This window comes from Carassius carassius, chromosome 22 (genome assembly GCF_963082965.1).
Source record: "Carassius carassius chromosome 22, fCarCar2.1, whole genome shotgun sequence".
Classification (NCBI taxonomy): domain Eukaryota; kingdom Metazoa; phylum Chordata; class Actinopteri; order Cypriniformes; family Cyprinidae; genus Carassius; species Carassius carassius.
This window is the reverse complement of record NC_081776.1, coordinates 5,718,198-5,780,810: the sequence shown is the minus strand read 5'-3', so window position 1 is coordinate 5,780,810 and position 62,613 is coordinate 5,718,198. Positions and strand designations below refer to the sequence as shown.

Sequence of the window (62,613 nt, the reverse complement as noted above, 5' to 3'; positions counted from 1 at the left end):
CTCACTTAGGCTGCATTAATTTGATTAAAAATACAGGTAAAACAGTAATGTTTTGAAATAATATTACAATTTAAAATAAGAGTTTTCTATTTGAATATACCATTTATTTCTGTGATGCAAAGCTGAATTTTCAGCAGCCATTGCTCCTGTTTACAGTGTCACATGATCCTCTTATATACTAAGATTTGGAGCTCAAAAAACATTTCTTATTTTTATCAATATTGAAAACAGTTGTGCTGTAAGAAAGCAAGATACATTATCTTTAAAGTATAAATTTCTTAGAAAATATGTATATATCTATAATTATTTTTAAATTTTTTTTATTGCAATATAATAGTAATTCGACTAACATGATTGAAAATGATGTACAGTCACATTGGGTTGAAAATTCCAGTCATTAACAGAGGTCTGGAAAAATATATTTTTAGCTTGGTTTTAGCTGCAGAATAAATTAATCATAATTGAAAAACAAGCCTTTAAATAGGATCTTTGGCAACTTAAAACATATTATTTTCCGTGATTCTACATCCAAACCAATTATGTGGGTTTAAAGTCCATGACAACTGTTGTGTCAGTCAGCAAACTATGAAAAAAATACTACACATTTAATGAAAGAAGCATACTGTACAATTATTAAACAATTTAAATGATTAAATGTGTGTGTGTGTGTGTGTGTGTGTGTATTATTCCTGATTTTGTATATTTTACTCTACAGAAATGTTAGCAGATATCAAAACATTTTAACATTTTGCAGATTTGCTTAAATTATTATATTAATAAATGAGCAGGCAACTATCACATGGGCTCCACAACTAACAGCCATGCAGACAGAAAAAGCAGGTCACTGGGAGATGGGTAAACCAGTCAGCTGACCGTGAGATGGGGTGACTACAGCCTTCATGAAAATTCAGTATTACATACAAAGACGAAATGAATCTGAAGGACATATAATTACAGATAATATGAGGAATAAACATTTGCAAATTCTGTAATTTCACAATTATTGGGTCTGAACCAAACAAAATCCATTTTAATACAGTTAATCTTAACAACATTTCATTCTTTTCTTTAGAGCAGAACACTTTTTAAAAGTCAGTGTCATTGCATGACCATGTCCTTCAAATGCAACAAGTCTGCAACCTGCATATGGTCTAATTCTTATGTTAACTGATCTGACTCATATCTCTCATATCTGTGGACCCAGAGTGGGAATGTCGATGACAGTTTCAAGCTGGGATTGCATCTTTCTTAACACATGATTTACTGAATACATTCAGATAGTTATGATAAAATTATAATTATGATTAAACTGTGAATTCCTGAGGCACTTCAAAGTCAATTACAGCTGAAGGTTTCAGAGAAAGTTGCCCTAAATTAACCTTTTAAATGAATCCCAATAGATCAAGACAGACTTTGTTAGAAACTGTAATGTACATCCCCAGTATAATATCTGTTATCTATAATAAGTATTATATTGTCTATAAAACATATTTTGTTTTATTTTACTAAAGTAAGGCAAGGTGTAGGAAAGGCTTCAGCTATTTTTATTTTGCTAAAATATAATAAATCAGGAGCATTAGGTGTTATCATTATATGTTAAATCAGATGTTATTGTATTATTATTCATATACTACTATATTATTATTATTATTAATATTTTAAAGTATATTTTATTATTATGTTTTCCTTTTTCTTTTTAGCTTTTTATGTTGCTTTTGTCATTTCATTAGTTTTTGTTTTTAAAAAATATCTTTATTTTATTTAAATTAGATCCGTTTTTATAATTTTATTATATTTCAGACTTATTTAATTTCTTTCTTTTTTTTTAGCGCTTTAGTAGTTTTAGTTTTCAATTGGAGTATTTGATTAAGCGGAGGGAAAGGCAGAGGCAGATACACTGGGTAAAAATATGCTGAGGAAATGTACAGAACCTGGCTGGGTTAAAAAATGAACAAATATTGTTTGAACGTATTTTTATAATGTGTACTAAGTAAATCTGGGTGGTACCAGCTACAGTAAGAGTCAAATATAGACGCGCCTAATTAATCAGAAAATAAACGCAATGTGCTACATTTTGCAACACGTAGTTTTTAGTAATTTCTAAGGATAAAATGGGTAATTATAGCCAACTAATGTTACATAAAAAAACATCATTGTTAACAATACTTCAACCTCAACCAGAATGAATTTCCATGCTGCTCCAAGCTGGTTTATTATCACCAGCACACCAGAATCCAAAGCTTTACAGATGCTGCTCTTCTCTGCAAGGATCTCACTCACAAGCTTCACTGTGAATAGAAACGCATGTATCCCTGAACATGGGAAGGTAAATATCAAACATCTTCAGGCACAGTGTGTGGGAGAGCACTGAATGGAATTGCGAGTTTGCATATTCATTGCAAAACTATAATCTTGCCCAAACAAGCAGTCGTCATACACACTGCTGAAATGTTTTAAATGTCACAGAATTTTCATTTGTTTCTTCTCTGCACTTTAAACAGTAAAGAGTTGCTAATAACTTGACGCATTTGCAGAGACAATGGACGTCACACTCATGTCAGCTGCTGCAAAACTGGAGATGTTCAGGCTGTAGTCTTATAAACTGGAACAGAATGAACATGATCAAGCCATGGGTTTCCCTCTAGAATTTTTTATTGGACATTAAGAATTGTGGTTTTCGATTTAATGGCTGCATGTGGTTAACATTGCTTTCACATTCTGTTCTAAAACATAAACTTCAGACAGTCAGAGCTCAGCAGTGACTTCTCAAACTTTAAAAATGTTAGTTTCCATTTAAGGACTTCAAACACAACAAGGATGTGAGCTTGCATTTTAAAATAAAGTATGCAGCAACTGTTTAGTATATTAGTCTAAATGTAAGTGCTGTGCAAGATGCCGACCTCTATACAGCCCTGAATGTCAGCGGAGACTACTGTATGTCAGCTAGATGCGCCCCATCCCCTGCGAAGACCTTGACGACCATCAGCACAAGACCACAGGAACCAGTCCTCTGCACAATCTGACCTGTGCTGCAGTCTGGAATGAAACCACGCCATGCTGCTTTGCTCTGGTCAGAAGAGATTTCTGTTACCATTAGAGTTTTGGTTCCTTGCTGCTGTCGCCGTTGGGGATGCTTGATTGATTGCACAGACACTATTGGAAGAAAGCTGAATCAGCACTGAACTGACTTTAGCTGGAAAAATGACTCTTTGTTATTGTCTTCTTCCATTATTGACTAACTGTTTTCCTGCTTGAGACTCTAAAGCTGCTTTGAAACAATTAGTATTGTGTAAAGCGCTATTCAAATAAAGGAGACTTGACTTAAAGCTATTTGTTCTTTAATAATGTTTTTAAAATGTTAGCAACAAAATGTTATTTAAACATAGTTTATGGAACTTTTTTTCTGAAATTTTTCAGTTAGATGTTCTAAACAGTTTTTTAAAATGCTGCTAGTTATTTCAGAACGTTCTGAGAACATTCAACAGTAACATTCCCATAACGTTTGCAAAACGCTAAAATGGAATGTTCCCTCAATGGTTGTATAATAATAAAAAAAACTTTTTTTAAAATGAATGTTCAGAGATTAATTCCAAAAATGTTTTCATAAGGTTAATGCATACATTGGCATAACATTATTAAATTATATTTTTGTTAGCCGGGATTCAATGTGACATTTCTGAGATGACACGATTTTTTACATCTTGACTCTTCATTAGTGTCAAGAAGTTTAATTTTTTTATGAGAAAATCTGATTAAAAATGGTAATTAACCATACCAAAAAAATGGTAATTAACCATACCATTATTATTAACAGAATTTATGTAGAGGCAGTTATGAGACAATTATGCTGCATTACACAGTGCTTGGAAGAGCCATTCATTTCAAAAGTAAATGAATCTTTATGAAGTACATGCTGAGGTGCACTCTTTTTGAAGGTGATGTCATAGACAGTCTAGCCAAGCAGAGCTCTGCTATTTGAGCAGAGCATGACTCTAAACACACACACACACACACACATTCTGGTGTCAGGATTCTGAGCTGAGCCGAGTGTTGGAATCACTCTGCATACGTGCAGCTTCACACGGGCAGGAATTCCCAGTCATCAGCAGCATATATGGAAAAAATTACCGAAAGGAAGCAAACGCCACATGACAGCCATTAATATCTTTCCTTGGATTGAATCCCCCTAAAAATAAGGTTGGAAAGATTTGGTTAATTTAGGCTTTGGATTAGTTAGTATGTTTTGGCATAACTAAACAAATGCCATAATTTTCACCTGGGTTTAATTACAACAGATGCTCTGAAAGAATAATAATAGGGTTGTTTTATGGTTAATAAAAATGATGTGACAAATTTGAGTATCATGCCAAAATTGAAGTATAAACTTAAACTTACATGTTTTCTCAGTGAATATTTCCTGATATTATTTGATATGATTTTGTGTTGTTTTACAATTTTTTTTGAGTATGTGTGTGTGTGTGTGTGTGTGTGTGTGTGTGTGTGTGTAAAGCTTAAATTTTTTCTATCCGTTTTTGTTCTACTCATTTTAGTACTTAGTAGTAACTTATTTCAGTTAGTTTCCGAGCCAACATTTCTATTTTTTTAGTTTAAGTTTTTCATTTAATATCCATTTACTTTAAGCCTTATTTCAATAAACCTTTTTTTGTGTATTCATTGACAAAACAACATGAAAATGTAATAAATGTTTTAAATAAACTAATAAATTAATTTAATTTAAATGATAACATTTTAGGGAAACAAGAGAAAAAACAGCATAGAGCAGTGGTTTTCAACCTTTTTGACTAAAGTGCACCCATTATCCATATCAATACTCAATGTTGCCATGACTTTTTCAGCTTTTTAAGGATAATATATATACTCTGCATATATACACCTTAGAATTTCTACTAAATTTTTTACAGCTTAGCATTACTAGAAAAAAATTCTGTAGTCTTTATAAAAAATGCCCATAGAGTTATAGGATTTTATCGACTCTCATGACTTTTTCAGGTCTGAGTGAATATAAACTCAAACACTCAGATCATTTGACCACTGACTAATTTGATTAATCTGACTAAGTTCAGATGGGGACACTTGACTTTTGACCTTATTTAATCATGTTTGCATGAGACTAAAAGGATCATCATTTACTCACCCTCGTGTCTTTCCAAACATGAATGACTTTCCTTCTTCCACGGAACACAAATGAAGAAGTTCTTGTTCAGTCTTATCTATATCATCACAATGAATGAGGACAGAAGCTCTTATAAATCCAGTCCACACGACTTGGTCTCTAGTTTTGAACGTCATTCTTTAAGTCTAAAAGCTTCAGTCATCATTCACTGTAACTGCATGGTCAAGAGAGACCACAGACTGAGCGCCACAATGCATATTTCACAGTCACACTTTCACCTCACAACAAGGCTAAACACGTCACTGTCCTTGTGTTCAAATGGCAAAAACCAACTTTCACTACATGTCCGGACAGTGGAATCCCCGGAAGACTCACCTTATCAAACAATACTTTAAACATACAAAACACAACAAACCAGTGTTGACTTTATTTGTATTAACTTGTAGTAGCTTAATACGCCATACCTCTCTTTTCTTGAAAAGAGCTGCATGCTTGCAGTTTGAATCACACTTTTTGTTAAAGCTCTGGATTAGAGCATCTCTTAATGCTTCTTCATGTGCACATAAGAGTCTCGGAGTCTAATCTTTAGAAAGGCTTTAAGAAGGCATGAAGTTCAAGTGTAGAATGAGAGCTTTTGATTGTTGTTTGGAGCCATACAGAAAGACGCAGATAGAATTGCAGATAGAACTCTTAAAGAGCCAGAAACACCCTTGAACTTTTACAGACTTTAAGTGCACAGACACCTATTTATATACTATTATAGAATTAATTAATGTTTTAAAATAGCTTTATTTGTAATTTTTCATTTTTTGTTATGTACTGTGGTTGTGTTTATTAGGTATGTCTTTTTTAAAGAAATATATATTTAGATTCATTTTAATTTTAGCTTATTTTATTATTTTTTTATGTCATATAATATTTATATTTTATTTCAGCTTAATTTCAAGTAATAGAATTTAATAGATTATATTTAATTTAAAATAAATAAAAACACTGTTTAGAACATCGGTAGGGACACCTCGATTTGCATCAAGGTAAATTATATTTAATAACTTACGGATAAACATATCTATGTAGTAATATAAAGAGTTATCCTACTTTGCCTATGTGATGTAGTGACTTTAGGTACATTGTTCAGCTCACGTCAAAAGTTTCTATGTCTCTCTGCTGCCATCTATTGGTTCATAAAATACTACAGGTGGTTTTGATAGCGATTAATAACAAACTTACTAATAAATAAATACGACGAGCACTGTAGCAATATTACAACATTTATTTTTTATTATTATTTAATTCATCTGCTTGTCGGTTTTCGCCACCGACTGTGGAAACTATTCATGACTGATCAGTCAATCAAATTCAAGGACAAGAAAAATTTCTGGATGCTGTGTCTGTCCAATCCGAATCGACTTATTTGAGGAGCGTCTCGCTGCACTTGATTTATTTTGGAGTAATATCCGAACTTTTAATTTGTAGTGACGCAGAGCGGAAACGGAGAACGTGTGACGTTTGTTGGGTTTGTTTTGGTGCATGCATCCTGCTGAAGTTAAATCTGTGACATCGGTGGAGTAAAACGACTCGTCGTTTGTGAATCATGGAATCGTCCATGAGAGGTAATATTTACGATGGCGTCCTTTGTTTTGCACCTTTTCTCTTCGCAAGTCATGTTTGTTGTGAGTAAGTTAGTTTGAACATGTTTTCAATTGGACACAAACGCAGAGCTTGCATTTAAGTTCAGATCTCTCTGTCAGTTTTAATATGATTTAAATGGCTTATTCGCTGTCTAATGTGTCTTTTATATAGGAAGGGCAAAACGCAGGCACCTGGGGCCCTCAGAATGTAATGATCTGCTGCAAAGCAACACAGGGAACCAGTCACTCACACAGCCTTTCAATGCTAACCTCAGCAACACAGATCCAAACCGAGGACTTCAGCCCAGGACGCCCACCAAAAGAAGCAGACAAGGTGTTGTTTTATTTGTCAGTGCATTTTACAGCTTTCTGCACTCACTTTGCACTTTAACGCCTTTTAATTTCGCTGTTAAGCTTCAGGTGGTGTGGGACAACAGAAAGGTATCACTGATTTCTTCTCAGTCACTGGAGTCATCAGCACCAGCCCCCAAAAAGGCTCCAAAACTCCAGTGAAGGAGGAGAACGAAGAACAGGAATCGATCGGGCATCTTATCCCAAAAGAAGAAAATGTAGAAGAGGAGGACTATATGGAAGGAATCACTGAGGATATGTTCGAAGAAGACTTTGACATAGGAACCACGTCTGTTAAAAAAGAAGAAGAATTGTTGGAGGTTACAGTGAAGAAAGAAGAGGATGAGGAGGAGGACCTGGTTGAAGCCCTCCATGATGCCCACTATGGGCTGCTGGGAGTGCAGGAAGGCCAGGAGGTGCCCAAGGGCCATGTGCAGGATCTGCCCGAAGAGGTCCTGAGGGAAGTGTTCGCACACCTCCCAGCGATTGACCTCTATCGAAACATCAGCCTGGTGTGCCATCACTGGAGGGCCGTGGTCATGGACCCACAGGTGTGTCGTTGATGCCTTTCAAACATTAACATGAGATGATCGTGAGTTAATAATAGACTTTATGGAGGTATTTCTTAAAGGGGATTTATTTAAATGTGTTGGTGGCAGTATTTTGTGACATTTCATGGTTTCTTCCCTAGTTTCTACCTTGGAAGAAGTTGTACTGCAGATACCGTAAGCGGGAAAAAGAGGCGCTGAAGGAGGTGAAGTCTCTCCTGGATGATAACCAAATTACCAAAAAGGAGGATTTGTGTCTTCTCAATATGGTGAGGTAAGAATACAAAATACTTTCTTATTCAGTAAAGCAGCCACAGGACTTATTATTTGCGCCTTTGAAGCGCAACAAAAAGTGATTCCCAACCCCCACTTTCACACCTATGGGTCTTTTGGTCATTATGGGTCAGACCTGTTTAAGTGACAGTTGTACAACAGGGGGTCAACTGTAGTTTAATGTTCTGCTGACTGGTCAGTTTGGAGTCAACAAAGCACATCACTAACAAGACTGATAACAGAAATACTGGCAAAGTACTAATAGAGACAAATTACACTATACAGAAAATTAATTAAGGTGAATAGTTATAGAAAATAAAATGAGAGGGCAACATAAAAATAAAAAGAATACATTAAGAATGAATTCAAATTCAAAATCTAGTTAATTCAAAATATAATCAAACCTCAGAGTAAAAAATTCCTAATTTAAATAAAATGTATATTATTGTGTTTTGAAAATTTCATTGTTTTTTCTTAGGCACATGTCTCAGTTCAAACACAGCAAAAGGGTGAATGTGAAGGACTTGTTGGCTTGTGTGAAAGGACACCAGCTCTACGCTAATGCCGAGGCTTGCATTAAAGACAGAATGCCAGACATGGTGGATGATGAAGTAATGAAATCTCACAGTTAACAATTTCTGAAACTACTAGTATAGTGCCCTTGTTTATGTTGCAACAACGTGCATATCTTGTATATCTGCATTATGATGTGCATCCAGTTGATGTTTTGATATTTAAAAAGTTATCGACATGTATTACAGGGTCCAAACCCTTGGTCTGCCATGGCCCTGATGTTGATTTTGGCTGACGGAGTGAAAGATGTCTTGGACTTGGTAGCTCTGTTGCAGAAGTCTGGTTGTCTTCTGACAGCAGGAGGAATATCGGAGTACCTGTGGGCTGTGGCTACTTTGCTCCTTGCCATGAGAAAGAATAATATTAACATAAGCAACAGGTGAGAAACCAGTTTGAAGTGCTTTTTCTATTAATGACTGCAATGATTTTCCAGTCATGTGACTAGCCAAGCAAATGCAGAAACTTGGCACAGAATGTTTACTGTATTTTGCAGATTGATTTAAATGATTCTTCACTTTGTAAACTTTCATATAGGTGGCATTACAATATCTTCTATGTGCTGCACTTAATGGAAAACGCCCCCCCTCCTGCTGGCTTGCAAGACAACAGGTGGGAATCAAATTTGGATATAGTATTTGTATATTATTTTACAGTTAAAAAATGTTTGGTTCAGGACTTTTTTTATTATTATTTGTATTAAGCTAAGATGAATTAATCTGATCCAAAGTGACAGTTAACATTTGTAATGTTACAAAATATTTGAATTTCGAATAAATACTGAAAATCCAGCATTGCCATCACAGGAATAAATTACATTTATTAGAATATTTATTTCAAATTGTAATAATAATTCACATTTGTAGTTTTCACTATGCTTTTAATTTAATAAATGCAGCCTTGGTGAGCATAAGAAGCACATTTCTAAAGAACTCAGCCCAAACTTTTGAGCAGAAGTGTATACATTAATTACAAATAATATATGTTATGATTGTGAAATAATGTATAATATTTGACACAATTATGATGATCATCACCGTCTTCATTCTCAGGCAGCAAATCACTCACGAACAACAGCAGATACTCAACCACGACATCCAGAATCATCACGTTGTTAAAATAATGGCCTTTGCAGGTGAGGAAAAAAATCCTTTAATCATTACAGCTGAAAGTGTTTTGAGTTGCATGTAATGCTATTCTTATTTTTTGCAGGCACTGGAAAGACGACCACACTTGTGAAGTATGCTCAGCAAAGGACACATATGCGCTTCCTGTACCTGGCCTTTAACAAATCTGTGGCGATGCAAGCTCAGCGCTCATTTCCACACAACGTCGAATGCAGTACCATCCATTCAATGGCCTTCAAAGCTGTGGGAGTGAGGTCAGTTTAGACTCTATTTGTGGGCTAGTCAGCAGAGAAACATTCACCATGCAGTCACCTATTTTAAAGAATTAATAATAGTCTGAATGAGCTATAACTAGAATCATGTGTGTGTCTTTTCTGCTATACAGGTATAAAAACATGAGGAAACTGTCCAATAATTTGCAAGTGTTTGATGTGGCATGGATCTTGCCTAAAGGACACGGGGGATTCGTCAATGCTAAAGTGGTGACACAAACCCTCCACAATTTCTGCGCATCCGTAGACCAGCGTGTTGGTCCACAACATGTTCCACATAAGTACAAGAACACACACGGACAGCCAGAATACCCAGACGACCACCAAAAACTGGTAACGTGAAGACACACAGTTATATCAGTTTACATCTGTGAATGAAGTTTGTGTTAACCAGGTGTTAGTAAATTGTAAAACAACTATCACGATCTATTTGGGTCTTTGTACTCCTTTGTCATTGGCAGTTTTTGAGACAAAAAACCCCATTTTATAAATCTCTTTCTCTCCAGACATTTGCTGGCATCGCACAAAAGTTATGGGACCAAATGGTAGAGCTGAAGTCCAGAAGAGAGAGAGTGTACAACATGACCCATGATGGTAATCATCAAAATCTGGCTTTATCCGATATTTAAATGCCTGAGCTTCAGCTAATTTCCTTTCACGCTCCGTCACAATAGTAAGTCCCATAAACAAACCCAAAATCTTCTTTCATATTTAAGTTTCATGCTGTTTTCCCTTTGATTGTTATAAACAGGATACCTCAAACTCTGGCAGCTGTCGAGACCACAGCTGGACCGATATGATGCCATATTCATTGATGAAGCTCAAGACTGCACACCAGGTTAAAATAAATCACCTTTCATTTTCTCTAATGCGTTGTTGACTGTAACTCGGTCTTATTTTGTATTCTGTTTGCGATTTTGATTTTCCAGTCATCATGGGAATTATGCTCTCTCAGAACTGTGGGAAAATCCTGGTTGGAGATCCTCATCAGCAGATTTACACTTTCAGAGGAGCGGTTAATGCTTTGCACGCCGTTGCTCACACACACATCTACTATCTCACACAGGTACAAGCAAAAACACAGGAAAAGGAAATGACAGATAATATTTGTAGAGGAAGTGGGTTAAACGTGTTTACGGGTAAACATGTTCTAATATCACCACTCGTATTTTTTCACAGAGCTTCAGGTTTGGAGCAGAAATCGCATACGTTGGTGCTGCAGTATTAGAAAGTTGTAAAAAAGTGAAGCAGATATTGGTTGGTGGGAATCAGGATGGTAAGTTTAAGAAATTATATTTAATCAATTTTGATTATAATATTTTTTTGCAAATATTAATAGTGGTAAATTCTCGGTTATTACTTTTTTAAAACCAAAGTATGAACCTGGCAATAATAAAAATGCTATGTGCTTGTTTTCAGGGAGTGTACGAGGGGAGGACACACAAACACTACAGCAACTGAAGCTGGGACAGAGGCTGCCAGAAGGGAGCGTGGCCATTCTGAGCCGCTGTAATGTCACTGTTTTCAGTGAGGCTGTCCGACTTACAGACGCCAACCCCAACTGCAAGATCTACATTGTGGGAGTGAGTGCATTAAACATTTGTCCTGCGTGGTAATGAATTATCATAATGTGTATTTTAAACCTCCGATATATTCTGAATGTCTTGATTCTGTTGTTTTGTGCAGTTTTTCCGTCAGAAAAAGTTACATGATGCGTAAAACATGGTCAGTGTTTCTTTAAAAATTGCCAACCTCTGATTTCAGGGTGTTGAAAACTTTGGACTGGAAAAAATTATGGATCTCTGGGTCCTAATGCAACCAGAAGACAAACGCAAGAATGGTGAGTCACTTCAGCTTGAAAGTTTTATAATCTTAATCTCCATGTTTTACTAAATATCCTAATTGGACTGCTTACAATGGTATCTGTGTTGCATTGCATTCTGTAGTGTTTGTTTCTTAACCTGTAAAGCTATTTCAGATTATGTTGGTTGTTAAATTGTTTTTCTAAAGTTTGCTTTGTTTGGATTTGTTTCTCTACTTTAGAGAGCCTTTCGATCAAGGATTACTTCATCCGAGGTTTCTGCAAAGATAAGATGGGCGGATTTAGAGGTCTGAAGGGATACGCCATGGCCTCGGAAGACCGAGAGCTAGAGGCCAAGCTAGCCGTCGTGGAAAAATACAACAAACGCATTCCAGAGCTGGTTAAACGCATCTATGATCGTGCCCAGAAAAGCGCAGTGTGCGCAGGTGAGAGAGAGAGAAATGGAAAAAGATGGAGGTCAAATAAAGTGCTGTTTTTTTGAGAAATACACGATGATGGCATGCAGTAAAACCACTCATAAACAAACTGAATGCTTTTATGTCTCTGATCTTGACAGATTTTATCCTTGGTACTGTGCATAAGGCAAAAGGCCTGGAGTTTGACGCAGTGGTTGTGACCGATGACTTTATGAAAGTACCATGTGCACGACACAACCTGCAGAGTGTGGGCAGTTTTAATGCAGGTTTGTGCCATTTGTTTTGTTTATTTATTTATATAGCACAGTTTAATGCAACACCAGGATGCCCAAAGTGCTGCACAATATCACAATAAAATTACATTAAAACAGACATGGTCACAAATAACAGCCAAATCACATAACAACATAGGCACAGTTTTAAATAACTAAACCTGCAACTCAGTAACTCCTCATTAGTCTTTAAAAGATGTATTGTAAGAATCTTGTGATATAAGACATGCATATGACTAATTTTTACACTGGCTGCAGCGAACGTCCAAGATGACGAGTGGAACCTGTTATACGTGGCGATCACACGAGCCAAAAGAACGCTGTACATCACCAAGACCATCAGCAACATCCTCACATTCACTGGAGTGAGTTATTGCTCTCTGTCTAAGCATTTCAGTTCCATTCTGATCTCTATAATCCAGAGAATATCCAGAAATCATGACATTGAAGCATTCTTATTATTGCTGCCTCTTCGTCTTTTGCAGGAGTACTTTCTGAGGTCCGAGCTGACCAGCACTCTGCTGAGTAAAGACCCTTCTCTCGTCTGCTCCATTGAAGGCTGTGAGAACCACATCACCGCAGACTCCGTCCTAAGCATGAACAAAATCCCCATCAGATATGTCAGTGTCTTTTTGGACCTTTGTTTATCTGTCTTTTAAAGGAATATTTCACCCAAAAATGAACATTTGGTGAAAATGTACTCACACTCAAGTCATCTAAGATATAGATGAGTTATCTTCGTCAGAACAGATATGTAGAAATTTTGGATTATTCACCTGTTCACCAATGGATCCTCTGCAGTGAATGGGTGCCGTCAGATTTAGAGTCCAAAAAGCTAATAAAACACAATAATCCACAAGTAATGCAAATGACTCCAGTTTATCAGTTAGTGTCTTGTGATGTGTAAAGCTGTGTGTTTGTAAGAAACAAATCCATCATTAAGTCGTTTAACTTTAAAACTGGCACTTTTGGCTTAAATGCATAATCCATAATCCATAATAATGCTTCCTCCAGTGAAAAAGGCCATCCTCTGTTGTCTTCTCACATCAAATTCCACCTACATATTTGTTTAGAACTGCTTTAGACTGTATTCACATGTAACTAGTGATCGATCCTTGCTAGTTTTTCTCTCCTGATTCAGGCTTTTTCTCTGTAGAATGCAATATTATAGATCGAGGACTCGTATTTTAGCCAGAAGCAATGGTTTGAAATAAAAAAAAAATGTCTTGAAGAATTTAATACAAACGTGCAGCTTTTCACTTCAAAAGACGTTAATTGATTGACTGGAGTTGTGTGGATTATTGTGATGTTTTTATCAGCTGTTTGTACTTACTCTCTGATGGCACCCATTCACCGCAGAGGATCCATTGGTGAGCGAGTGATGTAAATTTCTCAAAATCAGTTCCGATGAAGAAACAAACTCACCTACATTTCAGATGGCCTGATGGGGAGTAAATTTTAAGCAATTCTTCTTCCTGTATTGATTAAATGAATGTGTTTCAGATGGACAGCATGGATGCGGGCGGCGTTCTGTGTTTGACCTGTGTGGAGCAGCGTGTGGGACCTACAGCCTTCCTGCTCTCTCCAACTGAACGGGTCAGATCCATGACCTATACAAATGAGAGACCAGACCTACCCATCAACGTCGCCATGCTGTTATCTTTACTTTAAACACAACATTTGAGTGGCCTTTTAGGGTGATTTTGCAAAGTTCACTTTTGTGGATAACTCAGATCTCCACTGGATTTTTTATTTAATTTTTTCAGTTACATTTATTTTTTAAGTATGTTCCATAAATATTTTAATATTTCAAATCGTCAAAGAGTTTTTTCCCCCCATTACTTAATTTTACTGGTTCTCCCACATTGTGACTTGCCCTATTTGGAAAACACTAAACATTGACATCACTGTTTTTAGGTGGAGAATAAGCAGCGTGTCTTTTTCTGGGTTTTGTGGCAGCTTTAGAAGGGCCTGTTCAAGCCCTCGATTACTACAGTATTACAGCTGTTGTGAATGACACAATATTTGAGGAACACTAATGTATAAGATTGTGTTTATGACCACAGTTGTAACATCAGTGACATGTGGGAAGACTGATATCCATTCCTACATATAGTTTTACATAAAGACAAAGTGTCTAATTAGACTAACTTATGTTTTGCACAGTATAGTATATATTCATCTACTAATTTATTTTTTTCTGAAGAGTTTTTTGATGTTTAACTCTTTAAACAAGCAAGATCTTAATTTATGTAACGTTTAATTTTATACCATTTGAAGAGAAAAAAAAAAGGTCTAATTTTTTAAAACTATTTTTTGTTTCAGCAGATATTTTCTGCAAGACAATTCGCTTGTATTTCATTCTTTGAAAAATCTTTATCATATGTGTGTATATATGTATATATGTTGCGCAGACAAGTAAATCTTGGTCCGATCTGGTGCAGTCTCACTGTTGTTTTTTCTTCGAACTGTTTGAAATATACATTAATTAATGGCAAATAATTATATATATATGTGTGTGTGTGTGTGTGTGTGTGTGTGTGTGTGTGTGTGTGTGTGCAGTAATCAAATTATTAGATACATAAGTCTACACATTAGTCTTTTATAATTTTGTCAATTTTGTGTCTGTATGTATATAGATACTCACATATCGTTATAACTATGTAATTATAATACTATTATATATTATAATTATAATTGTGAAATTGTTTAATAATTATATATATAGTATATTCAAGTAGCATTAAATTGTCCTGTATTTACGTATTGGGCACACCCACCCTTGATACAGTAGAAAAGGGCGGGTCGTCCACTCCCCTGTAAGACACAGATGTGACTCTGTGGAGTATGTGGATTTCAGAAATATTAAGAAGACATGTTGACAAAAAATGCTTAGCTGGGTCTCATGAGGATAAATAAGTGAAAGGCAGAAGCGCGCGGTACAGATTAAAGGAACTTCAGCGCGCGCTGCTGGGAATTACACTGGAAGCTCTGGTAAGTGACCGATAAAAACAGTTTAATGGAAATCAAGCGTGTTTTTCCTCTTATCAAAATATTGGATATATCAGCTACACCGTAGCAATATTAAATAAAAATATGAGATTAGTTAAAAATATAAATGGTGTTTGAGAGAGTATATAGCCAGTTTATAAGACTTCAAATAAACGAAAAAAGAATCAGAGCCAGAAATTAGCTTTTTCTGCCAGGTGGTTGTACTGTAACTGTTTGGATTTACTTGGTTTCTGGTCCCTTTCAGCAAACCTACAGTAAGTTTACTCCATTCTGAGAGGCACGAGAAGATATGATATGAAGAGAGAAACTGATAAATGGGAGTTTAGAGCTTAGTGAAGAATGCCATCAGGAAGGAAAGGCCAGGAGACTCCTGATAAACAGTCCCACATGTGTGCAAAAGTCTCAAGAGACCAGAAAAACTCATTAGTAATACACTTTTAACTCATTTTAACTGTAAATGTAATATTAATAGTCACTTTTTAATAATTCAAAATTAAATATTTCAGTAATTATAAATAATACTTTACTGAAGTTGGTTTTAATAATAATGACATTTTTTATAATTGTAAAGTTTTTTTTATAAACTTTAAAGTGTAGTTTTTAAACTTGCTGACATTACACACATTGGTTTTTTTCTTTCTTTAAATTAGTTATTTTAATCTATTAGATGTTTTGCGGGAAAGTGCTACAATTTGAAAATAAATATCTAAGGCATTTCTCATTTTTCTCCCTCTTTACAGATGCTGATGAGGAAAAATGGCTCTGTTGATTATCCTTATCAGGAAACCTCAGCCTGAACTATTTAGCCCTAACCCCCCAAAAAAAGTTATTTCAGATTTCAAATTTTTGTCAGATTTTCTGTATTATTTGAATATTTAAAAAATATATATTATAATATGTATTCATATTTTTAATTAGCGTTTATTACGTCATGTTCAGTTTTTTTATTATATTTTTTTTTAACTGTTATGTTATGTTCTTTTTATCATTTTGTTCTTTTAAAATATTTCCACAAAGCTTTAATTTACTTTTATTTCAGTTTTAGCTTAATAATTGTGGTACTTCAAGTTAAACTTACTTCAATTAGTTGCCAACAATGAAAAAACTAGGTGTAGAAACAATTTTCAGAAATTGCTTATAAATTTCACACTTAATTACAAAGAAATGGCAAGTAACAAATTTAATTAAATGTGAAATTTTGAAGAAGAAAGACTGAAAAGGTGTTTACGTGTAAAATGTACTCCAACAATATATTTTAAACTTTGACAAATATATATATTTTTAAACTTTTAATTTAAAATGTATATTTTATTTGCTTAATAATCAGCTTTATTACCCCAACATTTTTAATAGTTTGTCTTTATTTTTAGTCACAATAACAACAAAAAAAAGTGATGAAACAATTTTCCCTCAAAAATTGCTTGTACATTTCACAATTCATTACAAAGAAACATCAAGTAATACATTGATTTAAACATGAAAACTTGAAGTAGCACGACTGAAATAGTATTTTCTTGTAATACATACTGTAATGTACTGTATATGAATTGTTAGAACTACTTATTCCAGTTTGACTACCAATGCTATTTTTTAAAGGAGCACTCCACTTTTTTTTTTTTTTTTTAAATAGGCTAATTTTCCAACTCCCCTAGAGTTAAACAGTTGAGTTTTACCGTTTTCGAATCCATTCAGCCGATCTCTGGGTCTGGCGGTAGCACTTTAGCTTAGCTTAGCATAGATCATTGAATCTTATTAGACCATTTGCATCTTGCCTAAAAATGAACAAAGAGTTTCTGTATTTTTCTTATTTAAAACGTGACTCTTCTGTAGGTACATTTTTTACTAAGACCGACGGAAAAAAATGAAAAGTTGCAACTATCGAATAAATCAGAAAAAGATAAAACTCAACTGTTTAACTCTAGGGGAGTAGGAAAATGAGCCTATTTTCCAAAAAAAGTGGAGAGTTCCTTTAAGTTAATATTAACAATTAGAACAGTTCCTCATCCCTCACACATCATCTTACAGTGAACTCTAGTGGACACTTTTTCATATATTCAACACAGTGCAGCATTTTCTGTAGTCTCTCTCTCTCTCTCTCTCTCTCTCTCTCTCTCTCTCTATATGCCAGTCAACCATGTACTCCTCATTCTGTTAATCCTGGTGCCTTTTGCTCTCCTCTACAAAAAGACCAGACTACATACACTGGCCAAGTATTCAGGTACACATGCAAGGTACTGATACGCTAGCACGTATTCACAAGAAAGATGGGGCCAAAACGGGTGTGGAGGACGAGAAACCGATGGACACTGACATACCTGTGGTGATCTGTGCTTCAGAGGAGCGTATTGGTGCTGCCATTGCAACCATCAACAGCGTCTACAGGATTAGCCGTGCAAGCATTTTCTTCTACATAGTTACCCTTCGAGATGCCATCAAAAAGATAAGGTCTCACTTGGTTGCAGTATTTCTGAACTGATTTAAACTGATTTTAGTGATGATCCAACACATTAAGTAGTTTATTGTACAACATGTCATTAGATATTCTTAAAATCAATCATTATTAAGACTATAAACCTTTATTTATCAAAATACTGGATTGCTAATTGGACCCTTGACCTTTGATAACAAAAACAAAAGCAATGGGATGCATTTGCTGCTCTCTTTTGAAAGTCGATAAGTCTATTTATTTGCATTTATTATGGTTAGTTTAAGTTCATTTGCATTTATTTGCATTTATTTGCATCTTTTCTGCTTCCTGCAATCTTTTGCACTCGAGAACCACTGCAATTATATATACACATGCTTAGATTTTTATAATAGATTTATATAAATGATACACACACACATACGCACACATATAGTTAATTTCTACTGTAACAATAATTTAGTGAGCATTTTATATAGCAAATGTATATTTTATATACATAGTATTACCTAATTTAGAATTTAGTTACATTTAAATATATTCAAATTAAATATTAATAAAATATTATCCTCAATCAACATACTAGACATCTTTTAAATTTTAAATAACATCTTTTTATTTTTATTTTCAGTAATTTTGTAGTGTGCTTGTCATTTATTAGTTATTTTTATTATTGCTATTTAGGTTTAATTTATTTTTATTGCAGTTATTATTTTATTTTAGCTATATTTCAACCTAAAAAGTTAACATTTTCAGTCTTAGTTAACGAATGTACTTCGTGTTACTTCAAGTAAACTCTTCGTTATTTCTAAAATGTGTTCAGTCTTTTACACCCTAATTGTTTCTTGGTCCTGGTTTCTTTTGTGTTGTAGCTTAACTTTGTGAGGTTCTACTTGCTGCTTCTTGCCATTGAAAACCACGAGCGGATCGTTTACCTGGATATTATGTGTGTAAACATCTGAAATGGACACTAACCTTACACTTGTACTCGTGTTGCACTGATCCAAAAGCTATCATCATCAACGTGATCATGCAAGATTGATCTCATATGTCCAGTGCATGAAATGAAACCACTACACTGCTCTATTCACTGTGATAATGAACGATTTTGACTTACAGGACATAAAGCTGAAAGCAGGACTGTTGCTGTTCTGTTCGCCTCAGACTGTGATCTCTCCCCCACACATGAGATGGTGTGCAGTGTGAGGATACAGGTGGGCATTTCTGGATCTATGTGTTAGTATTCTGAATATGGTGTATGTTTATCACTTTACATGGATTGATTTCTCACTTTCATTTCATCAAAACACAATTGCCTCTCACAGACATCCTATATGGGATTTCTGGACTACCGCAAAGAGGAAGTCAGAGAGTTGGGCATCAATCCCAGCGACTGCTCCTTTAATCCAGGTGTTTTTGTGGCGGACCTTGGTGAATGGAAAAAGCAAAAAATAACTAAACAGCTTAAGAAATGGATGGCTAAGAATGTCAGGTGATATATAGGTTCATTTAGAGTTCTTCCAAGATCAAATTAGTTAATCAGCAACAGATTTCTTTTTTTTCCATGTTGATGTAGGGAGAATCTGTACAGCAGTGCCATGGCAGGCGGTGTGGCCACCCCTCCAATGCAGATCGTCTTTCATGAGAAATACACAACCATTGATCCACTGTGGCACATCAGACATCTGGGTTACTTAATGTTTTCAAACTTTTTTTTTCCTGCCAGATCTCACAGAATTTTTCCTGCCAGATCTCACCTGGGGGGTGGGGGGGTATTTGCAGTTCCCACAAAAATATTAAGCCACACAACCATTTTCCACTTTTATAAAATGTTTTTTGAGCAGCAAATCAGCACATTAGACACTGAAGACTGGAGTAGTGATGCGGAATATTCATCTTTGCATCATAGGATTAAATTACATTTTAAAATATCAAAAACATTCCCAATATTTCAAAATCAGTTTAATGTTTCCTAATCCTGTTAACAATGTTAACCACAAACCAAACATCAAGTTAATGGAGTCCTTAGACCCCACGAGTGGAAGGTCAGGTCTCCTCTTGAACATCACAATGTGTCTCGTGGAAGATAGTTTTTTTAATTTGATTTGTGAATTGAAACTTGCTGTAAACCAAACCAACAAAAACTATACGTTCTTTTGTGTGTGTTCTATGAAGGATGGAGTTCTGATACCAGTTATCCCAGATCCTTACTCAAAGATGCACGCTTACTGCACTAGAACGGCCGTTTCAAGCCCTGGAACTATCCCTGGATCCATCTGGACCTCTGGGAGAAATGGTTTATCCCAGACCCCACAGGAAGAATCACCCTGGTACGACCATGAACAATATTTAAAATTTAAACAATCACTTTGACTGCATACAAATCAAAGAACTAAGGCTACTAAATGAAAAATTAACAAATACCCAAAATGGAATCCTGTTATTTTGAGGGGATTTTGTAAAATGAGTAAAACAAGGAGACACAAGGTCCTTTTCAGGAAACATTTAATGGTTCAGTGGACAGGAGTCAGCACTCCACAACTGGGTCAGTTAAATATTAACAAATTTACAATCATGGAGGAATGTAAAAAAAAGAAATCTCAAACACAAACATAGCGCCTTAAAACAGCTCCTAACCCCCAAACCCACCCGGCACAGAGAAAAGATAACCAGCTGAGATTGCCATCATCACTCTGCATCACAGTCCAACACCCAGTCCCTCCCAGAATTAAACTTTACAACTCGACTTTGGCTGTGGTATCCTGAAAAGCAGAGAAATCCATGTGTTAACATACATTAAGATTTAAGGAACTGTTAAAAATGGCATTTCGCGCCTCATTTCTCACCCTCACATTGTTTCAAACCTCTTAAGTTCTCCTTTTGCGTTAGATGAAAGAACCATGGGTTTGGAACAAAATGAGGGCGATTATGTGAAAGTTTCCACACTCACCGTTTCTTCCTCTGCCTCCTCATCTGCCTGGACCTCCTCCTCATCCTCTGCTTCTTCAGTCGGTTCTTCTGGCTCCTCCTCTTGCTCTTCCTCTACCTGTGGACACAGTAACAGGATATTGAGCCATGCTTCATTTGAGCATCGTTTTGTATTACTGGCACTTGACTGTGCGTGTACCTGTTCTTCCAGATCTACATTCATGCTGAGCCGCAGCATGCGCTCTATTCTGTCTCCATAAGCTTTGGTGTCTGTGAGTTGGTAGCCGGATCGCAGTGTGGCGGTTTCAAAGAGCACCACGGCTAAATCCGCAGCTGTCTGATCCTCAGCATCTTCCTACAACACAAAGCACAATATATCAGACACTGAACTCTTAACAGCAATTTTTTTTCTCAACTTGAACACAATTATGCTTGACTTACTTTAACTCTCCTCAACATCTCCTTGATGAGAGGATGTTTGGGGTTGATTTCTAATGTCTTCTTTTGACTTGCATAATAACTAGAATGAAAGAAAAAAAAAAAAAGGTTCACAGTTAGTATGAACATAGTTTGGAATATTATAAATGTTTTCACTTTTCACATGGCAGGAAGTGGTGGGTTGCACGATCACATTTCTAAATGGTGGCAAGACACTTATTTTCAGAGCACTTTATACAACGCATATTGCGTCAAAGCAGCATGTTTGCAAAGTTTTGCAGGGAAAATCCTTTAATTTCAATTGGAATCCACACTTTTTTGCTAGTGACATTGTGCAATTTTTCACACATAAGTTTTTATAAGTCATTCCCTTGCAGTAACTAAGGTGACTGGAACTAGAATTTGCATATGCACACATGTATTTAAGCTTTTTAAAGGACGTACTTTGTGGAAATGTCTTTTCCTGTCTGGTAAGCCTGGGCTTTCATGATTCGTTCCATGTTGCCAGACCATCCGTACTGACTTGCAACCAGAGCGCAGGGAGACTTGGTCAGCCTCTGAGACAAAATGGCCTTCTCAATCTGAAACGCAGTACAAGGACGAACTTGTTTAAAATTGTCATCTACCACTTCTAAAAGGTCAGTCAGTTTATAATATCCAATACAATACAAAAAAAATACAAATGATCATACGTTGTCCTTCAGGGCCTTCTCTTTCATCCAGGTGGTGAGTGGTTCGAAGTCTTTCTCCAAAGTTTCTCTCTTCTCCTTTGCCTTGTCGCTCTCGTCGAATTTCACGCCTTCCTTGGCCACATTCTGGAAGCGTTTGCCGTCAAACTCGGGCAGAGCCTGGATGCAGTACTCATCCACTGGCTCAGTCAGATAGACGACCTCATATCCTTTCTTAAGAAGCCTTTCCACGAATGGAGAAGACTCGGCCTAAAAACAGAAATATTACATGTTAATATGTAAAATGGAGAAATAGGGTATCTTAGTAAGTGCAGCTCAAAGTAAAAACACTTGTGCACCTCCTTCCTGCTAGTTCCAGCCATGAAGTAGATCTTGTCTTGCTTCTCCTTCATCCTCTCCACGTACTGCTCCAGACTAGACAGTATGGTGTCACTGTGGGAGGTCTGGAAGCGGAGCAGCTTGGCCAGGCGGGTTCTGTTGGAGTGATCCTCAATCACACCCAGCTTGATGTTGGTGCCGAACTCCTTCCAGAACTTGTCATTGTACTGCTCCTCAGCGATCTTCTTGATCATGTCCAGGGTCTTGCGCACCAGCTTTTTACGAATGACCTGAAGAATAGAGGTATCAGCGCAAGTTCACGGCATCATATAAAATGTACATAAACCATCAGTCGAGGTTACTCTGATCTGTAACACGATGAGCTCACCTTGAGCAGTTTGTGTTGCTGCAGAGTCTCTCTGGACACATTCAGTGGCAGATCGTCAGAGTCCACCTGAGAGATTAAATCAAACATTCATTAGTGATGCAGCAAAATCAATTATAGGCCAAAACTGATAAACCATCCAATTTTGTTCCATTCAATTAATAGCTAATTAAATGCAATGTTAGTCAAAAAAAAAAAAACCCAACAACCTTATTTCATATTCATTAATATTTTCAATTAGCTTATATTTTTACAGTTTCAGTTTTCAATTTACATTGAACAATTGTGTGCATTCACCATTTATTATACACATTTTTGTGCAGATAACATTATGCAGATAACAAACGTAATAAACCTATTTTTGGCAAATAACACTTATTTTGTACCCAGTATTACATTAATGCAGACATGCAATCTGCTCAAGAATGGAAATGCTCTTTAATAATAAGCCAGTACACAGGAAGGCTATCACTTCTAGGGAAGTGCAATGCAAACATGCAGAACTAGGATTGTGAAAGTTGAGTAACAGAAATGTCGACGCATCCTGAATATCTTACAGACTACACTTAAAAATAGACAAACACTTACAACGCCTTTGATGAAGTTGAGGTACTTGGGCATCATGTCATGGAAGTCATCGGTGATGAAGACTCTACGCACAAACAGCTGAAAGAACCAAATTGGGAACAATTAAGAACTCAAATACAACATAAGACAACGTGTTCTTTTCAAACTTAAAGATGATCAAAATTACTTTGATGAAGTCATTCTTCTTGGTGCCATACTCATCGAAAAGGCCTCTGGGTGCAGCTGCAGGGATGAAGAGGATGGACTTGAAGGTGACCTCTCCTTCAGCGGTGAAGTGGATGTGACTAATGGGCTCATCAGAGTCCTGAAAATTAAAAGGATTCCACTTGAACTGATCCAAGAAGCCACAGAGCATCACACGAGTGGATTCTTTGCGTGTTAAAGCACAGGTTGACTCACCCTGGAGAAGGTCTTGTAGAAAGCTTTGTATTCATCCTCCTCCACTTCCTTTGCAGGCCTCTGCCAGATGGGTTTAATGTCATTCATCAGCTCCCAGTCCCACACGGTCTTCTCCACCTGAAAAGGAGTAAGGAATTGTTAATTGAGAAACATTTATAAAATAGCCTCTTACGGATGTTTACTTGTATATTTGGAGCCAAATACAGTACCTTCTTAGTCTTTGGTTTGTCCTTGTCTTCATCCTCTTCCTCAACCTCAGCTTCATCTTCAGTGGCTTCTTCCTTCTCTGCCCCAGCCTCCTCCTCTTCAATGGGCTCCTCTACAGTCTCAGTCTGGAAATGAGACAAATCGATGAGTTTGACATCTACCAGCTAGTTAAGCTATTGGTGAACTTTAAACTCGAAGGTCTGGGGTCTTTGGTGGAAACACTGACCTTGCTGCTCCATACGTAGATCGGGAAGTTGATGAATTGAGAGTACTTCCTCACAAGGTTCTTAATGGTCTCCAGCTCAAGGTAGTCTGAAGCTTCTTCTTTCATCACCAGTCTGATGAAATAATACTACTTTAATAACATGTAACAATGTACACATTTTTTGCGACTTAAGTTAAACTGCTTACGTAATGGTGGTGCCTCTGCCCAGAGTGTCTCCACGAGGGTCCTCAATGACGGAAAACTCGTTGGAATCAGATTCCCAGATGTGCTGGGTGCCGTTGTTGTGCTTGGAGGTAACAATGACCTTATCAGCCACAAGGAAGGCAGAGTAGAAGCCCACACCAAACTGACCAATCAGCTCAGAGGTGGACTGACCCTCATCCTGCATCTCAGTCATCTTGCTGAGGAACTCGCTGGTTCCGGATTTGGCAATGGTACCGAGGTTCCTCACCAGTTCGTCTTTGGTCATGCCAATGCCCGTGTCAGTGATGTGAAGCATGTTCTTTTCTTTGTCGGACTAGTGAGGACAGATAAGACACAGAAGTAAATATTGCATAACCCTGATACATGTAGTAAAACTATTTACTAAAGAAGCCAAGAACTAAAAAAAAAAAAAAAGTGTTTGCATCGCTAAACAAGGTGTTGAGTATCAAAATTAAGATATGAAAATGCAGGAAGGAAAAGCTCCTCAATTTGTTTCATACACGTTTGAATTTCTTTTGCATTGCAAATTAAAGAGTGATGTTATATTTCTCGGTTTCAGTAAACCGGGTTCATCTGTAACGGTGGGTTTCGGGACTCAATTCTAACACACCTTGATTTTAATAGTAAGTTCTTCATTTCCAGCAAGAGCATCTTCATTGGTGAGGGACAACAACCGGATCTTATCCAAGGCATCGGAAGCATTAGAGATCAGCTCTCGGAGGAAGATCTTAAGGATGGAAAAATTAAGAATTAGGAAGCGTTGATCTTGTGTACAACTCGTAAAAATATGATGAACCACATAAGTTCTAATAACTCACCTCCTTATTCTTATACAAGGAATTGATGATCAGTTTCATCATCCTGTTCACTTCTGCCTTGAACGCATGCTTTTCTGCCTTTTCCCGAATTTCTTTTATTTGCGAGGCGTTCAAACCATCTAGCTGAATTGCTTCCTCCTCCCTGTTGGAGAAAAGATGGAATCATGGAAGTGCAAAGGATGTTTGTTAGATGTCATTTCCCAGAGGGGACTTGTTGCTATTTGCCCTTGGGTATTGTGGAACAAGACACAAGTGCATCAGCCAGATGTCCAACCCTCTTTGGGGATCACTTGTGGCTTTTGTGAGGAGCTAAAAGTGAATACATCTAAATGTAACCTCTTAAGAGATAAACAAGTGCATTTTAATAAGCTAAAAGTAGCAGCCAGGATTAGTTTTGAGGTTTTATTTAACCCACTTTAATATTAGAGTCTAAATGAAGGGTCACAAGTGTGAGGAACAGTCCAGTTCGAATCAGTCAAGTGCAAGTTCAAGTCCATACAGACCTCTGAACAACCTCGTCATCTGTGCGGGATCCGTCTCTGCTCTTCCCAAGGTCCTCTTCTACTGTGCCGTCAACGTCAACTTCATCATCGGCTTTCACAGATGCTGCAATTATGCAAAACATGAGATTAAAATGAAGCCACAATTGATGTGAATGCGACATTGGTGACAAAAAGCACTTTAAAGCCAGACCGAATCTATGGTGTTACTCAGTAACTTAATGATATAACACACAGCATCAAAATACAACTTTTATTTGAATCACAAGTGTTTCATAACTTAATTCCCAAATATATTTGCTCAGCAAAGACCCTATTGTGCACAGCAAGGCTGTTTGTTCATTGTATGTGAATATGCACTGCATGTGAAGTTAAGTTTGATTAGAATTGCCCAGGTTCTCCACATCTGAAACTTGCAAATGCACCTTGATCTGACAATCAAACAAGATCCTTGATTAAATTCTTCTCTAAATGTGCAATTAATATGCATGATTTTATTTCTCCCTTGCATGACTATTTTACATTAAACAAATCGTACATTACTCGTACAATTACATAATTTCAATGCAATTAATCGTTTTAAGACATCATAAATAACTATATTAATAAATAGAATATCATTATGCGAAGCCCATTTCAATCTTAAGGAAACTTCCAGAAGCACATGCGAGTCAATTCCACTCCATGTTTTATTTCCTGTTCTGAATCTTTCTTCCATTTAGGAAGCGTTAACATATCTACATAAAAGTATTACTTAAAAAATTAAAAGAAAAACAAATGCTAAACGTTACATGACAAAAAAGAGGAAGCACACAAAGAAAGCAGCATTACTGCAAACCCTCACTGAAGCTTTGTCAAGTTCAAAGGCAAAGGTGCATTCCATGGGCATTCAATAAAACGTACTCACCGAATGCCAAAAGTGCACAGAGGAGACCGATAATCCACAGTCGCCTCATTGTTTCTGAGAAAAAAAAATATATATATTATTTATTAATGAGACTCAATAGCGGATTAACGACTTGAGCAATCGCAGCGGCCTCCACACCTCGATGGGCTCTTGCAGTGCGTAGAAAATAGAACGAGAAGTGGGCTTTATAAACTCCAGCGCTCTAGGGATGTACTCAGCCGGTATGAGCCAATCACAGCACCCCACGCACAACACCGCACCAATCAGAGAGCGATCCGCGGCAGCTGCCCTCCAATCACCGCCTTACATGTCCGATTTTACACGTTCCAATCGTGGCTCGCGTTGATTGGCTCGACGGGATGCCTGTTCATCGAGCGAGCGTTCTGAGGGGATTTCGTCATAGACTGTGACAGCTGTTCTGGGGACGGTGTGACTATTGTTTCCTGCTTTAAACGGGTTGAGGGAAACGGAACTAGGTGATTCAGAATCAGATTTAATTTAGAGCTACGGTTACTTTAGCAACCAGTTGTTGACAAGGGTGAAAGACCACAAGAAAGTCAGGATAGGATTGAGATTTTTCTTTTTTACTTATTTTATGTTGACTAATATTATTGCATTTGCATTGCAATATGCATTTTTTTTTTCTCGATTGCATGTAACTACTGAAATTTTCACACACTAAAAATGCAAGTAATAAATATTAGGGAAAAAATGATGGGAGAAACTTCTGACAGCTTATATCTGGGGTTTTCTTTCGGGCCTTATCTGTGTTATGTTCCAGGTGATCTTCAAGAAGAGCTGATTTACTTGAAAGCAAAGGTGTTTCATCACCTAGACACACTTTGCCGGGCGAAGGGAACCTGTTTCAGACCTGTGGACTTGCAGAGAAGCAAACAAGAAAGAAGAGATGATGAAAGTAATCATAAGCTTGATCTTTTTGACCAACGGTTGAAAATCAGTTTGGATCTCATTGACCGCTCGTCCTTTTTCATTTGTCTTCTTGGACACAGCTACGGACAGTGTCTGCCGACTGAAAATGGTTCTCGGTCTGATATTGGACCATGTTCTTTGTCTGAGGTGGCTAGGAACTTGCACGTTGCTGCAGAGGCTGGTAACCCTTGGGTTGTGGAGGATGAGTATCGCACCAGTAGCCTTACAGAGCTGGAGATTACCAAGGCAGCCTTTATTGACAACAACAGAAGCTGCTTCTTTTATTTTAAATACTGCACCCCACAGGACACAGAGGACGACAGAAGTAGTGAAACGTGCAATTTCTTGAACATGTTGTCCACTCAAAGCCAAAGGGAGAGACAGAGAATGAGAAATCTAAAAAAAAAGATCATAAATCATTGTCTTCCTGTCAGGTCTGAGTTTACAAGTCACAGTGTCTTGAAACACAAATGCAGATTTATATGAAAAACTAAAGGCCATTTGTGTATTTTTTTTGTATATATATATATATTTCCACCATCCTTTTTTTTTTAATGTGTGACAGATTCTTCAGAAACCTTCATGAACTTGAGGAGATGATTAAGTTGGACTGGGAAGGAATCATATGTAAATTTCACGAGGATCCAAAACATCCCATCTCAGGTAAGACTACACTTTAAAAGGCCACATTTTGAGCTTTAATCAAATTCTTTATCAATTCTAAGTTGTATTTTATTTTATTCTAAATTTTAAATCTAGCCTATTTATATTGATTATGTATAAAAGAATATGAGCATAATGATGCATATTAAAAAATAGTTCAAAATTACTATTATCACTTATGATAGGTATGATTTTGATGAGTTGTTATTTTGGGTTTCTCAGTCCCAAAAACAGAATATGAGGGTTCAAGTAAGATACATTTATGATTTTTGACTTGATTTGTTGAAGGTTGGCAGGATTCATTCGATCTGCAATACCATGCGATGCATGCGCGTACATTGTGTGACTGGTTTGTGCCCTCGGCACCCACCACAGAAATACTGAACACACTAAACAAATTTCTGCATCCTGTGACCCATAATGCAAAATCTGAGATCCACTCAAAAAATCCAGGAGCTCATTTTACATGGTAAGAACATAAAATCCAAAATAAAGTAGGCAAACTGTGTTTGATTACCATATATTATGTTATAGGTCAAACTGTTGTGTGCTTACAGTGATCTTGACCAGAACGACTCAGAGAAATCTATTTTACTAGTGTGCGGTGAAAGGGGTTGTGGGAAGTCCACTCTGGCAGCATGGTGGCTGCGGTCCTTCTGCAGGCAAAATCCTGATGTTCCAGTCATCTCTCACTTCTGTGGGACCAGCACATCCAGCACTGATGTCAGGTCTATCCTCAGACAGTGTACTGCTCAACTTCGAAGAGCACATTACAGTAAATTGCCTCATTTTCCAGCAAAAATACGTTTATGATTCTTGGAATTGTCTATATAATTACCAGAAAATTATTATTGCAATGCACGTTATTTTATGGAAAAATAAAAGTTAGATAAATTGAAAGATTATCCACTTAAAATTAGAAATTGTATTGTACACATAAATATTATAATTTTAATGTAAATGTATTACAATTTTAGTAAAAATCAAGAAAATAAATAAGAAATATCAAATATAAAAAGTAAACATTTAGAACATTTTGTACAAATATTATAATAACAATATTGTGTGCGTGTGCGCGTGTGTGTGTGTGTGTGTATATATATATATATATATATATATGTATATATATATATATATAATTTTAAAATAAATAAGTTATAAATAAATTATAATAAATACATTTTAAAATAAGAATTTTTATTGTGCATGTAAATATTGTAATTTAAATTGAAATCTGAATTACTAAGAAGATAAAAATTAGACAAGAAATATGTAATATAAATAAAATAAACATTTGTAATAATTAAAAAAATAAATATATGAAATATATATATTTTAAATAATATTTTAAATATCTTTAACAATGAGTATTATTAAATATATTAAATAAAAATAAAATGTTATAGAAATATATTTTTTAATAATATTTTAGTGCAGGATGAAGACCAAAATATTCTGATATTTTACATTATCTGCAGGTGATTTTCCAGATTGGGATGATAGTTTGGAGGACGTGATTGAGTTTATACATCTCCATCGGACAGTCCAGGCATTTACTGCAGCAGCCAGTCTTGGGCCTTGTATTCTTCTTATAGATGCTATTGACCTTCTGACAGAAACACTAGCAATATCAAAGCAAGAGGTGATCTTTTAATCTCTTGTTTGATTGAGTTAGTTGTCTTAAGATATTTTATTTCAATAAAATAAACACCTTAATTCTGTATTTTGTTTTCCAGGTGAAGGAACTGCGATGGCTGCCAGATGATCTGCCTTGCTATTGTAAAATGATCATCACAACAACCTTTACTGACCTCACTTACAAAAGTCTGACCGGCAGGAACGATGTCCAGATTCTCATCTGTCCCCATCTCTCCGATCCAAGTGTTCTGGGCAGCATTATGCGCAAACATTTGTCTTTGCCTTACAAGGAGCTGCCATCCAGTGTTTTGCAAAGAGTTGGACGTAAGAAGCAGTGCCACATTCCGGCCTTCTTAGCACTCATTGGCACAGAGTTACGGACATGTGGAGTGCTGAGGGAGAAAGAGGAAGAGATGGAGCTGTTGAAGGAGTATATAGAGGCTGATTCAGTTCCAGAGCTCTGGGTGAAGGTCATTCATCGCTGGGTACAAGATTACAGCAGAACTGCTCCAACAGAAGATATTACTTCTTGTAAAGTCACTGAGGCTCAAACATGCTCTGCATCACTCAGGGATGGTGAGTCCTTTTTATTTTGTTATATAAAACCATGCTTGCCATGATTTTATTAGTTAAATCTAATAAGCATTTTCTCTTCTTCTCTACAGATCTCTCAGGCTGGGTGTGGGACACACTCTGTCTCATTCATGTTTCTCGTGCTGGGCTGACTGAGCCTCAGGTTTTGGCTTTGTTGGAAGATTTAGGCTACTGTGGTAATCTGCAAATCCAGGTTTTGGAATGGGCCCGACTGTGCTCTACATTTTGGCCTTGGGTTCAAGAGAAAGCCAATGGGCTTCTGAGCATCACACATCAATCACTCAGCCAGGCTATTGACCTGCTGTTGCATGGTCAGGATGGTTTTACGTTATTTGTTTTATTCTTCTTCATTATATTTCATTCCTTTCCGTCCTTTGCCAATATCTGCTTTGAGTAGCCAAACCTTTGATTGAATGGCAAATTATACATTTGTAAATTAAATAAAATAAAATAAAATAAAAAAATTTAGAAAAATTATAATAGCTAAATATTTTAATAAATATTATATTTTACAAATAATTATTTAAAGATAAATGCATTAAAAATTGAATATTTATTTTAAAAACTAAATATATTTTTTTATTTTTTACTAAATGAATTTTCAGTAGGGACGTGTGCCATCTGACACTATGATTCTTGAAATAAAGTCATATAGTCTCAGACGGGCATTTCCAGTTCATTTAATGCTATTGTGCTTTTGTTTCTTGCGTTTTAAGGTACGAATGGTCAGAATTTCTACCAACGGATCCTTGCTAAGTTTTTTCAGAAGTCCAGTTTAGAGCTTTGTAGCTGGGCAAGAAAGATGGAAGAGATTCCTTGGCATCTCACGCAAACTGGTTCATTCAATGAGTTGCATGATTTCCTCAGCAATCTGTCGTACGTTATCTGTAGTTTATCTTTGAAAGTAAATCTTTTGCTAATGCAGGGACCTAGTTTTCAGTCAATGATGAAATAAACCCTCCATATTTTTCATAGTACCGTGGAGTTTTTGTCAAGCAGCCTGAAGCGATTCCCACAGATGACAATTGATGTTATACATTATTGGACACTACTAAGGCAGAGAGGATTTGACCCTGTGACTTCATTCCAGAATCTTATGGCTAAGACTTGGGAGCGTCTTAATGGTAAAACGAATTATTTTTATTACAACATTTATCATAATATTTATCATTACAGTACAGTAATCTAAATGAATTTAAACAGTTTTATAAATTGTGAAGTATTCTGAGGTATTGCCTTCTACAGATCCTCATAATTCTGATATTCACCTGGTCTTTCTTAGACGTTCACCCTCCAGATCACAGCAGTTTGTGGAGACTGTCATTGTTCTGTTCTAAAGTTCTGCTCTGTTTGGGTGAAATGCAACAAGCTGAAGAGCTGCTACTGCAAGCAGATCGAATTTTCCAAAAGGTAAAAATAATAAAAGACTCTAATATTTGTGACCCTGGACCACAAAACCAGTCTTAAGTCGCTGGGCTATATTTTTAGCAATAGCCAAAAAATACATTGCATGGGTCAGAATTATGGATTTTTCTTTTATGTCAAAAATCATAAGGATATCAAGTAAAGTTCCATTAAGATATTTTGTAAATTTCATTTTGTAAATATATCGAAACCTTTTTTTTTTATTAGTAATATGCATTGCTAAGAACTTCATTTGGACATCTTTAAAGGTGATTTTCTCAGTATTTTGATTTTTTTGCACCCTCAGATTTCAGATTTTCAAAAAGTTGTATCTCGGCCAAATATTGTCCTATCCTAACAAACAATACATCAATGCGAAGCTTATTTATTCTTAATCTTATTTATGAGATTATGTAGAAATCTCAATTTAGAAAAATTGACCCATATGACTGGTTTTGTGGTCCAAGGTCACATTTTGAGAAATTATTAGCTCTAATCATTGTCAGAAATTGTATGCATTCAATTTTGTTTTGATGGTTTCTTCCACAGGGTGTAGAGCTGGATAGTGACAGTATGAGGTTACTACTCAAGGTGCAACATATGCTGGCAGAGCTTTACGTCCAAATGCATCTGCCAAAAGACACAGAGATGTACTGCCACAAGGGATTTGAGATGGCCCGGTCTCTTACAGTAGCCCACCTTGACAGCACAGAGGTCAAACTGATAGTTGGTAAGATTCATGACATATTTCATCCAGCATTCACATAACTTTTATAAACAGACAAGAGAGTTATTTTAATCAAGGTTAAATTTGAACACATGTAGCACTAATATGCTATTACAGGACAGCTGCTTTATTGTCTGTGTGTGGCATTGCTGGAGGATGGACGGCTTTATGCAGTACCAGGGCTTTTCAAAGAGATCAACTCAGATAGATGCATCTCTGGCCATCCTTGTGCTGACGGCAATGCAATGCTACTGAAGGCCATTCACAAGTAAGATTAAAAACGGTGTTTTTCTCTCAATTAAATTCAATTAAATTAAGAATTTATATCAAATAACATTTATATATTTTATATTAAATAAAAAATGATGCTACATCCATGTCAGTAGGTGTCAGTATAGTCTAAGAGTTTATGACCACTGTTATATTAGCCAGAAATATACTGAAATTACTTGAAGTCCATTTAAATGCATTTTCACATTTTGTCTAGGTTGAGTCTTTGTGAGCCCCAGACTGCTGAGAAATGCTTTCAAGCTGCACTGGCCAGCCGGAGGCGCTGGTACGGCGATGATCATCCTCTGGTAGCAGAAGTGGAAGAGCAGCTTGCAGATCTCTGGGCCAGAGCTCAAACCAACACAGAGTGAGATGCTTGTGTTTAGTTACATCAATCTGTCATCAAACCTCAAAGTCCTATTGTTTGATTTCAAGGTCACTGGCTTGACTTTTAGATGGACACAGAGGAAGATGATTGAACTGTACCGGCATGTTATAAGCACTAAAGAGACTGGGGCTCAGATGATGCAACTTCCCACCATGCAACACAACCTTGCTGTCATTCTTATGAAGCTTGGTGAGTGACTTACTTCTTAAATGGCGACTGGTTAAGCCACTGCGTGCTTGAACACAACAGTAACTTTTTAAGTGGCCTTGGTTTCAATGGCTTATTTTTCATTAAAACCTTTGAGTCAAACCACCCGGCTCCAAAATGAATCACAACTTCAGAAACTCTGATTTGAAGGTAAAATGTATTTGATTTACCTACCGTATTCATTTATTTTTGGACAAAAAGAAGTGTGGTGTGTTTGTATATTTATACACTGCTAGCCCAAGGTTAGGAATAATTAAGATTTTTAAAAAATTCTCAATGCTGCATTATTTGATCAAAAACACAGAAATATTCTAAAATATTATTACAATTTAAAAGAACTGTTTTTAAATATATTTATATTATATATTTTCAGCAGCATACAGCAAGCAGTTTCGGCCCAGATCCGGCCCATATCTGGCCGTATGGATTTCATTCACTTTAGATTTTCTATTAACTATACAGTAGGCAACTCTGCAACTACGTATTAACTAACTCTTAAAGAGTAAAGGTAAAGTGTAAGTAGAATAAGTTGACGTACTTATACTGAAGACACTGAAGACTGGTTATATGGCTGCAAAAAAAATCAGCTTTGCCATCATAGAAATAAATAATATTTTAATTTATTAAATTGTAATTGTATTTCAAAATATGACATAATATATATGTATTTAAACAAAAAAAATCATGCATTTGAAGACTGAAGTCATTTACTGCAAGTTTAACATGCCTTGTAGTATATTACAAAATATTCAAATATGTAAAATAAAATAAGTTCTACTGCTGTTGTCTGTTGTCATTGCATCATGCTCTGTCCTGTCACAGATGTTTTGTGTATTTTACACTGGCAGGTAAGGTGTTGTTGCGTGGCTGCAGTAGAGTTGAGAGGAGAGAGGGGCTGGATCTGCTTCAGAGAGCTGCAGACATAAGGATTCACCTCCTGGGCCCTGAGCACCCACTGACACGAGACCTGGAGCTGTGAGCTCAGTTTCACTGCAATATTGTATTGTAATCACACAGACACTCTTTAACTCTTAATTCATTTTTAATCTTCTCTCTTCTGCAGTGTTTCAAACCCTGATATTGTAGGACAGAGGAAGCATGTTCTAGAGGTCATCAGGACCACCTCAAACAATAACCTGTCACTAGGTAGGTCTACAACTGCTTACAAGGAGTCACACAGTGGGCTGCAAAAACCATCCTCAAAGTCACATATAACACGAGCAACTACCAAAGTCCCTAGGAGCTTCTCTACACAAAGAGCATCATGTTGTAACCAGGGTGAAACCCCAAAAAGACCATGGACGGCTTTCCAGGTCTGCGTATTTGGACCACAGAGTGACATTAGGACTCTATTGCAAACAGAAAACGCTGGTAGGTTTGACCGACGACGGCCCCTTACCAGATCAACCCCGGGTCTTTCTCAGGAAGATGCATCATGCAGGAGGAAGCTTTGAAAGCACTGAACCAATAGAAAAGAAGACACTGTGTTATATGGTCAGAGTAGTTATTCTATTCTATTCTATTCTATTCTATTCTATTCTATTCTATTACTTCTTACCTTTGTGTTGCTCACTGAACATTACAAGTTTCTGTAAAGCTGCTTTGAAAAATACAGATTGTGAAGCACTATATAAATAAAACTGACAACTATTAGAATAGATTTATAGTGAACAAATATCTATTTTAGAAATGTATCATTTGTTTGCATAAATAAATGTTTACTACGTAATTATTATAGTATACATTCATAAGACATAAAACAAAAAAAAAAAAGCCTGTGAAAGCAGAAAAAAACTGAATGCTGAAATACTGTACATGTATATATAATCATATTCCTACTTAGTCTGTTTAATACAGTGTTAGTCATTATTCTATCTGTATCTTCGGAGCATGAGGGTGGGTGGTTTTGTAAGAATTTTATTTTGAAAAGAACTGGGACTGGGAACTTGGCATTGACTCATTTATTATTAAAGGGTCTATGGCAATATCTCAGCTGCATCGCAAGGTCTTCCAGCGCTTTGAGATCTCCGAAGAGGATTTCTGAATGTTACGAGTGCCAGGATTTACATCTGTGCAAGTATTATGTTTTACGGGAAATGCAGGTAAGTAATATAAGGATGGGAGAACATCTGGATATCTAGCGTAATATGCTCCCATTATAATAATTGATACACGACTAAATACATAAATGTTACTTATAAATAACCGCAGCTATTTGTGCTCATCATAGTTTTAATAGCATGAGAAATGTATAAATTCTTAACGATTGTAAGTTCCATTGATATTTTGCATTTATCTAAAATTATTTTGTGAAAATTTTATTGCTGCTTTTAACATATACGCTACTATACAAATTTGCACACACCTGCTCGTTATTCATTATGGCTATTTTCCACATTTCAGAATAACAATACAGTGAAATATTAAATAATTGTGATAATAAAATGAACAATTACTAAACAAAATGACTGGCCAATCTGTTTATTTTTAACTAATGTTAAAACGTTCTTCATAATCAATTACATAGGACGTTTAATATTTGTTAAAAATAAATAAACAAAATTACTGAGCAGTCTGTTTATTAATGATTTATTAATATTAATAACAGCACCTATTAATAAGAATTTAGTTGATAGAATTGTAGTTGATTTAGTTGATTGTAGTTGATAATAACACCCAGCAACGCTATTAAGTAGGATAATAATAATGATGATCAATAATAACATTTTGCTATGTTTTAATTGTGTTATTAAGTATAATGGTTATGTAGTTGTTATTGTGTAAAAAAAATCTGAAATAAAACATTATTACACATTTATACATGAAAATATCTATAAAAGCAATATCGGTCAATCTCTTACACAAATTAATGTATGGAAATTATGTAGAGCCCAAAATCACTAAATGCTTATGTGTTTGTCAAGAAGGAGTGTAAATTCTCCAATGATATCCAGTCATGACCCTGGTCTACTGCCACGGGTGAGGAAACACAAACAGGAAGGCTAAAATAGCCACCTAAATGTTTTGGGGGGTTTTGACTCCCCAAAGCCAAAATCATGCTATGACAGGGATATTTCTGCATTCCACGTACCTCTTCTGCTGTTTGAAATGCCCTCCTTCATTTCTTTCGCTGAGCCACAAGTTTGGCCCCAAGTGCAAACGGCTGCACAGTATCGACGAGAACAGCCACAGGATGCTGGAGGAGCGTGGTCTCCCTGGTGACATCATCCATGACCTGCCCTACATCTACCAGAACGTTTATCGCCTCAACACACAAACTATAAGCAGTGGTAAGGGCACTTTTTTCATTCACACATATATGCAGTTATTCATATAATACATACATATTAATTTACATTTCAGAACTGATATCTGATCAAGGAGTCAAACTGGCCGCTCAGATGGAGGAGAATGAAATCTGTCTCCATAAGACGGAAATGCAAGTTTCAGGGTTGGTGTCCATTTCATTTAAGCTACCTTTGGTTAATGTTGTTTCTTTAAGCCATTTACATTAGATTTAAGTTATAATGGTTTTGTTTATTGCTTCAGATCAGTGCGTTCTTGTCCACTTTAATCTTCTATACAAATGGGAGGTTAATGGCGGGAAAGGCTGGAGGGATTTAAGAAACATAAAGGAAATAGAGAGAGCTTACTATGACCCAAAGAATGAACACAGGTCAGTACAAATACACATGCAAGCTTGCTTACATCAATATAATTTATTTATCTTTTATATTGCTTTTTTATTTTATTTTACTTATTTTTTTAAAAGATAAGGACTTTTTAAGTGCTTTCTGTAGTTTATTTTTGAAACTAAATAACACAGTTCTATTTAAATTGATTTTATATGGCATTAGCTGGGCTAAAAATGTTTTTTTATTATTATTATTTATTTATTACATCCTTCCCTATCCTATCCTTTCCAGTGGGATTTTAGTATCATTGATATATAGTTTTTTTTTTATATTTTCTGTTTAATTTTAATTAAAGTTTGAATAATTTTGTTATATGTTTTGTAATTTTTTTAACAGCATTTTTTTATATGACTAGTTTTATACATTTTTATTTTAGTTATTTTAGTACATCAAGTTAAACTAAATGAAAATGAGAAAATGTTGCCTTTGCAACTAGCTGAAATAAAATATTTCTATTAATATTATATTATATTAATATATAATAATTTAATATATTAATTTAATATATTACTAATATAATATATATTTAATATATTAATTTAATATATATTATATTTTATTGTATATATTATTATACTATATTATTTGTTATTGATTTGGTACTACTGTACAAAGGAGATCATGAGAACTGGATAGAGTACGTTCAACAGGTGAAACTGGATTGCAAACATAGTGTTTATACTCGCAGCTGAGAGGAATTTAAGGTCATGTTGTAATTTTGTGTCCAAATAAGTTTTCTATAGGGTGACAAGCAACGTGTGATGTCTGTAACAGAAGAGTTGGAGAAAACATTTCAGGAGGACAGCAATGCAGAAGTTACTGTCATTAAAGGGAATAGGCATTACTATGTCACTTTTCAAGGTACTACACACCTTCATATCCGCTATATGTATTACAGGATTCCTGAGGTCATTTAAAATATTATTTTATATTATATATTATTTTATTTTATTTTTTATATTTTATATTATATTATATCATTTGTAATTATTTGACTGTTCTATTTTTGCAGATATGCATCAAAGAAACCCCAAACACAACACAAAGAGGAGGGTGGGCAGGCGACCACGCTTTGTGTCTATCAATGAGGTGGAAGCTAAAGCTGCCCAGTGATGGACCAAACACACAAACACATTCAGATTATCGGTTACTGCTTTAGTTTTGTGTCACTTCTCAATTAATACATTGAGCAGATATATCCTCAATTTATCCTCAGTACAAACACACACACACACACACACACACACAAATATATATACATATATATATATATATATATATATATATATATATATATATATATACAGTGCTGCTTGAAAGTTTGTGAACCCTTTAGAATTTTCTATATTTCTGCTTAAATATTACCCATAAAATCATCAGATTTTCACAAGAGTCCTGAAAGCAGACAAATAGAACCCAATCAAACAAATGAGACACAAATATTTACTTTGTCATTTATTTATTCAGAAGAATGATCCGATATAACATATCCGTGAGTGGCAAAGTATGTGAATCTCTAGGATTAGCTGTTAATTTGAAGGTGAAATTTGGCTCCATCTGTTCAAAGGTGTTTTTAATCATCAAATGTCAGTGCATTCCGTGTTTTGTTTGAAAAACAGGGATCTATCAAAGTTTGATCATGTTTGTGGAATTGAATCATAATTGTTTTCCAAATAATTTTAAATCAAAATAGACCCGTCTTTGCCAAAGAAATATGTGGCAACATTTTTTATTTTTGTATGTGCTTAGGATTTATTATAGCTCAAATAGACAATATGAAATAGACACATTTAGAAACTGTGACTAGCATTATTTTTCTATTATTTTTCCATGCCTGGATTTGTCTTGTGTGCCTTCAGTGACTTTTGTGGGGTGATATAGATCAACTCACGAGGTATAAACTTGCACTTTTTTCCATATCATGTATTCATCAATAAACTCTCCCTGTTTTTCATATTTAGTCATTCATTTGAATACAAAAATACTTTTTTTCAGCTCTGCAAGAAATACAATTAGTTCAAGTCATTGCAGTAATATAGTCAGCAGCACAAAGGATTTAATTTAGGTTCATTTGACCTCTAATAAATCTTTGAATAAATCAGGAATCTTTGAATCCTGGTATGTTAAAGAGAATATTTTCTTTGCTAAGTGATGAGGGATGTGCCCAATATAATAGCTATATGATAATAATTAAATAATAGAATTTTGTGCATTTTGTAATGTGTTCCTTATCCACCAAACACTACAATTATGTAAAACGTCTCACTTTTTAGTGAGTCTCAGATGGTCAAATCTCCCTAAGGAGGGCCAAAAAAGATTATGTAATATTATTTTACATTATAGCATTACTTATAAAATAGAAAAACTATTGTAATTATGTTTTTGAATTTTGATTATCATGAATAAAATATAGTTACTCTAGTAAAACCATGCTTAATTTTAGTAAGGGACATAAATATGTTACCTTGTCAAAATGCGTTTTTTTTTCTTTTCAGTAACGACGATTTAATTACATTAAAAGTTTGTCAGAACACAAACCAAAATCACTTTTCGGGGGAGGTAACCATAGCAACAGCTTCTTGATCGCTGTAACCTATGGTACAACGACAAAAGCTAATTATTAACTTATTATAGACATACGTAGTACAAATATATCACAATAAATTTTGTTGGTGTTTTGTCTAAACACGTTTAAGATAGCTGTGACGTTTACCTATGTTAGAGGCGCCAAAAAAAGAATCAACGCTCGCCCAGAAAATTACCAAAGGAAACTTATGACCCTTCAGAAAGTATTAAATAAATATAAAGAAATAATGCACAATGCTATCTGATATCTACGGTCAAGTCCTTAGTATTTCCACAAGGGAAATAAATAATAGAAGGATTCTACTAATAGCCAATGACAGTGTCTCGTATGGCAAGCGTTTATAGCTTTCAGTATTCCCAGCATTATTCGTCGTAATTGCATTTTTACTAGTAACAATTCAGTTAAAGAGCTCTACTATTAAATTCTTACTAGTAACAACGCCAATAAGAGAACTCTCTAAATAAATGTTTACTATTTACAATTACATTTAGAGAGCTCTCTAATTAAATTTTTACTAGTAACAATTGAATTAGAGAGCTCTTTAATTCCATTACAGAGCTCTGCAATTAAACATATCTTTAATGTAATTTTTTTTTTTTTTACGAGTAAATCATTGAATTAAGTCCCTTTCACACTGCACGTTGGACCCGGAAAATTGCCGGAACATTGCCGGGTCCGCCATCTGTATAAACGCAAACACATCCCGGGATTGATTCCGGGATTGATCCCGGGTCGGGGACCTAGTAACATTGCCGGGTTCAGTCCCAGAACGAGCGCTGTATGAACAAAAGCCAGAACTAATGCTGTAAAGGGTGTGTCGTAGTGATGACGCAAGGTATCGCGTGACTCTTTTACCAGGTGAGATCAACATTCGCGACGAAACAAATATGTGCAAACTGTAATGAAGCAGAGATCAGTTAGTTCCTCACTTTCCACGCTGAGTCTGAGATCGTTCGCCAGCTTCAGTGGAAGTTAACGTGCTTAGCGTTTTCGACTCATACAACGTCACACCCTGATGTCACGTGTCTTTACGGGACCTTTACAGGTTGTGTGTGAATGCACGCACATATTCTGGGTAATCACTGGCAGTGTGAAAGGGGCAAAATTTTGCGAACCGGGAACAATTGCCGGGACACATTACCCGTGTATTTTCCGGAACCGCAGTAAGTCCATTACAGAGCTCTACTATTAAACATATCTTTAATGTCTTTTTTACGAGTAAATAATTGAATTAGAGAGTTCTGTAATTGCATTTTTATTAGTAAAAATAAAATTAGAGTGCTCTCTAATAGGAATTGTTAGTTGTAAAAATTTAATTAGAGAGCTCTCTAATTGTAATTCTTACGAGTAAAAATTTAGTTGTAGGGCACTGTAATTAAGAATTAATGGAAGTCAATGGAAACACGACTAGTAAAAATGTATTTGTTTAGCTCTCTAATTAGAATTGTTACTAGTAAGAATTTAATTATAGAGCTCTGTAAATGACATTGTTACTAGTAAAAATGCAATAACGACGAGTAACGCTGGGAATATTTTAAGATAAAACGGCTTGCCATAGACTCGCTTATTTAATACATTTCTTAAGAATATATCCAAGGGGCGTGGCTTTGCCGCAGATATAGTTGATAAGATGAGGCGTATTTCTTCTCCATGGAGTGTTTTATGCCGTAGAAATGGTCCTGCGCTGCCAACAATATCTTGTAGAAGCGACTCACGTATTTATTTAAGGGGTGCAATTTGTCCGGTGTGTTTGGAGGGGACGGGATCTTAGGAAATAGGTCGTGCATGGGAACAGCAAGACCGTTATAACCGCTTCTGCACAATTATATCTACACCGGATACCGGGGAATGAGCCACACGCGAGCAACGAACTGGATACCGTCTACACGAGGAGCTTTCAGCATAAATATATGATGTGTTTCATCTGACTAGATCCTTTGCTTTCATTGCATCGACATTCTTTATCTATGGCCGTTCTGTCATCATGATATCGGGTGTGTAAAGGGGCGCGCGCGTGAGCCGCATCCGCGCTAGGTGCATCTCAACATGGCAGGTAACGAAAATGACTCTGTACAGTGCCATTCACCTTTTGTATCTTTGCATGTCGATGCCAGTTTAAAAATACCGTGAATGTGTGACATATGATCTGGGCTTTGGGAGATCCCCCCGGTATGTTCTTCTAAAGATGCTGTTTTTCAATTTTTGACCCTGTGCATGCGCTTAGTCTTTTCCTACACCCGCCCTTTTCCATCTGTGCCGTTATTTATCTGCTTCAGATCAAACCCGTTATCACTGTAACGTTACCTGTCTGACAAGATGCGCGCGATATTAACCTCACGGGAGCCCTGGGCCGCGCGCACTGGTGATCTGTCATTCTAACCTACATTCTCACAGTGTGGATAGTGACTTTATGGCGTTATAGGTTTGCATGGCATAGATGAAAATATACATGCTACGGATGATGCTTGTATGATAGATGGATAGATAGACAGATAGATAGTAGAGCTGTATAAACTGTTAAAAATGATTTTTCTAGTTAATTATTGATTAGTTGTGAAATTTAACAAATTTAAAATTATTTTACTACTATTTTTTCAGTATAGACAGACAGACCATTTTTAAAGATTTTAAAGACTGATTTCCTTTTAATACATAGAAATTTTGGTTTTAGTGATGCTTGGATATTTTATTGTGATCTTGTGGGTTCAGATATAAAGCATTTGATAGACAAAATGCAAAAATACAAATTTAAATATGATTTGCAGCAACATGAAAAAAGTAATTAATTTGACATTTAGAAAATTAAAACAATTATAAATGTAAAAAGTTATAATTCATATTGAAATCACAGACCTTTAAATTTAACCTTTAAAATACAGACTTTTTTAAAACTAGTGACTCTATGGTGTGTAGAAACATCTATTTACAACATATTACCCAAAATAAAATATAAACAGTAAGTCAGACTGATAAGTGGCAATAATGGTAATGGTTATATATATATATATATATATATATATATATATATATATATATAAACTACAGTATATATGTAGATATATATTTGTCATTCTTGAATTGAAGTGGTTGATTGATGTGGAGAGGATGATGGTGATGAAAGTTCTGACCTATGCAATGTGAAATTTAGCTTTACTCTCTAACAGATTATGTGTTTCTTCTTCTCACAGCAACGAATAGAAATGGAAGGATATCAAGCAGGAACACCTGTGGCTATCCAGGGGACATTTTATCAGGGTCAGATGGCCTGTCTTGAATAAGAAACGTGCAAATATGGAGAGCTCCTGTTCAAGGATGGTCCTGAAGAGCTTGTGGCGACTGCTTGGATATTGCATGCTTTTACTCGCCGCTGCAATGTTGGTGGGATTCATGGCGATGTCTTTCAAACCCGTTGCAGGTATCTCATCACAGAGTGCACTAAAAGTTTGGCTTTAGGCTGGTACTTTTGCTTTTTTGTCACTTCCTGTCACATTTCATTTAGTTTCTGTGGACCTATTGTGAGTCAGAATCAGAAAAAGCAAGTCTTTTTCATCACAGATGATTTGAACGTCAGAGGAACGGTGGGCGTATGTATGAGTGATTCTCTCTTTGTGTGAATGATGTCTTTCGCAGTTCGAGGCGAAGAATGAATGGGATTCGCAGTGAATTGTATTAAGATGAGTGTGAGACAGATTCAACATTGAAGAAAGCACATATCTGCCCACAGAGTGAATTCTTAAAATTATATATCCTTGAAATGACATGCTGACGATACTGATCAGAAATGGTCAGCTTAGTTTTTGATTGGCATGAAGAAACTTTAACATTCATAGAGCCTTTCCTTTGCATAAAGGTTCTTTAAGAAAAAAAAGGTTCTTTAAATCAGCTGTTCCCACAGTGCAAAATTTTTTTTAAAATTAAATAAATAAAATATTTTCTTTCTTAGTCTTTTTGTCTTGTTTTCCAATACAAACATCTAACCATTTTTAGATCAATATATATATTTAAAAAGCAAAATAACCTAAGATATTAAGTGTTGTTTTCTGAAAAAAAAAAGATCAAAATTAAATATCTGCCATTGGGGAAATATAAATTATTTCTTGATTTAATCATAAACTTATATATATATATTTATATATATTTAAATATATTTATTTTAATTATTATTCTGACCAGACCTATTCGAGACAGTCTAAGCCACAAAGCCCCCCATTTTTATATCCATATTAATTTAAAATATGAAATAAAAAAGTAATATATTATATAATATTCAAAAAAATACTAAAATATTCATTTTACATTTAGCTTTTTTCAACGTACAACCCCCCACACAGGAAAATCCTGCTGTAGATTATTAAAGTGTTCTTTACAAAATGAAAAAAAGAACCATTCACTGAAAGGTGAATGATTCTTTTAAGACAGCAAACCCCCTTTTATAAGCTTTATTTTTAAGATAGTTGCTCAGTAACTGGAGACAGCAGGCTGATTACCTTGAGCATGTTTACGCTGGTTACATATCACTGTAAGATACACACACACACACACAAAACCCAGACAGATGGATGAGAGTGTCTCAACACTCTCTGAAAGGGAAGATGCAACTTTTAAACACACACCCACTTCATCAGATACACACACACACACACACACACACACACAGTCGGACAGGATGGGGGTTCATTAGGAGTCACACACCCCGGCGAGCCCACAGCTGTGATGGAAATGTGTCCTATGGTGCAACAAGCCCCCCATTAAAGCCATTGATCTTGCTTTGAGGAATGGAGTCTCTCTCACACACCCACCCTTTCTCTTTCTGTGGCTCTGTGGTATCTGATGGTCGTCATTGATGATTGGATTTAGGAACATCAAAGCTAAGTGGACTTCGCTCTGTAAAAATGTGCTGCTATTCATAGATGCAGTTTCTCCTCAGTTTCTCCTTTATGCCTGGGAATCTGTGTCAGTGGAATCAGCATACGTGTGTATGTGCCCACGTGAGCTCATTCTGTCGGTGTGAGAAATGCCTGTGTGCTCTCTCTGCTGCGACTGTAGCATACAGATGAAGCGGTCGGCGTGTGACATACTCCTGCAACACACACACATGCATCATGCAGCATCACCATGGAAACACCTTGCCTGACCACGCCACCGAGCAATTCATAGGACTCTGTCTGTCTGTGTGTGTGTGTGTGACAGGGTCTCGCTTTCCCCCAGTGTGAAGTTGTGTTCTCTGTTGGGATGCACTGACAGTTAACTGAGTCTGAAGTTAATTACTGAAGTTATTTCGCATGTCGTTCCCCAGAGCGGTTCTTCCCGCGGTTTCGACGCACATACATTAGAGCCTTCATAGACGGGATGTTGTACATGACTAGATTTAAAAGGGACAATTTATCCCAAATAATTTTTCTCGCCCTCATGTAGTTACAAATCAGTTGGGCTTTATTTCTTCTGTGAAAGAAAATATTTAAATATTTGTCCATATAATGAAAGTCAATTGACCTCAGCGTTCTTCAGAATATCATCTTATATGTGTTTTTCATACATTTTTTATTAAACAAAAGTGTAGATTTGTAATGTAATGAGGTTCCAAAAGCTTGCTTATACAAATGATTGTGAAATTGAGAAATTTAACACATAAATACAATCAAAACAGTGCTATTTTAATGTCATTGAGATGCTATAGATTTATTAATATTATGGATTAGTTTTTGTATTTCCCTTTTTCACATTAATTTTAAAGTTTTACTATTTTTTTTTTCAACGTCTATATGTTTGAATTTTTTTTTTCAGTTTTAGTCAATTTAGTTCCAGTAAATGTAATAGAGTGTTTTTAATATTTTGTTTCAGTAAATATTGTAATGGTTTTAGTTTATTCTAAATATTTATTTATTTTTTTAGTATTTTTTTTTTGGTATTTTTAGGATTCCCTTTCTGGACCTTGAACGTTTCAGTTGCATTGCTGTCTGTGCAGGGTCAGAACGCTATCGGATTTCATCAAAAATATCTTAATTTATGAAGCTACCATAATACTTTTTGTGCGCAAAGAAAACACCGCTTTGTGTTTTCAGAGGAAACATATAATGTATTAACTAGCAACATTTGATATCTGATGATTGGCACACAGCTCCAGAAATATTTATTTTATTCAAGTAGCTAGTGTCATTATGACTCACTAAACACACAGATGGATTGCTATTTTCGAAAAGTGCTTTTTTAACAAGATGAGGAAACATGATGGGGCATGTCTGTCTGTCGCTATCTGGTACCATGAAGTTTGAAGTTCACCACTGAAGTTTCGACTTCAGTTTGCATTGATGGAGGATGTCTGTCTATAAAGCATAAGTCCATATTTGATACTGTACAGTGTATGTGATGTTGACTTCTTCTTTCTCCCTCTGGGTCCTCAGCTAGTGTGACACACTGGCCTACTAATGTCGCTCAGCTGTGCTGTACTCCCCTGCTCCCTCACAGTGTGCCATTCAATCAGCCTCATTACCCACAAACCCTCTGTTCTACCCTCAGCAGCCCACAATGCAGATGAATCTCAGTCACATTAATAAAAAGGGCAGCTCTCAGCCTCAGTACCATATGGCTCGTTGAAATAAAAAACAGTGTCACATTTATTGTTATAGTAAGACTTATGATATGAGTTTAAGTTTGCTGTTGTATCAGTCCATGCAAAACCATAACACGATCATGATTTTTATGAAAAAGTGCCATTTGTGTCTGTAAATGTAAATTATTGTTTTGTGCACTTTTAAGATTACATCCTCCATAGACAATGACCACCAGAGGGTGGTGTGTGTGCTAATATTCCGATTTTTTTTTTTAATGGCTGATTCCTAAATCATCACCTCCAATCCTAAATATGTGATTACTGTATATTTATTGTTACCAGTGTTAGTATTGTTATATACTATTATAGCATTTTTTCAATATTTTGAATTAGCTTTTATGTCTATATTTTCAAATTATATAAATTTATAATATATTCAAAATTTTTAACCTCCAGCCTAAAAAATCACATTATTTTAACCCCATACAGTAAGTTTGGAATTCACATAATGTAAATATATAATGAGTAAGCTTCTTGAGGTCAGTATCACTTGTGTATGTTTATATTTTTATAATAATAATATTATTATTATTAGTAGTAGTAGTTTTAGCATATTAAAATCAATATTTAGATTTTAATATTATATATTTAGTATTATTTATTTATAATTTTTTACTCTATTTTTTTATTTTTATTTTTGCATTATACTAAAAAGAGCTGTAAGTCAATAGTTTTAAATAGTTTTCTGTAAACGACCCAATATTTGTTCAAATATCTTCAGCTTTCAAAAGCTATGTTTTTGCTCATGGAGCCTATTCATATCATGTAGATTTAGTTTGACTGATTTAGATTTGATGACTGATTTAGATTTGATGATGACTGATTTATAAATTTTGGATTGATTTTGATAAATGGTTTTAGATCAAAAGTTTAATACTCGTCCACAGAACTAGTTCCCACAGAGATGTTATTAAAAATCACTGTGTCTCCAGTCTGGGCTTTCTTCAGTACTGTGTGTTATGAAAGATTTGGATGAGGTGTATTTACAATCTGTCCTTCTGCTGTTTGCTAATATTGAATTTCATATGGTTTGGTTCTGTGCCATCCTGCAGACCACTCATGCTTTCTTTTTTTTTCCATTCCTAAGTGGAGCTCCCATCCAACATGTCCAGAAGGAGCCTCAATCAACTTCCAACAAGAACACGATCACCTCCTGCCTTATCTTCATCGTCATCATCTTCCTCATCTCCTCATCGCTCTGAAAGAACCAGGCGTCCAGCTCTTACTCCTCCAGGTGCCAAACAGCCCTCATCCCCTGGTCACCATGACAGTGCCTCCAGCATAGATCCCACCCCGTCCCTTGGATCCGAAGGGTCGGGTAACGTAGGTGATGGGGCCCAGGGCATCCACCTGCTGTTAAGGCCCCCAGACCTTCTAACGCCAAGCCAGATGCCTCCCCTCCATGTTGACAGACCGCCGACACCAGCCCCCCCGACCCTGGTAACCACTGAAGACCTGTATCCCATCCACTCCGCTGAGATGGACTGGGGCTCCGGAGACTACCTTGAAACTCTTACTTTCATGGGATCAGAAGGGGAGGAGTTTTCTCTCGTCACCACCCTTCCTACGCATGGATATGATCTGTATGATACGGACGATGAGGCCACGGTCAGCTACAACACAGCTTTCCCCTCTCGTCCCATTCTGCCCCTCTCATCCAGAGACCTCCAGCCCAGCGTGACTGTAAAATATGGGACTAACTTAAGGACGGCCCATCCTTCTGATCCCCGCCTCCCATTAGCTCCTGACTCCGCCCATGAGAACGATATGGACGATGATTTGGATTTCGATTGGGCTGAGCTTTTTCCCATTGAGCCGACTGAAATGCTGCTTCCAGATATGAACAGTTTGGAATACTACAACACATTGCAAGCCAAAGAGAATGCTAGTATTGCGAGGAATAGGACACACCCTCATATTACCCCAACACACACTTTGGGACCCACTCAAACTCCCACTGCAACAGTCCCAGACGAAATCAAACGGATGACTCCTCAACCTATTCCACCCCAAAAACCTACGAAGCCTCCAATCTCTTCAACCACTCAGACCCAACAACCTCCTGAAGGCCCAGATAAGGGTGTTCCTTCCATACCCACATCCCATGTGGGCAAAACCCGACCATCAGTGCCAACCTCCCTGCCTCCACCCGGCACCTCAGAGGGTCCAGTAATACAAGCTGTCACGCTGAAGCCCCCTGCTACAAAACCCCGTATGACCACCATCAAAACTACCATCAGAACTACAACTACAACTAAATCCACGACTACCAAGAGCCCACCGCCTACAACCCCCAGAATTCCTCAGTCCATCACACCCCGACAGTACATCTGCAATATCACCAAACCGGACATGTACCTTGTCAGAGTGGGTAAGACAATATACACAATATTACGGTTATAATATTAGTTATTAACCGATTTTAGAGTTTTTTTTTATTTATCATATTATTTAGTATTATTGTGCACATTCGTTTTCTTTATTTTTACATTTAGCTGATTTTTTTAAAACCGCTAATAGCATGATTTATTTGTTTTAATGATTTATATTATCAGTTTTTTTCTACAAGATTTTTCTGATGGTTAAATTCTCTTGTATATTTTAAAACAATTAATTTTAATTTTAATTTATTTATTTCAATGTTTTTTTTTATCGCTCTGGCTCAAGTGGTAGAACATTGTGTTAGCAGCGCAAGGTTGTGGGTTCGATGCCCAGGGAGCACATGTTAGGTAAAAAATGTTAGACTGAATGCACTGTAAGTCGCTTTGGATAAAAGCGTCTGCTAAATGCATAAATTTAAATAATTTAATGTTGTGATGGCTAAATTCTTTAGAAAATAAAAAAAATATTATGATTAATTATTAATTTATTTTATTATATATTTTTATATTATATATATATATATATATATATATATATATATATATATATATATATATATATATATATATATATATATATATATATATACATTTTAATTAAATAATTTTTTTACCATCTCTTACAGCCTTCTTTTCTGACTCTTGCAGGCATGCCTAGTGGGTCATCGGTGGCGTTTGCCAAAGCTCATGTGCGGGAGATTCTTCGCCGAGAGTTCAACCGTTCAGTGGAGCTCCAGGTGAGTGTGTCAGCTCACAGCAGATCACACATCAGCTGTTTATCTCTAGGATCACTGAGGTCTATATGTGCCATCTATCCAGGTCCTCAAAGCCCCGCCCAATTTCATCTTCCGGGCCGTTTCCGGTCCACTGGTGTACACTGCTATCTCAGTCATTAATGCTGTCCGCCAATCAGTGCACAGCACTTCCTCTTCTTTCATACTGTCCGTCACAACCATATATGCAGTGCCTGATTACAAACATCAGGTCCACACAGGTGAGAGAGACACAGTATAACCAGTAAATGGCATGTTAACGTGTGGATAACGAAAAACCGAGCAATAATTATCAAATAAATAATATGCCTTTTATGTAAATGCATAATATCATAAATAAATATTCTATATATAGTTTAAGAATGAGTGTTAAGTTAGTTGGTTTGCCTTGCAGTGCTGCAGTTTGTACCGAGTCATGTGGATGTGCGTCTGTGTAGCTTCAGCGAGCGTGTGGAGAAGGGGCTACTCATGGCGTATGCGGAAGTACGCAAGCGTATGCAAGAAAATGGAAATTTCACAGTTCATGTACGTAAATTATTGAGGGCAATTGGCAAAAGCACATTCCAAATAAAACTTTTGCACACTTTACATATCGCTGTTCTTTCTTGAAAGCTTAAAAATATCCTCTAGAATTATTTATATTTTATACATTTAAATAGTATTGGTAATGTTGTATGATTCCTTGTCTAGATTGTGAATATCACTAGCAGCCTTCCTAAGGGTCAGCGGCAGCAGAAGGTACCGGTGGACATCACTTTTGCCGTGCGTGATTCCCAAGGCTTCCTAACGGGATCGGATGTGAGTGGTCACATGAGGCAGCTCAGCGCTGTGGAGTTCAGCTTCTACCTTGGTTTTCCTACCCTGCAGATCGCTGAACGTGAGTCACACATTTGTCTCTATATCTCATGAACTTTATTCATGATTCGTTTGATCTCATTCTCAATTTTGGTCTTCCAGCTTTTCATTATCCTGAACTGAATGTGTCCCACCTGTTACACACATCCTGGGTGAAAACAGGTATGTGGGTGTGTTAGAAATTCCAATCAAACTGATCTTGAGACATACATTTTTTTTATTATCATTATTATTAAAAGTCTAGTATTTTTCTTCTGTGATTTAGATTTTTTAAATCTTGGAATCCAAAGTAAACAATCTAGACTAACACATTTTGATGTATTTTTTGACCCATAATTATAATAATATATACAATATATTAATAGTTCTCACTTAGCTAAAATAGTTAGTACCATATGAGAAGAACATTCATTGGGATTTATAAATATTAAGTAAGTAATATTATTTTTGAGGTGATTTAGTATAATAAGTTTTTCCTTTTTTTATATAATTAATTAATATCATTATAATAGATTTTTAATTGATTTATTTACGCCTTGTATTAAATTCAATATTATGATCTAATATTTCTCATTATAATTCTGTTAATATTACAGGCACTTATAAATGTTTATTTTACTAAAAGATGTCAGGAAGATTTACACCAGTCTATAATTTATGATTATTATAATTTAGTACTTCATACATCTTTCTGAGTGTTTTTTGTGCATCTGTCCTAGTGTTACTGGGTGTGTTGGACCAGCGTGTGAATGAGAGGACCTTCCAGGCAAAAATGGAGAGGCGATTAGCATTGCTGGTTGGAGAGGGACTTGGGATCGGGGTTAGCAGTCGACGATGGAGAAGAGCTACTAGTATTGGCAACAACAGTGTTCAGGTACATTCATACACATTAGTTTACACAGTTTGCTTGTCTTTCCTATGCATCACATAAGCATGAACCCCGGTGTGCCTCAGATTGTGCGAGTGTCCCGTCTGGATGGCCCGGACTACCCGCTGGAGCTGGTGTATTTTGTGGAAGCGGGGTCAGGAGAGAGGCTGCCAGCCCAGGCCACTGCAGCCATGCTCAACAGGCTGAACCTGCAGAGAGCCGCCATCGTACTGGGCTACAGAGTACATGGAGTTCTGGCCACACGTGAGTCAAAGTTGTATCAACCAAAGGCCATGACCAACCAAAGAGCTAGCACCAATTAAAGCAGACTGTGTTGTCATCTTGCGTTGCATGCATCTGCCTAAAGAATTACACTTGAACACACCGCAAACTACATCCAACGGCCAATTAGAATGTATGTTCTATGTCAGCGTGAGAGGAAGCAAAAGAGGCAATAGTCTATATTCATCATTCAGATAGGGAAAACAAAACTGGGACCCCAGCCCCAACATTTTTCCATTAACTTATAGAACGTTTGTTTAGAGTTATCCATCCTTTAATGATGTTTTCAAAATGTTAGCACAAAAACATCATTTATATATATCGTTCATAGAAAAAAAAACTTTTAGTTTGACATTCGGCTAACATTTTTTGAAAAAAAAAAAAAATATATATATATATATATATATATGTTTAAATGTAGCTACTGTTTCACAATGTTCAGAGATTATTCAAAAGTAACATTCCTTTAATGTTTGCAATATGATCAAATGTAATGTTTTCTTAATGTTAACGCATAACCTGAAAAAAAAACATTTTTAAAACATTAAAATAAAAATGGACGTTTTGAACATACAGATATATTTTTCTGAATGGGAACATTAGACACAACATAAGGAGATCATTTCCAAGTAACATTCCCATAATATTTGCAGAATTATGAAATGGAATGTTTCCTTAACATTAACGCATAACCGAGAAAAACCTTGAAATTTTGAACGTTCAGAAATAACGTTTTCAAAACTTTCTTAGAACATATTTATATTAGCTGGGACTGTGGCTATACAAACTGGAAATAAAGTACCACTTGATTTACATTTTGAATATGAATCATGCTGATCAATTGGTCTTCACTTTCTTAATTTCAGACGTCCTTATACAATATTTGTGTATTGGAACGCTCAGGTAAGATGAAGATATAAATGTAGAAGAGCTTTCTGTTGGTGTCCTCTTGACTTTGTTGTTTACTTGCTTTAATAACTTAAATTTTTCTTCTTGTGCACTGGTTCACTAATTTGATCAGAGTGATCTCTCTAAATGTCTGTCCAACACGATTTAACATGGTTAATCGCCCAAAAAGTTGCCAGCTGTGTCCAACTAGTGCCAATCGTGCAGGACACACAGCCAAAACTGGGCTGACAGATACTCAGCGACTATGACTTTGACTGACTGGATGTGTCACAGCCTTAAAAAAAGATGTGTTTTTAAGACACTTTTTAATGAAGCAAATGTATGATCTTTTTTGTGTTCCAGCTGTGGAGAAGCTGGCCCTGGCGCCCTCTGAGACTCAGCCCAGTAACGTGTGGCTGATCGTTGGAGTTGTGGTCCCAGTTCTTGTGGTCATCCTCATCATCATCATCCTCTACTGGAAACTGTGCCGCTCTGAGAAGCTGGAGTTTCAACCAGACGCCATGAGCACCATCCAGCAGAGACAGAAGGTCGGGGTTACTGAGTGTGTGTGTGTGTGTGTGTGTGTGTGTGTGAGAAAGTGTTGCCCACTCATAGACACTCCATGTGAAGTGACTGTGCTCATTTTTATTCATCCATGTCAAGGGCTTTAACGGAAAAAGGAGCTGATTTGCAACAGTCATTTTAGTTTGTTGTATCATATTTATTGTCCATTCATGTGTTTGTCATTTTAGCTGCAGCCTCCCAGTGTTAAAGGCTTTGATTTTGCTAAGCTACACCTGGGGCAGCATAGTAAGGATGACATCATGGTAATCCAAGAACCCGCCCCTTTACCACTGCCTGTTAAAGAGGCCACGCCCTCAGAGGGCGGAGAATTGAACACTCCAAAATCGAAGAGCTCATCTACAAAAGCATCCCGCGCAGCACGGAGAAGAGGCCGGTAAGGAACTTTCTGTGATCATGCACCATGATGTTTGGATTGTGTGTGAGCATATTCTGCTTGAATCAATTAAATTTTAGTATTGTCTATATAGTAGTTTGTGTAACTTTTATTTATATATTTTCTGTTTAATTGTAGTGTAATTTTATTATGTGCAATTGTTATTTTTATTCGTTTTTGTTTTATTTTTAAAATATTGCTATTTAAGTTTTATTTGTATTTCAGTTTAAGTGATTATTTATTCCCATTTAGTAATTTTAAGCGCTTCAATATATTTTAGTTAGTTGCCAAGGCAAGTCATTTGTTTTCATCTTTATTTTCATAATCAGCCTTCAGTTTTAGTTTTTGTTAACGATACAAACCCTGGATTTTTTCTGACTCATAAAACATTTATTTATTTATATATTTATTTTTCCCCAGATTGTCTCCATCTGATGGAGATTCTTTAGGAAGTGAAGCATCCAGTGGTAGAGAATCAGCAGAAGAAAGCACCAAACCTGCTGTGACGCCAATTGACAGCAAACCCCAACATCGCAAGAGCAAGCATGGTATTATATGACAAAAAAACATACTAATTATAGTATAATATATTAATATATTAATTTACTATATTATTATACTATATATGAACTATTAATAATTAAAAGTATAATATAAAGTTGATTTATAATGATTTGTATTGTGAAAAAAAATCAATAATAAAAAAATGTAAAATGATTACAGTAATTTAAAATAATATTATTTTTTTAAATAGTAATGAATTATTATTATTACAATTATTATTTAAAAAAAATTAATCTCTTTCTCTCCTACTCTTATTCCATTGATTCATCAGCAAAAAACAAACTTGGTAAGTGTCTTTACCCATAGACATGTTGCATTTGTATATTGTTAGTTACACATTTGTGACCACATTTGTGACATCTGGCCCTGATGTTCAGGTGCTCAACCTGGAAGTGGTGTAGATGAGCAGTTGTCCTCGTCGTCCATATTTGAGCATGTGGACCGTCTGTCTCGAGGTTCATCAGATGGAACGCGCAGAGTGTCCAATAAGATCCAGCTGATCGCCATGCAGCCCATGCCAAGCCCTCCCTCACATCCACATAACCAAGCCCTGAGTCCAAACCTGACAGACAAGATGTCTGATGGAGCAATGGTCAATAGTGAGGTTAGCAAACTGTTCTTTGCAAACACACACTTGTTCGTAAATGACAGGCTCAGACCTTAGACACACAGATGTGGCATTCACATGATGTTTAACCCTCTGATACGTGAAGTCCACTATAATGAAGGGTCTGTAAAAGCTTTTGTGTGTTAAATCTTCATCCATCTGTGCTGTTTTTAATCACTGTGCTCTTTTTTGTATCAATTTATGACATATATGAGATGCGTATTTACAACACAAAATCAAAATGGTGAAAGTGGTGATGCAAGTTCCACTAAATACAGAGATGTGTAGCTCAAAAAACATCATTTTGGGGAAATACAGGGATAAAATAGCTTTATTCATTAATAATTTTCTGGGAGAGAAAAGCTTAATGTTTATAATGTTTATGTCACCATAATGTGACGTATTTCCCAGAAAAACAGAATATTCAGCAAAAGATAATGTAGGATTTTATTTTCATGTCGACTAAAAGAAAACATAGACAATTCATAGACAATTCTTCCATCTGACACAGATTCAAGTGGCCTTGAGGCATAAATCTGAGATCGAACACCATCGCAATAAGATTCGCCTGCGTGCCAAGAGAAAGGGCCACTACGAGTTCCCCTCCATGGAGGACATCATGGCAGCGTTCGCCGACAGCTCCGAACAACAGCGAGTGTATCAGCAAGCCCAGGAACAGATACACAAGATCCTGCATTCTGACGAACACACACCTTCATCGTGCGGAGAGCCACGCAAAAGGTCAGGATAAATAAATCTCACTTGCACTGCCTACAAAACATCCAGGAAAATGTATGCAATTTGTTGTTGAATTGCAGTTCCAAAGGAAGACGCTCTCCCAGACACAGACAAAGACAGAATATGAGTGGAAGCGGAAGTCTGAGAGACAAAGATCGTCTCATTACTGACGGAGATGCCACGTACAGGAAGTACCCCGGGGTCAACAATGTGGCCTATGTGGTAGGACACACACACATGCACATGATTTCCTTCAACTAAAACACAAACTCATCACTCCTCTTCCTGTAGTCCGATGCAGATCAGCTCCCAGATGCAGACAGCCCTTCTCCTACTGATGAGGTGTTTTTAGACCCTGGATCACCACCGTCAGGCCCCGCCCCTGCTCCGCCCGCCTACGTCGCCCCTCAGCCAACCATCGAAGAAGCCCGGCAACAGATGCACTCCTTATTGGATGATGCGTTTGCTCTCGTCTCACCTTCTTCTCAAGGAAGCTCCGCTCCTCTAACATTCACTGGCGTTACGGCAGTCACTGGCGTCGGAGGAATCAGCCCCGGTCCACCCTCCAGTCCTTCCTTACGTCCTGCACGCCAGTGGGGCTCCTCTTCTTACCCAGCAGCCCCTGCACACAGTCCTTTCTCTGCGGTGCGTGACTATAGACATTTGAATGATGGAATCCAAGTTATGTGAAATTTCATTTAATTTCTGTCTGCTCTGTAGAGATATGCTGAGTTAGGAATGTCTCCCACATCGGTCCAAGGTTTACTGCAAAGGTGAGGTGGATTCTGAAAGGTTTTATGGAGTAATCTAACAAGAGAAGTCAGGAGGAAGTTGAAAAAAAAAACATGAAAATGTGAAAAGAAGCACACTGTTCCTGTAATATTTACTCAGCAGTTTGTTTGTATAATTTGACAGGCAGGCGCAGGGCTCTGGGTATGTGGTGTCAGCAGAGATGCAGTCAGATCCTGGATACTCCAGCAGGGGGCAGTATGGAGAAGAGATGCCATCGTCTTCTCGGCCCCGACCAGTAGGGGGCAGCACAGGTAAAGGTTTTATTAATCATTTAATGTGGCCCTGTCCCAAATTGCACCCTAAACCCTCACGGTCTTCCTCTAAGTCCACACTGAGTCGGGTAAACGTCTGCTGTGTAGCTTGCCAAAAGTGTGAATAGCGGCCACAAAGGGGGCGCTCACGAGCACCCTTCTGGAAGCTAAAATGAAGAACGCGGCAGTCATTGTAAGTCCAATAGACTGCAAATGCACATGAAGTGTGCTATTTGGGACAGGGCCATTGTGTGGTTTCAGTACTACAATAATTTACATGTGTTGTGTGTATAGGTGCACAGTTGCATCAGCTGACACAAGTGGGCTTGTCAAGTCGGATTGGATTATATCCTGGAGTTGGCCGTAGTGTATCTGGACCTTCAGGATCAAGCTGGGCCCAGTACCGCTCAGATGAGGAGATTTCCAGACCAGGATCCAACCGAGAGGCTGTAAATCAAACATGCATATTCATAATAGTATATGTAATAGTATATATCATAAAATATGGGATATTATAAAATCCCAAAATTTTACTATTGGTTTACTAAACATTGCATTCAATAAAAGTACTGAAAAAAATAAGTTTATTATTCATTCAAATTAATTCATATAATTGCATTTATTATCTAATTTTATCAAATTTATTTAAAATATTATTTTATTTTATTAATTATTTTTTTATACAAATAATTCAAATGTATATTTTAAATGTGTATATATATATTTATTATTTATGTATATTTATTTATAAAGTTTTTTTTTCTGAATTGTTGGATTTTTGTCTCTCCCTCTCTGATTCTCACAGTATATATTTAAATTGAATTAATTAAAAGTTTATTTAGTTTAATTATAAAATGTAGATTTAAATGAATATATTTATAAAGTGTATATTACATTTTTATTTAATTTTAAATAAGATTTTTAATACATTTATATATATATATATATATATATATGTTACTTAAAATTATATATACAGTATATGTATATGTTTTTATTTTACCAGAATTGTTAGTATTTATTCATTATTTCTCTCTCCCTCTCTTTTTCTTACAGATACTGACATTCCCAGAATACTCTTCATCGCCAGTATTTCAGATGCCCAGGACATCCCTGCAGGATCCCACAACACCCCAGGGTCACATGGAAACCTCGAGCGTGGGGTACATTGCCCCTGAGGACCGTTCTCCACCCCCCCAGTCCTCGGCCTCTCTCATCAAGGCCATCAGGGAAGAACTCCAGAGACTTTCTCAGAAACAGTCTGCTGTTATCAGCTACCAGAGTTGAGAAAGACCATCCCGAAACCCCAGTCCTGGTTAAAAAATCCCAACACAGCTCCGTGGTTGAGAAGCTGCTTCACACAAAATCCAAACCAAAATATTCAAATTCAAGTACGGCTGGTCTGTTACATATGAAGAATTCCTCGCATTATCTTCCAAACTTGTATTGCCAGGACATCCGCAATTTAAATTGCGCTGCTGACATGCAGCAAACAAACTTAAATACTCTCTCCTATAATTCACAAAAGAATAAAACTCACACTAAACATCATATCCAGACTGTTTAGAAAAATAGACAGTTTCCCCAGACTCTTTCCTTCAGACTCTCAATTTGCATGCTGAGAGCTGTGAACATTCAAGACTTCGTACTGACTGTTGCTAATGTGAAAATCCCTCCCCTTCAGTTCCATGTCTCTCAAAGTGCTTCCTCCAAATGGGTCATCTTCATGTCTCCGGACTTCCTCTGGTGCTAAACATAATTTCTGGTCTCCGCCACAATATCACAATTCAGCCCTGTCTAAAAACTCTGAAGTGGAGTCCTTCTCTTTTGTTGTTCAGTGTTCTCCCATTTATCCACTGTGGCTTATCAAGAGAAAACATGCTCTGTTCCAGCACCTAGATGCGAAATCAGGATAGCTTGATTTCTTATTTATTATTTATTATAACTTAATTATGTTCCCTCATAAAATAAGTTTTAGCTAAATTCTAAGGCAGCATTGCATGTAGTGTTCACAGAGAAGTCAAACCCATAATACATTCCAACAAGCATGGTGGACAAACAAGAGAGATATAATTTATTAAGTTATACTTCATTCAGTAACATTCATATAAACATAAAATGTATTATGTTGCCCAACATTGGTGAGTTTTAGAGTATCAGAGCGTTAGCTTAGCAACATGCTAATGTCAAACCTTGAACAGAGCAAGAAAAAATTTTGATTATAAAGTACTATGTAATTCAATAATGCTTATAAAAACTTAAAATGTGTTATTTTCCCCAAAACGTGCAAGTTCTATGTATTTTTGTATTTATTTGAATATCACGCCATTAACTTAGCAACATGCTAACGTCAAATTCTGGATGAGGCAAAAAACATTTTTTGATTATAAATGTATATTTAATTCCATAACGTTCATTGGATTCTACCAAACATTTGCGAGTACTGTGTATTTTTTTACTTATTTGAGTATCACACCATTATCTTAGCAAAATGTTAATGTCAAGAGGGAAATGTTGATTGTGTAATAATACATTCGATAACGTTCATAAAAATAATGTATTATTGTGCCCAACATTTTTGAGTTCCGTGTACACTTATTAGAGTATCATGCCATTAGCTTAGCAATATGCTAACGTTAAACAATTGAAATTAATTGCAAAATTGAGTCAGTTTGTGTTGCTGCATATATAGTGTCTATCTAGGTTTTGGAACAGAGCTAATATCAGTCATGGTCTTCAGGTCTTGCCTTACACTTGAGCCCCAGGTACTTCAGACTCTGCAGGGGAGGGAAGAAGATCTTTTGTTTGGATTGTAAACAGTGAAGTCACTCTATGTACTCTTGAGTTTTTGAGTCAGCCCACATGTTTAGATGATCAGCAGGCGGCCTTAGCTGCCGACCAGCATGGTTCTCATGCCAATAACATCATATTCATTTGTCCAAACTGTCTTCATCTGAGAAAAGGTCTCGAAGCAAGCATTCACGATGCCCGTGTGTAATCTTTTAAGCTCTTTTTGTCAGTGGGTTTTGAAAGTATGGCTGAGGTAGTTTCTCAGTTTACAGATATTAATTTTGCACATTTTCTCATCTTTGCACATTCATATCATGGTGATGATGGAAGTCAATCAGTTAAAGAGTTTATTGAGGAAAAGAGAGACAACTATACAGTAACTATATAAATATATAAAGAAAGATATGAGTTCATATAGAGATATTTATATTGCATATTGATGTATCAACTCATCAAGCACAATCTGATTATATGTTAGATTATATGTTAAGCATATTAGATTGTATTTATTTTTTATTGTTATGAAAGTGTTACATATTAAAGATGTGTGAAAAGTGTTGCTATGGGACTTTAAAAAAAGACCAAATCACTGTTGAGGCATATAGTTAATTTAGCTTCGTAATTTGGTAGGCTTTCTTAATGTATTTTCATGTATTTGGTCATGTGGATTTACACAGATTTGAGGTATAGTAAAGATTCCTGTAAGGAAATGTGTTGAGGTTAAAGGCCTTCATCAATATTCTGTTTTAATTCTCTGTCCTATTATTTCCTCTCTTTATTTTATTGATCAAACTTTTTTTTTTTCTCTTCTATTTTTCCCATACTGGGTTCCCACACTCAAGCTTGAAAAGGGGTCATGAAAAGATAATCATAACTCCTTTAATTACTATATTATTTTCTGTAGTACTACAACATATTTCATTAGCTTAAAATGCTCTTTGCGAGTGCAATAAAATGATTTTAAAAAATCTTTATTAAATAATCACAAACGACTTGAAAAGTCATGAAATTTTGTTGGCCAAAAGTTGTGGAAACCCTAGCTTCTTTCTTTATTTTGTTTATTTATTTCTTAATATCTCAGTTTTTCTTACTTTTAAAATTGTACTTCCTTCATTCTTTCTGTCTTTCTATCGATAGACTCCTGGCAGGCCTTAAATCAGGACGCATGTGAAGTGATGGATTACGCTTTATTTCTTCCTTGTTTATTTTGTGTGCTAATGTCTTGATGGGCATGCTAATAGTCTTAAAAGATATATTTGAAAATACTACAAACAAGCTTAATAGAATTTAGCCTTCTTTGAAAGACTACTATGTGTTGGTTCACGAGACTAAAAACCAATGGTCAAAGCACAGAGAAACCATCCTGATCATCATCAAAAGAAAAAAGAAGAAATGTTTAGTATTTTGTCATTTATAAAGCTGAATAATATTTTTGAAAGTATTTGAAAATCAGTATTTATCAATATATCGTATAAAAAAAGAGTATTAATATGTAAACGGATATTTCTCCATATTTAAATATTCAGTATGTAGTTGACCAGTAAGAGGCAAACATCATTGGTAGATGCCCCCCCTTTCCCACTGTGCAAAGACCAACTGGGAATTTGTATTTATTTTCTTTCATTTTTATTTTCAATTTTTCTGATTTCTTGAACTGTATGCATTCATAAAAGGTTAAGTTGAGAATAAGAGAATAAGTGTTGTATTTTCTGTCAGTTGATTAACATGGTGCTACTTGACATGTGTGTGTATGTGTGTGTGTGTGTGACTGTCTGAAACCATCAAAACCTTACAGCACTGAACTGAACCTTATCACATTTATAGCAATTACCAGTACAATGTAAAAGTTCTGAGAGTAAATGAATGCAATGTGTGTGTGTGTGTGTGTGTGTGTGCAATAGTATACCTCCCCATCCCTATGTCGGTGCCATAGAGGATCTAATAGAAATGTGAACGAAATCTTACATAAAGTTCATTTTTCATTTCATGTAAACTACCTGAAATCTAATGACATTATCATCTTTTTTGCTGATGCTAAGACCATCTTTGTGATCCTATCATTGAGGAATATGTAACTTTCTCTCAGTCAGTCTTATTTCTTTCTCTCTTGGTCTCTGCAAACAGCATCCTAGTATTTGATGTTTAATGTCTCTATATTGTTGTGTAAATTAAATAATAAACAATGTGCCGTCAATTATGTCTCTTTTGTGTCAGTGCTGGGTAGAGGACATCTGTCTAATATAATCTGATGCAGCATAAAAAAAAGAGAGTGATTAATAATACAAATTTATTTCAAGCTATTGGTCTTGATTTTCTATCTATCTATCTATCTATCTGTTGGAAGAAGATACTCAGTAGATTAAGGTTGAGATATGGTTGATAATAAGGCTTCAAAAAAAATTAAATTAAAATAAAATAAGCCTATTTATAACAAGTAAACAAAACTTTTTACAGTTATTTATTTGCATTTCTTGTATCCACATACATTTAATTTAAAAAATAAATTCATATTAACATACTTTTTCATTAAGAGTATGCTGCCTAATATACATCTGTATATATTACCTAAAGAATATAGGTTTCTTTCTGAACTTTCAAGATGAAATTTAGTAGCTACAGTTTGGGACTTTTTACTAGTTATTTGCTGAGTCGAGAACTCCTCTGACCGATTCAGTTCGACTCGTGAACGAATATTCAGACTAGTTTTGTAAACAAGTTGAAGTAGGCTATTCATTGAAAACATCCGACTCAGGAGAATGATTCATTCACGAATCGGACATAGCTACTTTGCGAATGAATAAAATGTACTAGAATATTAAATAATATAATATCAGAATATTTTGGCGATGCCCTGTTCCGCCAAAACCAGTAACGTAATGTCTGACATGTCCGCCAAATATTCGTAGTTTTCTTTGACGTGAATAAAACAGTGTCCACAGCTCTATTTACAAGATATGGTAGAGGAAGGAGCTAAAAACTAAAACCTGTTCGTCCACTTTTACTGAATAATCCTCAGTTCCTTTTAAACACAGCAAAGAAACCCGATCTTGGGTGTGTTATCTCAGAAAAAGAAAAAAGAGACAGGGCCCTTTAAATGCTAAGCCGAACCCCTTATACACTGAAGTGTGTGACGTCGTTTACCTGTTAGCAGCAGGTGTATTCAGGTGTTACTGCGGGAGAGGTTGAGGATGCATCTTTTCAAAGGGAGTTTAAACATTTATACCGAGACAGAATTTGGATTATAGTAGGCTAAATTCGTACTTCTGAGAAAACACACACTGAAAAGCAGTTCTGAAATCTGCTGGAACCATTTTATCAACGCTTTGCAAGACTGATTTGCATAAATCTTGGCACAACATACGGGAATTCTCGAACAGGGGAAATACAGTATCCAGAAAGGGTCAGTCTGGATGGGAAAAACTTCGATATGACGGAGAATCGTGTTTGATGACCTCATTTCATCATCCAATGTTATAGTAAGAATACATTTTATTGTTCTCAAATACTTAGCAATAGGTCTCTTAATAAATTGATTGCGGTGCACCTTTGTCCCTCAGAAATATGGTTGTAACATAAATAGTTTATAAAGCACTTAAAAAAATACAGTACAGTGAAGGTATCAAGTAGTCATACTATGCTACTGAATGATGATTAACTTATCCACATACCATGGTATTTGCTTAGTAAATGACA

At 36.0% G+C, this 62,613-nt stretch overlaps 5 protein-coding genes and 2 pseudogenes across 10 annotated transcripts in view; 6 read left to right on the top strand and 1 right to left on the bottom strand.

Annotated features, from left to right (window-relative positions):
* The first annotated feature begins 6,626 nt into the window (after positions 1-6,626).
* fbxo18 (F-box DNA helicase 1) lies at positions 6,627-14,851 on the top strand. Of its 3 annotated transcripts, none has more exons than XM_059504993.1 (21): positions 6,627-6,747; positions 6,938-7,099; positions 7,186-7,667; positions 7,808-7,938; positions 8,416-8,548; positions 8,699-8,889; positions 9,045-9,119; positions 9,560-9,642; positions 9,720-9,888; positions 10,020-10,239; positions 10,413-10,500; positions 10,658-10,744; positions 10,836-10,972; positions 11,086-11,182; positions 11,326-11,489; positions 11,671-11,746; positions 11,950-12,153; positions 12,285-12,410; positions 12,675-12,781; positions 12,902-13,036; positions 13,920-14,851. In XM_059504993.1, exons 1-21 carry the CDS (start codon positions 6,729-6,731, stop codon positions 14,085-14,087), a joined length of 3,054 nt encoding a protein of 1,017 aa, XP_059360976.1. In that variant the 5' UTR covers positions 6,627-6,728; the 3' UTR covers positions 14,088-14,851. The 3 variants fall into 3 exon arrangements, with proteins under 3 accessions (XP_059360976.1, XP_059360975.1, XP_059360974.1); XM_059504992.1 differs by having other exon boundaries at positions 7,180-7,667; positions 11,086-11,186; positions 11,330-11,489; XM_059504991.1 differs by having other exon boundaries at positions 7,180-7,667; positions 13,920-14,850.
* Positions 14,852-17,652: 2,801 nt separating this feature from the next.
* Positions 17,653-20,195, top strand: LOC132098549 (glycosyltransferase 8 domain-containing protein 2-like; annotated as a pseudogene).
* Positions 20,196-20,341: 146 nt separating this feature from the next.
* Positions 20,342-26,625, bottom strand: hsp90b1 (heat shock protein 90, beta (grp94), member 1). The gene is made up of 18 exons (XM_059504990.1): positions 26,461-26,625; positions 25,557-25,659; positions 25,054-25,195; positions 24,846-24,962; positions 24,217-24,548; positions 24,032-24,143; positions 23,808-23,930; positions 23,599-23,715; positions 23,366-23,503; positions 23,200-23,277; positions 22,615-22,680; positions 22,247-22,516; positions 21,912-22,157; positions 21,664-21,800; positions 21,223-21,301; positions 20,981-21,136; positions 20,804-20,899; positions 20,342-20,615 (listed from the first exon to the last, which is right to left on the bottom strand). The coding sequence occupies exons 1-18, from the start codon at positions 26,507-26,509 to the stop codon at positions 20,589-20,591; spliced, it is 2,388 nt and encodes a 795-aa protein (XP_059360973.1). The 5' UTR covers positions 26,510-26,625; the 3' UTR covers positions 20,342-20,588.
* Positions 26,626-27,002: 377 nt separating this feature from the next.
* Positions 27,003-34,867, top strand: ttc41 (tetratricopeptide repeat domain 41). 2 transcript variants are annotated; one of them, XM_059504489.1, is made up of 17 exons: positions 27,003-27,824; positions 27,956-28,053; positions 28,342-28,522; positions 28,611-28,828; positions 29,532-29,695; positions 29,790-30,267; positions 30,357-30,596; positions 31,002-31,161; positions 31,261-31,409; positions 31,568-31,695; positions 32,239-32,419; positions 32,534-32,684; positions 32,904-33,053; positions 33,142-33,263; positions 34,130-34,256; positions 34,345-34,427; positions 34,515-34,867. In XM_059504489.1, exons 1-17 carry the CDS (start codon positions 27,145-27,147, stop codon positions 34,733-34,735), a joined length of 3,531 nt encoding a protein of 1,176 aa, XP_059360472.1. In that variant the 5' UTR covers positions 27,003-27,144; the 3' UTR covers positions 34,736-34,867. The 2 variants fall into 2 exon arrangements, with proteins under 2 accessions (XP_059360472.1, XP_059360471.1); XM_059504488.1 differs by having other exon boundaries at positions 34,345-34,867.
* A 1,475-nt stretch (positions 34,868-36,342) lies between these two features.
* On the top strand, positions 36,343-38,214 carry LOC132098548 (protein mono-ADP-ribosyltransferase PARP12-like; annotated as a pseudogene).
* Positions 38,215-40,700: 2,486 nt separating this feature from the next.
* Positions 40,701-58,236, top strand: LOC132098792 (UPF0606 protein KIAA1549-like). The gene is made up of 22 exons (XM_059504989.1): positions 40,701-41,616; positions 42,752-42,978; positions 47,261-48,544; positions 49,203-49,291; positions 49,374-49,548; positions 49,722-49,852; positions 50,018-50,204; positions 50,285-50,344; positions 50,902-51,056; positions 51,137-51,314; positions 52,584-52,768; positions 52,973-53,178; positions 53,599-53,726; positions 54,014-54,028; positions 54,120-54,346; positions 54,861-55,090; positions 55,168-55,309; positions 55,379-55,732; positions 55,808-55,860; positions 56,003-56,130; positions 56,425-56,579; positions 57,187-58,236. Exons 2-22 carry the CDS (start codon positions 42,855-42,857, stop codon positions 57,415-57,417), a joined length of 4,437 nt encoding a protein of 1,478 aa, XP_059360972.1. The 5' UTR covers positions 40,701-41,616; positions 42,752-42,854; the 3' UTR covers positions 57,418-58,236.
* A 3,820-nt stretch (positions 58,237-62,056) lies between these two features.
* LOC132098347 (putative transporter SVOPL) overlaps positions 62,057-62,613 on the top strand; it is a 5,045-nt gene continuing 4,488 nt past the window's right edge. For all 3 annotated transcript variants that reach the window (XM_059504486.1, XM_059504487.1, XM_059504485.1), the window contains exon 1: positions 62,057-62,396. The gene's annotated coding sequence lies outside the window, so the exon portion shown is untranslated. The remainder of the gene's footprint in view (positions 62,397-62,613) is intronic.

Coding starts and splice junctions, on each gene's coding strand:
- LOC132098792 (XM_059504989.1), top strand. CDS start 42,855: ATGGAGAGCTCCTGTTCAAGGATGGTCCTGAAGAGCTTGTGGCGACTG. Junction 50,345..50,901: donor CACATCCTGGGTGAAAACAG/GTATGTGGGTGT, acceptor CATCTGTCCTAG/TGTTACTGGGTGTGTTGGAC. Junction 56,580..57,186: donor CAGGATCCAACCGAGAGGCT/GTAAATCAAACA, acceptor TTTTTCTTACAG/ATACTGACATTCCCAGAATA.
- fbxo18 (XM_059504992.1), top strand. Junction 10,745..10,835: donor AGCTCAAGACTGCACACCAG/GTTAAAATAAAT, acceptor TTGATTTTCCAG/TCATCATGGGAATTATGCTC. Junction 12,154..12,284: donor GAAAAGCGCAGTGTGCGCAG/GTGAGAGAGAGA, acceptor TGATCTTGACAG/ATTTTATCCTTGGTACTGTG.
- hsp90b1 (XM_059504990.1), bottom strand. CDS start 26,509: ATGAGGCGACTGTGGATTATCGGTCTCCTCTGTGCACTTTTGGCATTC. Junction 25,660..26,460: donor CTGTGCACTTTTGGCATTCG/GTGAGTACGTTT, acceptor GCATAATTGCAG/CATCTGTGAAAGCCGATGAT. Junction 25,196..25,556: donor GATGACGAGGTTGTTCAGAG/GTCTGTATGGAC, acceptor TTTCTCCAACAG/GGAGGAGGAAGCAATTCAGC.
- ttc41 (XM_059504488.1), top strand. CDS start 27,145: ATGCAAGTAATAAATATTAGGGAAAAAATGATGGGAGAAACTTCTGAC. Junction 30,597..31,001: donor TATTGACCTGCTGTTGCATG/GTCAGGATGGTT, acceptor TTGCGTTTTAAG/GTACGAATGGTCAGAATTTC. Junction 31,162..31,260: donor GATTTCCTCAGCAATCTGTC/GTACGTTATCTG, acceptor TATTTTTCATAG/TACCGTGGAGTTTTTGTCAA.